Source organism: Blennius ocellaris (assembly GCF_963422515.1).
Source record: "Blennius ocellaris genome assembly, chromosome: 2".
Lineage (NCBI taxonomy): Eukaryota > Metazoa > Chordata > Actinopteri > Blenniiformes > Blenniidae > Blennius > Blennius ocellaris.
In genome coordinates this window covers 23,953,079-24,014,026 of record NC_137651.1, presented here as the reverse complement: position 1 = coordinate 24,014,026, position 60,948 = coordinate 23,953,079, and the positions used below count along the sequence as shown (strand labels likewise).

The 60,948-nt window shown below is 42.2% G+C and overlaps 4 protein-coding genes across 5 annotated transcripts; 1 reads left to right on the top strand and 3 right to left on the bottom strand.

Annotated features, from left to right (window-relative positions):
* Positions 1-3,498: 3,498 nt before the first annotated feature.
* On the bottom strand, positions 3,499-6,161 carry LOC308140863 (galactose-3-O-sulfotransferase 2-like; the record flags this gene model as incomplete). The annotated part of the gene is made up of 3 exons (XM_080510814.1): positions 6,038-6,161; positions 4,512-5,129; positions 3,499-3,537 (listed from the first exon to the last, which is right to left on the bottom strand). The coding sequence occupies exons 1-3, from the start codon at positions 6,056-6,058 to the stop codon at positions 3,499-3,501; spliced, it is 678 nt and encodes a 225-aa protein (XP_080366940.1). The 5' UTR covers positions 6,059-6,161.
* A 7,270-nt stretch (positions 6,162-13,431) lies between these two features.
* Positions 13,432-20,229, bottom strand: LOC308140274 (galactose-3-O-sulfotransferase 2-like). Its single transcript, XM_080509962.1, has 3 exons — positions 20,160-20,229; positions 18,006-18,444; positions 13,432-15,465 (listed from the first exon to the last, which is right to left on the bottom strand). Exons 2-3 carry the CDS (start codon positions 18,024-18,026, stop codon positions 14,680-14,682), a joined length of 807 nt encoding a protein of 268 aa, XP_080366088.1. The 5' UTR covers positions 18,027-18,444; positions 20,160-20,229; the 3' UTR covers positions 13,432-14,679.
* A 27,640-nt stretch (positions 20,230-47,869) lies between these two features.
* Positions 47,870-49,486, top strand: trmt9b (tRNA methyltransferase 9B; the record flags this gene model as incomplete). The annotated part of the gene is made up of 3 exons (XM_080514383.1): positions 47,870-48,032; positions 48,111-48,284; positions 48,597-49,486. The coding sequence occupies 3 exons, from the start codon at positions 47,870-47,872 to the stop codon at positions 49,484-49,486; spliced, it is 1,227 nt and encodes a 408-aa protein (XP_080370509.1).
* Positions 49,487-50,755: 1,269 nt separating this feature from the next.
* Positions 50,756-54,532, bottom strand: hdac12 (histone deacetylase 12). Of its 2 annotated transcripts, XM_080513713.1 has the most exons (8): positions 54,379-54,532; positions 54,146-54,289; positions 53,228-53,387; positions 52,957-53,144; positions 51,833-51,983; positions 51,616-51,732; positions 51,386-51,528; positions 50,756-51,104 (listed from the first exon to the last, which is right to left on the bottom strand). In XM_080513713.1, exons 1-8 carry the CDS (start codon positions 54,472-54,474, stop codon positions 51,081-51,083), a joined length of 1,023 nt encoding a protein of 340 aa, XP_080369839.1. In that variant the 5' UTR covers positions 54,475-54,532; the 3' UTR covers positions 50,756-51,080. The 2 variants fall into 2 exon arrangements, with proteins under 2 accessions (XP_080369839.1, XP_080369840.1); XM_080513714.1 differs by lacking the exon at positions 50,756-51,104 and having other exon boundaries at positions 51,394-51,528; positions 52,910-53,144.
* Positions 54,533-60,948: the final 6,416 nt, after the last annotated feature.

Sequence of the window (60,948 nt, the reverse complement as noted above, 5' to 3'; positions counted from 1 at the left end):
CAGACATCAAATTCCTACATAAAGAAGAGTTGAAGACCCTTTAACTGATTTACTGTCCAAGAGACTTTTAATAGAAGGCAATGATTGAACGCAACGTTAGATAAATATTGATGGGCTGATGATAAATGGACTCACGAAGCTGCAGAGGTGACTTGATCCAGACCAGACATCTTCCTGTCGAGACTCCAGATTCAGCTCCAGGTTCTCCAGTCTGCAGACTCCTGGTCTGGGGTCCGTTTCACGAAGCAGGTTTAAGAAGCCATGGGCTTAACACCGAGCTCTGAATTGAGTTACACTGAGATCGAGAACGCGGAGTTTTCGGTTTCACGACGCCGGATTTTGATCAGTTTGATGAACTCGGAGTAGTTTCACCTAGAGTCAAGCGCGTGCACCACGACTCTAAAAAGACCGCATCAATGGAGCCCCGATTCAACGAGTCACCATGACAACTGAGACGCGGAGGGCGGAGTTTTTGACGCCAGTGGAGCAGGAAGTATTGATCCGATCATATGGCGAATATGAACGTATTCAAAAAAAAATGCAACAGCGCAGCGGCTGCTAAAGAGAGGGAGGCGGCGTGGAAGAAGATTGCTGCTCAAGTGAATGCGTAAGTTCAAACGTCTTTGTCATCGCAACATTATTGCAAGGGAATACTGCTTGATGGTAGCTTATTAATTTATTTCGTTTGGGTGCAATTCCGCGGGGGAGAAGCGCTCTTGGCAGCAGCTGAAAGTGAAATATAAAAACATTGTCCAATCGGGTAAGACCGCTGCCAATTTAATTGTTAATCAATACATTTCTTAACGTAATTTCGATCATGTGTGACATTGTACAGTAAATATCAAGTGGCCATTTGACTGTGCAGGTGTTTTATTCCCAACATAATGCTGTTTTCAAACACATAAATGTCTTCTCACCCATATCATGTGCTGTCAAATAATTAAGGCTAAACTAAGACAGACTTTACTCAGCCAACAGAAAGAAGGCAGATGCCTGTAAAACGGGTGGTGGCCCAGCACCTCCACCTTTAATAGAGGCAGAGGAGCCCTAAGCCAGAATGTTGGGAGGCCAGTGGCTGAGGGAATCCCTGGAGGAGCTCCTCTTCAGAGCTCACCCCTCAAGATACCACTTCCTTCCTAATATATAATATGCCGAGGCCTATATATCTCTTTATGCCTCCTTTTGTTCATCTTTATTTCCCCATCATGTCTTTTTTTGTTGTCACCCAACAGATTGTGATGGTGCTCTCTGCCTGCTGGACCCCCTCATGCCACAACATACCTTGTAAGTAGGCAACACTCCAAAGATCTTGCAAAATGGTAGTTTAAATATAATGAAACATATTCATCTAGGATGAAGAGTACGAGGAAACCCTGTCTGCTGCCTTTACAGAGGAGGATCCACAAAGGCCTATAGAGGTATGATAGTTCTCATCCTGTTTACATTTCTGAAACATTGTGGTGGAATAAAGAGGGATATTTTGTCTACACTGAAGTATTGACACATTATTTTTAACAGGGCATGGCTGGGCAGCAGCAGGAGGGTACCTCAACATCCACTGCAAGGACTGACAGTGAGACAGATATTCAGTAAACACCAGAGGTTCATTCTGTGGAATTCATGTCCAACTGTAATATTTGAATGTCCTCCTTATGTCCTCCCAGTTATCTGTAAAACAGATCTATAGACTCCACCTGCTCCAGAAGATGGAAAACACTGCTAAGGAAATGCAGATGTGTAAATTGAACTACTGGAGCACAAGTTAAGGGTGGGTGTACAGTCCCAGGTGAATTATGCTAACTACTAACTACATTAACTAAACTAGCTCTTGTATTTGTAGGAATTAAAAAAGACCAAATTAATTGTGCATCATGTCTTTATTTGGTGGTGGTGGTGGTGGTCAGACCCCGAAGTGATGATGGCATATGGTGTCTCTGACAGCTCTGCCATTTGCGAGGAAACTCAGCGCAACACACAATATCTGCTATGACGTCAGGGCAAGGCTCCGGCTGGTGATGTTGCTAATGTACAGAGCGATTAAACTGTGGATGTGCATAATGGTCTCTGCAGTAAAACGGTACCGCTCAAAAAGGAAGGTGTCTGCAAATGCCAGTACATCTATGCGCGGTCTGATGATGCGAATATTAAATTCTCGGCGAAGTAATGCTGCGCCTTCATCAATCGGATCATTATCAAAAGCACATTCCATATTGAGGGAATAAAGTTGACGTGTAATTTGCCTCGGGAATAAGGCACTGCAGAACTGTTTCGCCAAAACTCCCCCGCTGAATGAGGAAATGAAATCCCGTGTCCGTTGGAAAGGGGGCGGAGCCAGAGCAAAACTCCGTGTTCACTGACAAAAACCTGCTCCCGACCAGGTTAGTTCTAGGGCGTCTGTTGCCCCGGTAACTGACCGGGAGTTGACGTTACACCGCTTCGTGAAACAGGTTTGAGTTACCCCGCTTCCTCCGGTTTGAGTTACCTCCCTTTGTGAAACGGAAAATCCCGCATTTCCCTCAACTCGGTGTTCAATAACCTGGGGTAATCCTTAAACCTGCTTCGTGAAACGGACCCCTGGTCTGTCCTGATCTGCAGGTGGACCTCTGTGTGTGTGTGTGTGTGTGTGTGTGTGTGTGTGTGTGTGTGTGTGTGTGTGTGTGTGTGTGTGTGTGTGTGTGTGTGTGTGTGTGTGTGTGTGTGTGTGTGTGTGTGTGTGTAAAATACCAAACCAAGGGGGAATTGAACAATATTTCAAGTACAATTACGAACACATTTTGAAAATTATTTAGAAAACAAATACAATGCTTACAGGCAACAGGCAAAAAAAAATTTCTCGCATGGAATATTTTACATTTATTCCGTTCATCAGTGGACGTGTTTCCCAGTGTCACAATTCAATTACAGAACCCAAATACAGACTTGGACTCAAAGATGAAAGTTCAAAAACTCTTTAGTTCGGTAAAAAAAACATAAAACCAAAAGGTTCTGAACAAACTGAGCAAAAAGGTGGTCGACTAAAAGGCAGGACAAAGTGAAAGAAAAAGTTCAGGATAAAAAGAAACACTAACACAAAACACCAGCAGAAACGTGGGAAGTCTAGGCACAAATGAACTCAGACGATCTTAGTTGGGCGAAGTTTTTTTTTTTCATAGATTCCATTCTTAATAGAATAAAATAATTGATAACTATCTTCCATTATCATTATGGATAGCCAAACCACCAAAATCCAACATAACCGCTCCTTATGAGATAAGAAATCATAATCAAGAAACATAATTGGTGTTCAGGCTGAAATCACAACAGTCACAGCAATAGTTCGACTAATTTGCTCTGGATGACGAGGAGTAACTTCTATTGCTGTCAAAATGAACACGTTAATTGTGGCGATTAATTTAAAACGTTTCACTCGTTAAAAAGAATTATAGTTTTGTTTACTTACAGGTTCCTTTGGGTTGTATTTTTTTTTGTTTGTTTGCATTTTAACTCTCCAACCTTTTGTCAGGTGAGCAACAGGTGCAGCAGCACGGAGCCACCCGGCTGCAGAGCAGCACAATACCTCGTAATGATGGGAGACACATTATTACACAGAAAGTTGCACTTTTAAAAAGTTGCCTTAAGGCTCGTTTGAGGCAGTGAAAGTCGTTGTTTTGCAGCTGAACAGCAGGAGCCACCAAACTGCTAAAGCTGGAGGAATTACTACAAACTTGTGGGTAAATTATTAATTTATCCTCCTTCTCTCTCTCTCTCTGTCTCTCTCTCCTTCTCTGCGTCTCGTGTCTATGTTCTTGTATGTGCGCACACACGTGTGGCGTTTCTCTCGTTCCCCCTGTTGAGAGTGTGTGTGAGTGGTTTCTTTTTGTATTAGTATTGTATTAATTATATTATTGCAACTTAATTCATGTCATTGAATTCACAATTTTATTCCTAGGAATATCAAAGTGTTGGACCTGCACACTAACGTTTAGTCTGGGTTTTGTTATATTATCTCTCTTTGTGGATATTCTTGGGTTTGTTTTTGCTTAACTTGGAGAGAAACAGTGTTCACCCAAAACCAGAAGCAAGCATTTGAACATGCTTGTATATAAGTATACAAAATATACTTATACATGTGTTAAGTCTACATTAATTCATTTTCCATAAAAAGATTTTTATTACTAGCTTGTCTTAAGTTGAAAAAGTTTGAACAATCGCAATTAATTACAGAAGATTGTGAAATTAATTATAGTTTTTTTTAATCAATTGATAGCACTAGTAAATTGTTAATATCTGTTTGCTGTTGCATGTTTATTGATTTTTTTTCTTCACTTCGAAATTGAAGAAAAACTTGTAGACTTTTACTTCACTTGTGTTTTTTCAAACTGCTTTTTATACAAAAGTTGTTTGTACTGTGGTGCTGACATTATCATTCTTTGGCATTTTTCTTTGGTTTGAATGTCTAAGTTGGGATTGAGGTTATAACCTTGAAGGACCACTGTTTTACGACGGAGAGGCTCCGCCATCCTCTCTTTTACCTCCATTGCATTGACAGCCTGTCCACCTTCCAAGCAGGTGTTTGATAACTTGGCTTGTAGTTCCTTCAGTTGAGAAACTTCAAGCTTCATCTCCTCTTCCCCAACCAGACTTCTCACTTTGTTCCAGAAGGTGGTGTTAAAGTGTTGATAAATCCTCCAGTCTAAAATGTTCCATCTCTTGATTTTCTCAGCGGTTGTCATTGAAACAGACGTAAGACTTTCGTTAGCACGACTGTTGACCTTAAAGGAAACAACATCATCCAGGGACCAGCAGAGGGCGTGCTTGAGCAAGATCATGGACTCATCAAAGTAGTCAGTGAGAAGAATCAGGTGGAAGTCCTTTTCTATGCCAGCAATCACTTTGTTAACTATTGTCTCCAGGCCTGAGGTGTCAGCTGTGGCAGTGTTGTCATAGCCGAGGTCAAAAGCAAGAGGGTTGTGACCATGGTTGTGTGTCAATGATCTGTTATCTTGGCCATTGTCGAGGAAGTCATCCAAGGATTTGAACCTGCTGAAGATTCTCAGGTTCCTGAAGAACGTAAAAGTAGACTCCATCATAGACACAGGATGTCTCAGAATAGAAAAGTAGAAGGAATCTTTGGGCATCAGTTTCTCCACCTGGAGCAAAACATAAAGTAACAAAGATTAATGCATAAAAAAATAAAAACACTATGAGTCATACATACATCAAATACATGATACTACTGTTCCAGGGTCTTACTGATGGTTGTGCCTTCGGCAAAACACTTTACCACAGTGGCTCATGATAGTGTTTAGTAAGCAAATTCACACACACATATATATATTTTCATGTTTCAAAACATCCCTGCCTTATATTCAAGCAGTTTGCTTTTTTTTCTATCTCTTCCTGGACTGTGGCCTTGTCATGGCAGAAAGACTCGTGTGATCGAGTGACCCTCAGATCTATGGCAGTAAAGGAGTCATTGTACTGGACCGTTGTGGGGAAGAGAGAGCTGAGCAATAAAGCAAAACTCTCTATATACCTGCCGGTCTACATCCCCACATTCACCTGTGAACTTTGGGTCATGACCAAAAGAATGAGATCTGGGATACGAGCGGCCGAAATTAGTTTTATCTGCAGGGTGGTGGGGGTCAATCTTCGAAACAGTTCAGCTAAATGTTTTTTTCCCCCTGAAAACAGATGAAGCAAGAACTAAGTTGTGCAGTTGAAAAGTTAAAATGCCACTTCATGGACATGTGGCTGGTTTGAGGGGGCGTGGCTGGTTTGAGGGGGAGTGGCTGGCATGAGGGGGCGTGGCTGGTGTGAGGGGGCGTGGCTTCAATACAACATTCGGAGGAAACTTCTTGTTTTAATTCATATGAAATAGTATTGTCACCGCCTCTATTTTAAAAGGAAATCAATACTAACTAATCAATTACTGACTTTTACTGAGGAGCACAACAGTGATGTTTACACTGACACACAATCTGAACTAGTAATTCACAGTCAAACACTCACGACAACAACAAAAGTTAATTGAGAATAATTTCGTGAAGAAGCTCACCTCAGACTTTCTTAACCTCATGTGGCTGCATAGAATGTCAAAATGAGTCAGGCCGTTCTTTTTGACACAATCTGTTTTAAAATATCCTGGGTAACACAGACTGAGTCCATCTCGGGGCAAGGCGAAGGTCAACCCCCTGGTGTCACCATACCGGAACAGGATGTTTTGGACAGTGCTGCTCCCCGTTTTGTGTGTCTTCAGATAAACAATGTGAGATTTTGGGTGGCAGGATTTTCTGACGTTCTTTTCCCCTCCTCCCAGAAGCTTATGATTAAACAGCTTTCCAGCGCGCTCATTTTGACTTTTGACCTCCAATAAGCCGTCTTGCTGCTGGAGCCCCTGAATTGGACCGTCATTCTGAGGCTCTTTGGTGTCGTCATTTGTCCAGAAGTTATTCACTGCAGCTTTCCCATTGAGGGCCAAAAGGTTCAAATGGGCACTGTAAAAGTATAAATACATAAATAAATTAATCAATACATTAATACATACATACTGAAGGAATATACAAGTTAAACATTTGATTTCTGTGGGACAACTGAACACATTGTATTCACTTGTCTTTCTACACAGCTGGGATTTCTCCCACTGCTAAAGTTGGGAATAACAAAGCTATAAATTCATGTTCAGGGACATTCCAAGTTGGTTGGCGATGTCTCCTCAACGCTCCAATTTGCAAAAACATGGTCAAGGGAAGATTGGAACAGATAAGAGGTCAGAGGTCACTTTGGTCCCACGGAACGTCAAGCTCTGAGAAGAACCAGTTTGAAGCAGTTTTGGAGACAAAGGAATAGCAACTTCACCATAGCAACGCATACATCACGAGGAACTGACCAATGTGAGGTTGAGGTGTCATATGCAAATGTATAAATATGAACCACGCGTTGCAGCGGGGCCCTTCTTCACTGTAGACCCAGCCTATATACTTGGGTCTGCAAGGAAGAACAGTCCGAGCTCGTATAATGTAATCTCTGATATATGGAATTTTGTAGCATTGTATAATCTGATATGCATTTTTGTAATCTTTTGTTTGTGTGATTATTAAATACATTATTGAAGAAATTGACGCTCTCTTTCTGCCTCTCCTGGATCAAACGAACACGCAGGAATTCAGGGGAACACAGGTACGAATTCCAACAATACTCACACATACATAATCACATATAATAAACGCTATGTTCACAGAAAAGTCTATCAAGTACATTTTTTGTTTTTTCTGAGAGCCAAATAATTGTTTAGGCCATCAGGAGTACGTGACTGTGACTTCCTGGTTGTGTGAGTTGAAGTGTTTCATCACAACAGTACATAAAGCTCGAAAAGCAAAGGCATTTATGTTGGTAAATGTATTCTTCGTTTTACCAGTGCTTCTTAACAATACATTTTATACTGTTGAAAAGCATATTTACTTGTCTTGTAAAAATGTTACCACATTTGCAAGAATATGCATTTGTGAGATGAGCAGCAGAGCTGAATATCAATTAATCAATGAAAATGTACTGATGTAGCCCTTTCAACAGCCCAGAGAGTATCCAAAGTGCTTCACAACTTCATTGCAACACAGTTGCTTGAATAGGAGACAGCAATCAAATGAACAAAGAATCTGCAAAAATAAGCAAAACAGCACTATATATATATATATATATATATATATATATATATATAGTGAATAAAATGTGAAAAAACAAGATGAACTATCACCATACCACTTAAGCTAAAAGCTGTCTTGAGCAGAAAGGTTTTGAATCTTGATATAAAGAGGCCGATGTACAATGGTGAACATGAAGGGGGAGTTTGTTCCAGAGCTGGGGATACAGCGAATGGCGGGTCAGCCTAATGTTTGTATTTTGATCGTGGCCACTGGTCAGATGACCTCAGGGCTCTTTTGTGGTCCCATAATATTAAAAGCTCAGATAAAATAATAAGAAATTAATTTGAACAAGTCCCCCAAGAGCTTGAAAATCAAACATTAAAAGTTTGACAGGAATTCTGGACCAGACCCAACCCGTCATACATCGTCACCACAAACTTCTCCAGGGTCTCCAGATCATCATCAACTCGAAGCTGCCACCCTGCAGAAGGGAGCGGGACTTATCGTGGGCCCTAATCGACCGTTCACTAAGCCCCACCCCCAAATACAAAGGAGCCAAAGGCATTCAACTACCAGCTGTCCAGAAGCGCTCTCTCGGAGAGGCTTGGTAGAGAAGCATGAGAGCAACAGGGTCAAAAGGTTGAGCCGACCAGTTGAGAAAAATGACCTCTTGTCTTTTGGAATATTTTATAAAGACCAAAATGCAGGAGATTGTCTGTTTGTCTTTATTGGAAACATCATGGAAATACCAGTATATACCTTTACTACGGATGCATTTAGTGGATTTTTGTGCACCAAGGTCCTAAAGTAGAATCATATTGTTGTTGTTGTTGTTGTTGTTGTATAATGTATATGTAGAAAATATATATTATACATATATACATTATACAATATTTATTTATGTATGTATGTGTTTATTTATTTATTTGTTTGTTTCTTTGTTTCTGTATTTCAGTTCAACAAAGAAACTTACACAGACTGTACTCTGACAGACAGACTTACTTGCCACCAGTCACTGCATGAGCATTTTATTTATTTATGAAATGCAAAAAGTGTCTGTGTTGAGTGTGTCTGAGAGGAGTTGCCGAAAGCAAGGGGGAGATTTTTAATCTGCTGCAGACCCATGATGCTCACAGCCGTAATGGACTATGGGAGACTGACTGACTGACTGATTAAAAGCTGTAAAATCGTCGCCATAATGGAGCAGGAAAGTTTAATAACAGTGATACGACGTCACCTGAAAGGTTGGAAGGTGATGCCGACCACCAGCAAGATGAGGAGGACGACCACAGTGCGACGCCATCGCAGCCGACATCTCCTAACATTTAAAATAAAAATGACAACAAAAAAACAAAAACACAATCTTTAGAGTGGTTTCTGAACGTGTGGGAGGATAAACAGCCACGTGATGCATCGCCAGTCTCCAGCTAACAAGCCTCAAACAGTGAATCATAGTGTGCATTATTTTCAATAACACGCTGCACTTCACCCTCACCTATGGTCATGAACTATGGGTCATGACCGAAAGAACGAGATCCCGGATACAAGCGGCTGAAATGAGCTTCCTCCGTAGGGTGTCTGGGCGTCACCCTTAGAGGAGGGGAGGAGCTCAGTCACCCTAGGGTGAGGAGCTCAGTCACCAGGGAGGAGCTCGGAGTAGAGCCGCTGCTCCTCCACATCGAGAGGAGCCAGCTGAGGTGGCTCGGGCACCTGTTTCGGATGCCCCCCGGACGCCTCCCTCGGGAGGTGTTCCGGGCATGTCCCTCCGGTCGGAGGCCTCGGGCAGACCCAGGACACGCTGGAGGGACTATGTCTCTCGGCTGGCCTGGGAACGCCTTGGGGTGCCACCGGAAGAGCTGGAGGAAGTGTCTGGGGTAAGGGAAGTCCGGGCAACTCTGCTCAGACTGCTGCCTCCGCGACCCGGCCCCGGATAAGCGGCAGAAAATGGATGGATGGATGGACGCTGCACTTCAGGACAGGAGTGTCGTACGCATGATCGAAGTCAATTACCTGTTTTTGCACATCATTAACCAGTTGAATCTCCTCCAAAGTAGCGTAAAACTGACCAAAAACAGGCAAATGTAACTTTTGATCATCAGATTCAGTCTCGACTCAAACATCTCTACTTCATCTTTTCACCATTGTTTACTGCTGCCTAATAATTCAAAGTGTTGTTTTTTCTCCAATCCACCTTTATTTCTAAAGTACACAAACTGAAGAACGCAACTCCACACTGTCGCTTAATAATCGCAACGACGACAGACTCCATGCTCCAGGTGGCGCTGCAGACGCAGTGTTTGAGAATGCCGGACAGAAAAAAGATTGTTTTGGATCATGTGGACATGGTGGAAATGCAGCTTTTGTCTTAATCTTAATATGTGTGATTCTTTTAGGGGTGTGTATAGTTGTACAGTTACATTGACTCTTTGTTCATTTTCTTTTTAATAAATAATTGATTTTGCATTAATTTTGTCAGACCAAAGTGAGGAAGGTGTTGCCAATTGTACGTAAAAATAGATTATAACTACAGTCTTTACATATTATGTGTGTGTGATTATTAAACGGACAACATATTCCAACAATATGTAGAAGAGCTGATGAACCAAATTCATCACAAATCAGATGGACGTAAGATAAATGGACTCACAAAGATGCAGCGGTGACTTGATCCAGAACAGACATCTTCCTATCAAGACCCCCAGATTCAGCTCCAGGTCTACCAGTCTGCAGACTCCTGCTCTCGTCTACCTGATCTGCAGGTGTACCAGACTGCTTGTGGTCTTGTTAGTTTTGAGTGTGGGCAATTTACCCTGAGGTGCTAAAGTGTAAGGTGGTATTACAGGTAAGCCCAGATTCTCTGTGTGTGGTGTGTAGGTTTACAGTCGAGGTTTCCGTATGTTGAAGTGTCCTTGCTGTGTGAATGACACATGAATGAATGGTTGAACACGAGGATCATGTAAAAGCAGGTTGAGACTCTTGAAGCATTAAGAATATGAATGATTATGATGTGATTGGCAGCGTTGGGTTTGTCGTGGTAACTCCAACAATGATATGCATTATCCTCCCTACTTCCCTTTGAGTTCATGTATCCATTAGTTCCACTGGGATCATGTATCTAAAAATATGTGGGTGGAATCGACGTCTTTCTGTAAGGCGTCATACCACTTTTACTAGTTAAACCTGCCTCTGTCAGGTTTGTGTGATCTATTCAGTTTTAAAAGACGAGTTTCATCTCATCTCATTAAGAGACAATAGCTTGAATGTACCAGATGGGCGAGGCAGTCTAGTTGCTGAGACTTGCATTTGAACAAACAGTGGAATTCACAGACTTGTGTTATTATCAGGTAAAATATGAATGCAATCATATGTTGGAGAGTCTTGATTTAAAAAAAGAGATAGTTTAAAAGGGTTCGAAGAGGCGATACGACAGGACATCTCTGGAGGACGCAGATTTATATTATTCTATACAACAACCCATTCATTTTATTTTTTTTAATTTTATTAAATGTTATTCAATTTGATTACATTTTATTTACTTTTATTTATACAAACATTAAGATATAACTAAGATAAACACAAACAAAGAAAAATTATTGTCTTGACTCCTGCAACTGGCCCTCCACAGAGACAGGCTGGTACCGTACAGAGGCGATGCACGCCCAATCCAGCGACCGGTACCCCTGGCAAAACCCCCCCGGAGAGACAGAGCAGCCACAACACCAGAACCATGGACTGTTTCCCCTTCTAATCCCCCACAATCCCCCCCAACCCTAAGCCCACCTGCTGCTCAGCCACAGGGTGCTGCAGGACCGCAGATACAGCCCAGGGTGCCCCCTTCCAGGAGACCCCAGAGACTGACAAGACCCCCCCGGGTATCTCAGAAACTTTTTGTGTGATCCCTCGGGGCGAGGGATTCAGTAAGGGGGGGCAGTGTAATATTCTGCAGTTGTAATATAGTTGTGAGTTTATTGTCTATTAATGATGTTCTGATGGTTCCGATTGTTTTGTTGTTCTGTGAATGCACCGTTGGATTGTGAGTGGCTGCGGGTGGAAAATAGGAGCGGGTCAGGTGTGCCGTGTGGGTCGGCCTGAGGAGAGCGGAGAGAGACGTGAATGAGAGAGAGCAGCCAGGTTTGTTGGAGATTGTGTATTGTATTGGCGTGGTTACGGCCTACAGTAACCAGGTTCTAGAAGCAAGCTAATTATAGATTTTGTTACGATTCTGAAGCTGAGCAAACACGTTGGAGTGTTCTGACTGAAAATGGATCTTGTGTCTAATTTCTAAACAGACATCAAATTCCTACATAAAGAAGAGTTGATGACCCTTTAACTGATTTACTGTCCAAGAGACTTTTAATACAAGGCAATGATTGAACAGAACGTTAGATAAATATTGATGGGCTGATAATAAATGGACTCACGAAGCTGCAGAGGTGACTTGATCCAGAACAGACATCTTCCTGTCGAGACTCCAGATTCAGCTCCAGGTTCTCCAGTCTGCAGACTCCTGGTCTGGTCTGTCCTGATCTGCAGGTGTACCTGTGTGTGTGTGTGTGTGTGTGTATGTGTGTGTGTGTGAAGTGTGTGTGTGTGTGTGTGTGTGTGTGTGTGTGTGGTGTGTGTGTGTGTGTGTGTGTGTGTGTGTGTGTGTGTGTGTGTGTGTGTGTGTGTGTGTGTGTGTGTGTGTGTGTGTGTGTGCGTGTGTGTGTGTGTGTGTGTGTGTGTGTGTTTGTGTGCGCGTGTGTGTGTGCGTGTGTGTGATGTTTGCATGTCTTTTCTGGAAATACCACCTTCTTTACAGGCAAATCCAGATTCTTTAAATTCGTCAAACCACTTATGGGCTTAACTATGTACATTCTGTACTTACCCTGTGTGGAGAGTGTGTCTGTTCCATCTGTTCCATTATTTCACACAAACTGAAGGAGAGGAGTTATTCTGAGAAATCCAATTCAATTAAAAACTGCATGTGTAGCAGAGCAAAAACCCTCAATAATCAAATTATTTGATAACTGATCAAGGTTTTGACTTACTGAACCTCAAAAAAACCTGGTTATGAGGAGAAGAACATCTCAACCTCAACAAAGCCGTTACGGTGACGTGAGACCCGGGAGCGGAAAGCAGATGTAAAGGTTTAATTAATGTTTTGCTGAAGCAGGAAACTGAAATGAATCTTGATAGTCAAAATTTTTAAAGCACTATGAATTGAATGTACATAAATTCAACTTTTGCACTGAAACTGTAACAGTAATTGAAATAAATCGTTCATTCATTAATTTGCAAGATTAATTATCTAAGCAACTAAATACTAAGGTGCAACTTCATCAGAACTTGGAATGCAAAAAATTGTGTGTGTGTGTGTGTGTGTGTGTGTTAGTGCGTGCGCGCGCTTGTGTGTGTGTGTGTGTGTGTGTGTGTGTGTGTGTGTGTGTGTGTGTGTGTGTGTAAAATACCAAATCAAGGGGGAATTGAACAATATGTCAAGTGCAATTACGAACACATTTTGAAAATTAGGAAGAAAGCAAATACAAAGCTTACAGGCAACACAAATATTTTTTTTCTCGCATGGAGGAATATTTTACATTTATTCCGTGCATCAGTGGGCGTGTTTCCCAGTGTCACAATTCAATTGCAGAACCCAAATACAGACTCGGACTCAAAGGTGAAAGTTCAAAAACTCTTTATTTGGAAAAAAAAAAAAAAAAAAGGTTCTGAACAAACTGAGCAAAAAGGTGGTCGACTAAAAGGCAGGACAAAGTGAAAGAAAAAGTTCAGAATAAAAAGAAACACTAACACAAAACACCAGCAGAAACGTGGGAAGTCTAGGCACAAATGAACTCAGACGATCTTAGTTGGGCGAAGTTTTTTTTTTTTTAATAGATTCCATTCTTAATACAATAATAAAATAATTGATAACTATCTTTCATAATCATTATGGATGATCACCACCAAAATCCAACATAACCGCTCCTTATGAGATAAGAAATCATAATCAAGAAACATAATTGGTGTTCAGGCAGAAATCACAACAGTCACAGCAATAGTTCGACTAATTTGCTCTGGATGACGAGGAGTAACTTCTAGTGCTGTCAAAATTAACACGTTAATTGTGGCAGTTAATTTATAACGTTTCACTCGTTAAAAAGAATGATAGTTTTGTTTACTTACAAGTTCCTTTGGGTTGTGTTTTTTTTTGTTTGTTTGTATTTTAACTCTCCAACCTTTTGTCAGGTGAGCAACAGGTGCAGCAGCACGGAGCCACCCGGCTGCAGAGCAGCACAATACCTCGTAATGATGGGAGACACATTATTACACAGAAAGTTGCACTTTTAAAAAGTTGCACTTAAGGCTCGTTTGAGACAGTGAAAGTCGTTGTTTTGCAGCTGAACAGCAGGAGCCACCAAACTGCTAAAGCTGGAGGAATTACTACAAACTTGTGGGTGAACTATTAATTTCTCCCCTCTCTCTCTCTCTCCTTCTCTGCGTCTCGTGTCTATGTTCTTGTATGTGCGCACACATGTGTGGCGTTTCTCTCGTTCCCCCTGTTGAGAGTGTGTGTGAGTGGTTTCTTTTTGTATTAGTATTGTATTCACTATATTATTGCAACATCGTTCATATCATGAATTCACAATTTTATTCCTAGGAATATCAAAGTGTTGGACCTGCACACTAACGTTTAGTCTGGGTTTTGTTATATTATCTCTCTTTGTGGATATTCTTGGTTTTGTTTTTGCTTAACTTGGAGAGAAACAGTGTTCACCCAAAACCAGAAGCAAGCATTTGAACATGCTTGTATATAAGTATACAAAATATACTTATACATTTGTTGAGTCTACATTAATTCATTTTCCATAAAACGAGTTTTATTTCAAGCTTGTCTTAAGTTGAAAAAGTTTGAACAATCGCAATTAATTACAGAAAATTGTGCAATTAATTATAGGTTTTTATAATCAATTGACAGCACTAGTCAATTGTTAATATCTGTTTGCTGTTGCATGTTTATTGAATTTCTTTTTCTTCACTTCCAAAGTGAAGAAAAACTTGTAGACTTTTACTTCACTTATGTTTTTTCAAACTGGTTTTTATACAAAAGTTTTTTGTACTTTGGTTCTGTCGTTATCATTCTTTGGCATTTTTCTTTGGTTTGAATGTCTAAGTTGGGATTGAGGTTATAACCTTGAAGGACCACTGTTTTACGATGGACAGGCTCCGCCATCTTCTCTTTTACCTCCATTGCATTGACAGCCTGTCCACCTTCCAAGCAGGTGTTTGATAACTTGGTTTGTAGTTCCTTCAGTTGAGAAACTTCAAGCTTCATCTCCTCTTCCCCAACCAGACTTCTCACTTTGTTCCAGAAGGTGGTGTTAAAGTGTTGATAAATCCTCCAGTCTAAAATGTTCCATCTCTTGATTTTCTCAGCGGTTGTCATTGAAACAGACGTAAGACTTTCGTTAGCACGACTGTTGACCTTAAAGGAAACAACATCATCCAGGGACCAGCAGAGGGCGTGCTTGAGCAAGATCATGGACTCATCAAAGTAGTCAGTGATAAGAATCAGGTGGAAGTCCTTTTCTATGCCAGCAATCACTTTGTTAACTATTGTCTCCAGGCCTGAGGTGTCAGCTGTGGCAGTGTTGTCATAGCCGAGGTCAAAAGCAAGAGTGTTGTGAACATGGTTGTGCGTCAATGATCTGTTATCTTGGCCATTGTCTAGGAAGTCATCCAGGGATTTGAACTTACTGAAGATTTTAATGTTCCTGTAGAAAATAAAAGTAGACTCCATCATAGACACAGGATGTCTCAGAATAGAAATGTAGAAGGAATCTTTGGGCATCAGTTTCTCCACCTGGAGCAAAACATAAAGTAACAAAGATTAATGCATAAAAAAATAAAAACACTATGAGTCATGCATACATCAAATACATGATACTACTGTTCCAGGGTCTTACTGATGGTTGTACCTTCGGCAAAACACTTTACCACACTGGCTCATGATAGTGTTTAGTAAGCAAATTCACACACACATATATATTTTTTCATGTACAGTGGGGGGAAAACATCCCTGCCTTATATTCAAGCAGTGTGCTTTTTTTTTTCTGTCCCTTCCTGGACTGTGGCCTTGTCATGGCAGAAAGACTCGTGAAATCGAGTGACCCTCAGATCTATGGCAGTAAAGGAGTCATTGTAGTGGACCGTTGTGGGGAAGAGAGAGCTGAGCTATAAAGCAAAACTCTCTATATACCTGCCGGTCTACATCCCCACACTCACCTAGCAGCACAGGACATCACAAACTGATCTCACCACAATTCCCTCACACATACTCAGCTGGTTATAACTCCAAGCAGAGAGGCGTAGCTATATTAATCAGCAATAAAAAACAATTATTTCATAAAGATACAACCATAGACCCAGAGGGAAGATTTATAATTATTCATATCTCTCTTCAGAACATAGAGATGTGTATCGCAAACATCTATGGTCCAAATGTTGACGACCCCTCCTTCTATCACAACTTCTTCACCAGCCTCTCAACACACTCTGACAAAACACTGATAGTTGGAGGAGACCTCAACATAGCCATCAATCCACAAATGGACAGAGTTAGTAAAGCAGCAAACACCAGACACTGGGAATCACCAGATATAATACAGCAGTACATGAGTGACTATGGATTTGAATGAAATAATTGAACACAAAACACAATCTCAACTACAGAGATTACGCTGGGAGAACTTTGAACATGGCAATAAATCAGCAAACTCTTAGCCAATCAGTTAAAACGAAACAAAGAAAAGTGTACAATCACCTCAGTTAAAACTCAAAATGGTGAAATCACTTGTGACCCTCAGGAAATAAATACTGCTTTCAGAGAATTTTATAGAAAACTTTACTCTTCACAAATTGACCCTTCACAATCTGAAATAGAGAAATTCTGAGCACAGTTGACCTCCCAAAATTAAAAGACGAACAGATCCAAGGCCTTGAAGCTTCCATCTCAGTAGAAGAACTGCATGAAGCTCTCCAGCACATGCCTGATGGTAAAGCTCCAGGACCTGACAGATACACTACTGAATTTTACAAAGAATTTTGGCCTTTACTCTCACCAATTTTTTTTTGGAACAGTTGAGGAAATTAAAGAATATTCATCTCTCCCCCCACATATGAACTGTGCAAATATCAATCTTCTTCTTAAACCGGATAAAGATCCTACACTACCATCTAGCTATCGCCCGATATCACTAATCAATGTAGATCTTAAAATAATCAGTAAAACATGAGCAAGCAGAATAGAAAAAAATACACCCCACATCATACACCCTGATCAAACAAGGTTCATTAAAGGACAACACTCCACTAACAACACACGCAGATTAATTAATCTTATAGACCACTGCCACCAGAATAAACAAAAGGCCATTATCACCTCCTTAGATGCAGAAAAAGCTTTTGATAGGGTAAATTGGAAATTTCTACTCGCTACACTATGGAAATTTGGATTTTAACAAAATTACCTCTCCTGGATAAAAACATTGTACACCTCACCCAGTGCCTGTGCTGATTTTTCTTATTTTCTGCTATTGTTCTGTCAGTTATCAAAATCATGTTCTTGTTGTTTTTTTGGTTTGTTTGTTTGTTTAGTTTTTTTATGTTTTGTTCTTTGTTTTGTGTCCTTTTGTTTTTGTCTTTGTTATAATTGTTGTGATTATTTTGGTTTTTGCTCTGTTGTTGCTCAGGCTGGTTTAATCCCATGGCAGTTGGAAAATATTTGGATCACTGTGATTATTGTATTATAATTTTAAAATAAATGTATGTAGCACTAACAAGGGTATTGTTTGTATCTCCCCACCAAGTCTTTCTCTGTCTTTCCTCTCTTCTCCTCTATCCTTTCATCCCAACCAGTCCGCAGAATGCCGCCACCTCTGAGTCTGGTTTCTGCAAAGGTTTCTCCCTGTTGGGGGGAGTTTTTCCTTTCCACAGTCGCAATCACACCTGCTTGATCATGTGGATATGTTGGGCTTTTCTATTTTCTCTATAAAAGCACATTGGAATGACTGTAATGTATTTAAAAATGTTTTTTTTTTATTTAAAAAAAAAAAAAGAAAGAAAAAGAAAAGTTAAAATGCCACTTCATGGACATGTGGCTGGTTTGAGGGGGTGTGGCTTCAATACAACATTCGGAGGTAACTTGTTTTAATTCATATGAAATAGTATTGTCACTGCCTCTATTTTAAAAGGAAATCAATACTAACTAATCAATTACTGACTTTTACTGAGGAGCACAACAGTGATGTTTACACTGACACACAATCTGAACTAGTAATTCACAGTCAAATACTCACGACAACAACAAAAGTTAATTTAGAATAATTTCGTGAAGAAGCTCACCTCAGACTTTCTGAACCTCATGTGGTTGCATAGAATGTCAAAATGAGTCAGGCCGTTCTTTTTGACACAATCTGTGTTAAAATATCCTGGGTAACACAGATCGACTCCATCTGGGGGCAAGGCGAAGGTCAACCCCCTGGTGTCACCATACTGGTACAGGATGTTTTGGACAGTGCTGCTCGCCGTTTTGTGTGTCTTCAGATAAACAATGTGAGATTTTGGTTGGCAGGATTTTCTGACGTTCTTTTTCCCTCCTCCCAGAAGCTTATGATTAAACAGCTTTCCAGCGTGCTCATTTTGACTTTTGACCTCCAATAAGCCGTCTTGCTGCTGGAGCCCCTGAATTGGACCGTCATTCTGAGGCTCTTTGGTGTCGTCATTTGTCCAGAAGTTATTCACTGCAGCTTTCCCATTGAGGGCCAAAAGGTTCAAATGGGCACTGTAAAAGTATAAATACATAAATAAATTAATCAATACATTAGTACATACATACACACACATATAATAAACACTATGTTCACAGAAAAGTCCATCAAGTACATTTTTCTTTTTGCTGAGAGCCAAATAATTGTTTAGGCCATCAGGAGTACGTGACTGTGACTTCCTGGTTGTGTGAGTTGAAGTGTTTCATCACAACAGTATATAAAGCTCGAAAAGTATGTATGTATTCTTCATTTTACCAGTGCTTCTTAACAATACATTTTATACTGTTGAAAAGCATATTTACTTGTCTTGTAAAAATGTTACCACATTTGCAAGAATATGCATTTGTGAGATGAGCAGCAGAGCTGAATATCAATTAATCAATCAAAATGTACTGATGTAGCCCTTTCAACAGCCCAGAGAGTATCCAAAGTGCTTCACAACTTCATTGCAACACAGTTGCTTGAATAGGAGACAGCAATCAAATGAACAAAGAATCTGCAAAAATAAGCAAAACAGCACTATATATATATATATATATATATATATATATATATATATATATAAAGTGAATAAAATGTGAAAAAACAAGATGAACTATCACCATACCACTTAAGCTAAAAGCTGTCTTGAGCAGAAAGGTTTTGAATCTTGATATAAAGAGGCCGATGTACAATGGTGAACATGAAGGGGGGGTTTGTTCCAGAGCTGGGGATACAGCGAATGGCGGGTCAGCCTAATGTTTGTATTTTGATCGTGGCCACTGGTCAGATGACCTCAGGGCTCTTTTGTGGTCCCATAATATTAAAAGCTCAGATAAAATAATAAGAAATTAATTTGAACAAGTCCCCCAAGAGCTTGAAAATCAAACATTAAAAGTTTGACAGGAATTCTGGACCAGACCCAACCCGTCATACATCGTCACCACAAACTTCTCCAGGGTCTCCAGATCATCATCAACTCGAAGCTGCCACCCTGCAGAAGGGAGCGGGACTTATCGTGGGCCCTAATCGACCGTTCACTAAGCCCCACCCCCAAATACAAAGGAGCCAAAGGCATTCAACTACCAGCTGTCCAGAAGCGCTCTCTCGGAGAGGCTTGGTAGAGAAGCATGAGAGCAACAGGGTCAAAAGGTTGAGCCGACCAGTTGAGAAAAATGACCTCTTGTCTTTTGGAATATTTTATAAAGACCAAAATGCAGGAGATTGTCTGTTTGTCTTTATTGGAAACATCATGGAAATACCAGTATATACCTTTACTACGGATGCATTTAGTGGATTTTTGTGCACCAAGGTCCTAAAGTAGAATCATATTGTTGTTGTTGTTGTTGTTGTATAATGTATATGTAGAAAATATATATTATACATATATACATTATACAATATTTATTTATGTATGTATGTGTTTGTTTATTTATTTATTTGTTTGTTTCTTTGTTTCTGTATTTCAGTTCAACAAAGAAACTTACACAGACTGTACTCTGACAGACAGACTTACTTGCCACCAGTCACTGCATGAGCATTTTATTTATTTATGAAATGCAAAAAGTGTCTGTGTTGAGTGTGTCTGAGAGGAGTTGCCGAAAGCAAGGGGGAGATTTTTAATCTGCGCAGACCCATGATGCTCACAGCCGTAATGGACTATGGGAGACTGACTGACTGACTGATTAAAAACTGTAAAATCGTCGCCATAATGGAGCAGGAAAGTTTAATAACAGTGATACGACGTCACCTGAAAGGTTGGAAGGTGATGCCGACCACCAGCAAGATGAGGAGGACGACCACAGTGCGACGCCATCGCAGCCGACATCTCCTAACATTTAAAATAAAAATGACAACAAAAAAACAAAAACACAATCTTTAGAGTAGTTTCTGAACGTGTGGGAGGATAAACAGCCACGTGATGCATCGCCAGTCTCCAGCTAACAAGCCTCAAACAATGAATCATAGTGTGCGTTATTTTCAATAACACGCTGCACTTCACCCTCACCTATGGTCGTGAACTATGGGTCATGACCGAAAGAACGAGATCCCGGATACAAGCGGCTGAAATGAGCTTCCTCCGTAGGGTGTCTGGGCGTCACCCTTAGAGGAGGGGAGGAGCTCAGTCACCCTTAGAGATAGGGTGAGGAGCTCAGTCACCAGGGAGGAGCTCGGAGTAGAGCCGCTGCTCCTCCACATCGAGAGGAGCCAGCTGAGGTGGCTCGGGCACCTGTTTCAGCTGCCCCCCGGACGCCTCCCTCGGGAGGTGTTCCGGGCATGTCCCTCTGGTAGGAGGCCTCGGGGCAGACCCAGGACACGCTGGAGGGACTATGTCTCTCGGCTGGCCTGGGAACGCCTTGGGGTGCCACCGGAAGAGCTGGAGGAAGTGTCTGGGGTAAGGGAAGTCCGGGCAACTCTGCTCACACTGCTGCCTCCGCGACCCGGCCCCGGATAAGCGGCAGAAAATGGATGGATGGATGGACGCTGCACTTCAGGACAGGAGTGTCGTACGCATGATCGAAGTCAATTACCTGTTTTTGCACATCATTAACCAGTTGAATCTCCTCCAAAGTAGCGTAAAACTGACCAAAAACAGGCAAATGTAACTTTTGATCGTCAGATTCAGTCTCGACTCAAACATCTCTACTTCATCTTTTCACCATTGTTTACTGCTGCCTAATAATTCAAAGTTTTGTTTTTTCTCCAATCCACCTTTATTTCTAAAGTACACAAACTGAAGAATGCAACTCCACACTGTCGCTTAATAATCGCAACAACGACAGACTCCATGCTCCAGGTGGCGCTGCAGACGCAGTGTTTGAGAATGCCGGACAGAAAAAAGATTGTTTTGGATCATGTGGACATGGTGGAAATGCAGCTTTTGTCTTAATCTTAATATGTGTGATTATTTTAGGGGTGTGTATAGTTGTACAGTTACATTGACTCTTTGTTTATTTTCTTTTTAATAAATAATTGATTTTGCATTAATTTTGTCAGACCAAAGTGAGGAAGGTGTTGCCAATTGTACGTAAAAATAGATTATAACTACAGTCTTTACATATTATGTGTGTGGGATTATTAAACGGACAACATATTCCAACAATATGTAGAAGAGCTGATGAACCAAATTTATCACAAATCAGATGGACGTAAGATAAATGGACTCACAAAGGTGCAGCGGTGACTTGAGCCAGAACAGACATCTTCCTATCAAGACCCCCAGATTCAGCTCCAGGTCTACCAGCCTGCAGACTCCTGCTCTCGTCTACCTGATCTGCAGGTGTACCAGACTGCTTGTGATCGTGTTAGTTTTAGTGTGGACAATTCACCCTGAGGTGTTAAAGTACAAGGTAGTACTACAGGTAAACCCAGATTCTCCAAATGCATACCACTGTAGGTATTTGTGCCAACAGATCAACTCACATGCCCAAGTCACCTCGACAACCGGTTCACTTAGATGAACAACTGAAAAACCTGTGAGTCCGTTCAAGGAGTTTCTCATCACGAGTGCGTTATTGTAAGGCACGCTGTAGGAAAGAGGAATAAAATCGTGGAAGACACAAAATATGTAAATAATGCGTGTGTGGTGTGTAGGTTTACAGTCGAGGTTTCCGTATGTTGAAGTGTCCTTGCTGTGTGAATGACACATGAATGAATGGTTGAACACGAGGATCATGTAAAAGCAGGTTGAGACTCTTGAAGCATTAAGAATATGAATGATTATGATGTGATTGGCAGCGTTGGGTTTGTTGTGGTAACTCCAACAATGATATGCATTGTCCTCCCTACTTCCCTTTGAGTTCATGTATCCATTAGTTCCACTGGGATCATGTATCTAAAAATGTGTGGGTGGAGTCGACGTCTTTCTGTAAGGCGTCATACCACTTTTACTAGTTAACCATGCCTGTCAAGTTTGCGTGACTTATTCAGTTTTGAAAGACGAGTTTCAGCTCATCTCATTAAGAGACAATAGCTTGAATGTACAAGATGGGCGAGGCAGTCTAGTTGCTGAGACTTACATTTGAACAAACAGTGGAATTCACAGACTTGTGTTATTATCAGGTAAAATATGAATGCAATCATATGTTGGAGAGTCTTGATTTAAAAAAAAGAGATAGTTTAAAAGGTTTCGAATAGGCGATACTACAGGACATCTCTGGAGGAGGCAGATTTATATTATATACAACAAAATTAAATTAAATTAAATTGAATTAAGATAAACACAAACAAAGAAAAATAATTGTCTTGACTCCTGCAACGAAGTCTGTGATCTCACCTCATGAAGGACACAGATAAATATTAAAATACATAAGTACACAGACCATTGAAACATATTTTATTCATAATACAGCTCACCACCACTTCCAAACTAACTCTCGTATGGGTGGGTAGCCTCCATTAGCTTTAGCTTCTCTCAACAACAGTGGGGGGTACGGTGTCTCTGAAAGGACAAACTTCGTCGATCACATACACGATGCGTGTATATAACAATATAGTTTTGCGAGATCTTGCAAAAGTTATTGCGAGATCCCGAGAAAGTTTTGCGAGATCTCGAGATAGTTTTTTTTTCCCCTCTTCCTTTTTTTTTTGTCTCCATGTCACTTCGGGGGCTCTGTAGCACCAGGGATGTTTGCACTAGGTCGACTAAACTGTAACTTAAGCCCTTCTGATTATTTCAATCTATGCATCTTACATAGCACAATGTTTAAGTAGGTAATAATACTAAGAATAAGCTGTGTTAACTTGTATATATATCTCACGTATCACATTTGTCCATGCTCATGAAATGCATCAGAAAATAACAGTGTCATCAAATGATATTAAAAAATGCAGCCAAATATAAAATATAAACACAAAAATGTTTTGCCAATGTCTTGTTTTGTGTGTTGTTTTATCTGGTTTAATTCCCTTTTCTTAACGGATACATTTTACACTGTTACTTGTTTCATTAATGTTCCTGTGAGGGGGGGGGACATGCTATAAAAAAACATTTAAAAAAAGAAACAAACAAACAAAATTTGAGAAGAAAAGAAAAAAATCTGTGCATGCAGCAAGTAAATGATATTTGATAAGAAATCTAGAAGTGTGTGTGTGTGTGTGTGTGTGTGTGTGTGTGTGTGTGTGTGTGTGTGTGTGTGTGTGTGTGTGTGTGTGTGTGTGTGTGTGTGTGTGTGTGTGTGTGTGTGTGTGTGTGTGTGTGTGTGTGTGTGTGTGTGTGTGTGTGTGTGTGTGCGTGTAGACCTGGAGGACAGGTAAACCCAGATTCTTTAAATTCATGAAACCACAAAACACAAATAAGCGCTGGGATTTTCCGTTCCAGGTGTTTTTCCAGTATCCTATATGAGAGAAACTGATGGGGAGATGTTTTGGGTTAAAAGATAAATAAATACATAAATACTTGCACTTGCAAATGAGGTAATACAAAATGTAAACCACATCTGTTTTAACAAAATCAATTGAAAAATCAATTGAATTGAACATATATACATATATATATATATATATATATATATATATATATATATATATATATATATATATATATATATATATATATATATATATGTTAATGCTTTTTTAACAACAGGAAACAAAAGAACTTGTACAACAAAAGGCAGCCAAACAAGGAGTGGCTGAAATGAATTCCTCTTCCTGTAAAATGAGAAAACTAAACATGCAAAGAAGCTCAAGCAGTAAAACAATTCAAAAAAACACAAGTTATAGGCAAAGAAGGAGAAAATGTTTCACAATGATTTGCTTGAGCTGTGAAAAATTAATATTAATATATTTGTATATTTTCATGTACACATGCCAACAAAGATGATGGAATTTGTATATATTAGTTTATTTAAATTGGATGCTTTTCAAATACTGTTTGGAGTATTTGAAATAAAACAAGTGAGAATACTTCACTATTTCCCTCGGGGAAATTCTTTTTTTCCACATTTGTCCAGAGCTGTTTGCCACATGTGTATGATAGTCCAGGGGTTGACTGTGGCAGAATTTTAGGTGAGAGGTTCTATTGGGAGTGGCACTCATCCAGTGAGGACCTGAGGACAGACAGGGGGAGGAGTCCACACCCACACGCACGCACGCACACACACACACACACACACACACACACACACACACACACACACACACACACACACACACACACATACATACAGGTACACCTGCAGACCAGGACAGACAGACAGACAGAGAGCAGGAGTCTGCAGACTGGTGGACCTGGAGCTGAATCTGGGGGTCTTGATAGGAAGATGTCTGTTCTGGACCGACTTCCCTCTGCGGCCTCGTGAGTCCAATTAGAATTATTTTATTATCCTTTGACTGTATTTGTTGTATGCATGTGATTCCATACACACAACAAAATTACAATAGGTGGTGCAAACCTGGACAATGTATGTACTGGTCCAGGCTGTGTGAGGTAGAAAACACAAAGGCACTGGTATACTTCGTATGTATACTGTGTGTTTGTTCACGTCTGGAAGAGGATGTGGATATCTGTGTGTACAGCCGTGTGTGTGTGTGTGTGTGTGTGTGTGTGTGTGTGTGTGTGTGTGTGTGTGTGTGTGTGTGTGTGTGTGTGTGTGTGTGTGTGTGTGTGTGTGTGTGTGTGTCAGCAGATGGCAGATGGCTTTCCCCACTGAGCTATAGTCCAAATCACCTCCAGTCCTCCAGAAGACGTCTTCAGGGAACCAGAATGAACATTATTTTGTACGTCTTTCCTGGATGTTGCATGGACATCTTGTATGGACGTCATATGATCGTCCAACCAAGACGTCTGGATGACATACGCAATGAAAGAAAAAAAAAAGGAAGAATTGTGACCACAGCCTGGACTTTAAACCAAACTTAATTCATGGCAAACAAGATTCCTATCCACTGAGCCAACAGCACATTCCTGACCGGTTCAATCCCCACAATATTGTCCCGATAATAAGTGACATGCTTTCAAAATGATTGTAAGAATGAATAGGATTTACTGTGTCTTGTTAGCCTTGTGGATTAGAGTCATGCTTGTCATGAAGGAGGTTTTAGTTTGGGTCCAGGTGTGGTCCCAATTTCTTTTCTTTCTTTTGTTTCATTGCGTCACGTCATCCAGACATCTTGTTTGGACGTTCATATGACGTCCAAACAGGACGTCCATGCCAGGAGAGACATACAAAACCACTTTCATTCTGGATTCCCTGAAGATGTCTTCTAGAGGACTGGAAGTGACGTCTCAAAGATGTGATTTGGACTGTTGCTCAGTTGGGTTAGAACTCTCGAGTTGAAACTGTCCTGGGGTGTTTTCGTTCTGATGTATCTGAACCTCCTCCTTGAGGAGTGTAAGCAGTGGGTTTGCTTCCAGGTGTTCAGCAGGAAGTTGTTGTCTGAACACCTTTGGGTCAGGTGCTGGATCTCCCCTCTGCAGTGGGTCTCATCATTGTCCTTTAGGAGGGCCCACCATGGTGGCGTCACCTGCAAATTTGAAGACCGGGTTATTGGAGTGGATGGGAGAACCGTGGTGTGTGTGTGTGTGTGTGTGTGGGTATATCGTGAAGAGGCCTGGACTTTGAAGTCCGAGAGCTCGACTGACACCTTCAACCAGAATTTTGAGACTAGAGGGCAGCTCCACATCAGATGCAAAAAGAAAAAAAGGAAAAATGCACCAGAGGCTTTCAAAGAGCAAAAGCTACACAAGGAAACAATTGTGAACTTCATACAAACGGGTTTAAATATATTATGTGTATATAAATCAAGTGGATCCACTTATGGTTGCAGTTTGCAGGGAGCCTCCCGGACACTTGTACAGACTTGTGACCAAACAGAAATTGGAGTCCAAACGGGGGCAAACACACCTCCAAGATCTGTCACGTGGGAATTCATTATTGGAGGCCCCCAGGAAGGATTTATATAGTGCAGTTGTTGTACTATACAAACTAGTATTGTGAACAATTAGTGAATTGGTAATGACCGTTGCACCCGGGCACCATGTACCTGACAAAATCATCGAATTTGAAGATAGAAAAAGAGTGTGAAGGAAAATAACACTTGTCTCTAATATCTTGAAAGGTGCAGACCAGTGTCACTATATACATTATTTAAAGTGCAAATATTGCTGTTCGGCCAGGCAGAACATTAAATTTGATCCCTCTCCCATTAAGAGGCCAAGGTTGTTAAAGAGCAGTCCTTAACAACAGGTTTGTTTATTGACTTTAAAACACTGAAGTATTGAAATATCCTTTAACAACGACTTAGAAATAAAAGAAACATATAAATATGAAATTCAAATACATTTCAGTGAGTTATAAAGTATTAACCTACCATTAATGCATTACACAGTAATCGTATCTCTCATAAGACGGAAAATTCACAAATATTTCACCATTTATGCGTTAAAAAAACGTCTAAACGGTTCCACACTTGGCTTTAAACTTTATGGGAGGTTTTGTATTTGATTTTTTGATTTTTTTTTATTTAATAGGTGTAGTAGGTGTCTGCAGCGGCGGTGGCGCCCTCTGTGCATCTTCCTCATCTTGCTGGTGGTCTGCCTCACCATCCAGACCCTTCACACCCAACCGTCCAGGTGAAGTCCCATCACCGTTCACCGTCTGTTAACAAACTGTTGAGTTGAGTAGAAACCTGTATTCTTTTTTATCTGTGTACCTGCCTATTTAAGAGGAAAGGTGCAGAGATTACTATCCTAAGAACCAGTTTATTTAAATCTTCTTCACCTATTTCTTCAGTCGGATTTTGTGTAGGTACGTGCTTCCAGCGGCGTGAAACCTCTTCTGCGTCATTAGGGGCACAAACACAAAAGGAATACAAAAACCTGTGGAAGATTTGGGAACAGCGTGTTATGTCATTTTTTAACTAACTGAAAAAATTGCAAAAATCGCACACAAAAAAATCTTTAAGACTGAGGCTTCGCCATACTTACACCGAGAGACTTATCGTAAATATTAAAACGCATCGGCCCAGTGTTCAGATGTGAAATACATTTTCCTATTTTCTACCAATTTTAAACGGTGAACTTGTAAGTTGTCTAACATTTCTAGCCGCTTCTGGAACTCACAGTGAGTGGAGACGAGTTCACAGGAGCGGGAGAGAGGATCTGCTTAGGCTACGGCCACATTTCTCAGTCTAATCATGTTCTTCATCAAAACGTAGCTACAAGTCCAATGCTTCAAATGAGGAGTCACAATAGTTAACAATAATTCTGTGAGAATCCAATGATGCTCTCAGTTTAAACTTTTTTTTAGAATCGGTCAATCAGTTCTCCAACCACAGTGATTTGTTCCAGCCATCCATAATCCATTGGTACCCTGCTCACCATCAACTGTCTGTGAACGCCACCTTATCTCCATGGCAACACACACACACACACACACACACACACACACACACACACACACACACACACACACACACACACACACACACACACACACACACACACACACACACACACACACACACACACACACACACACACACACATACGGTACAATTCCACTATCACTATTATGGAGGGTGTCGTAGAATTTGCTTTGCTTCCCCAGTGATGCGCAGGTTTGACTTGATGCAAGAGTGTTTATGCAAACACACAGTTGGAAGCCTCCTGACAGTCATGCAGACACAGACACATCACAGACTGTCTCGAAACTCCCCCTCGTCGTGACTCCCCACACTTCTGAAGGCCTTGGAATCTTGGCGGTTTCCCTTATCTGGGAGACATGTTCTACGGACGTACAGTGAAGCCAGTGTTAAGAGAGACAATATACCACCTCCTCTCGGATCAGAGGCGTTGGTTAATCAATAACAAGGAACAACCCCAGGTTATAATAAACCTCTTGCGTGAGTTTTAGCACTGTGAACATAGATTTGTAGAACAATAAACGTACTGTGTAACTCACTATCTTAACTTAAAATATGATGTTTTATCACATTTAAATGACATTTGAAAATTAAAAAACACACGTTTCAATACAAACATAACCAAATGATTTTAACCAGGGCTGAGAGGTTCTATTGGGAGTGGCGCTCGTCCAGAGAGCATCTGAAGACAGACAGGGGGAGGAGTCAACACACACACACAGGTACACCTGCAGACCAGGACAGACAGACAGACAGAGAGCAGGAGTCTGCAGACTGGTGGACCTGGAGCTGAATCTGGGGGTCTTGATAGGAAGATGTCTGTTCTGGACCGACTTCCCTCTGCGGCCTCGTGAGTCCAATTAGAATTATTTTATTATCCTTTGACTGTATTTGTTGTATGCATGTGATTCCAAACACACAACAAATTACAATAGGTGGTGCAAACCTGGACAATGTATGTACTGGTCCAGGCTGTGTGAGGTAGAAAACACAAAGGCACTGGTATACTTCGTATGTATACTGTGTGTTTGTTCACGTCTGGAAGAGGATGTGGATATCTGTGTGTACAGCCGTGTGTGTGTGTGTGTGTGTGTGTGTGTGTGTGTGTGTGTGTGTGTGTGTGTGTGTGTGTGTGTGTGTGTGTGTGTGTGTGTGTGTGTGTGTGTGTGTGTGTGTGTGTGTGTCAGCAGATGGCAGATGGCTTTCCCCACTGAGCTATAGTCCAAATCACCTCCAGTCCTCCAGAAGACGTCTTCAGGGAACCAGAATGAACATTATTTTGTACGTCTTTCCTGGATGTTGCATGGACATCTTGTATGGACGTCATATGATCGTCCAACCAAGACCTCTGGATGACATACGCAATGAAAGAAAAAAAAAAGGAAGAATTGTGACCACAGCCTGGACTTTAAACCAAACTTAATTCATGGCAAACAAGATTCCTATCCACTGAGCCAACAGCACATTCCTGACCGGTTCAATCCCCACAATATTGTCCCGATAATAAGTGACATGCTTTCAAAATGATTGTAAGAATGAATAGGATTTACTGTGTCTTGTTAGCCTTGTGGATTAGAGTCATGCTTGTCATGAAGGAGGTTTTAGTTTGGGTCCAGGTGTGGTCCCAATTTCTTTTCTTTCTTTTGTTTCATTGCGTCACGTCATCCAGACATCTTTTTTGGACGTTCATATGACGTCCAAACAGGACGTCCATGCCAGGAGAGACATACAAAACCACTTTCATTCTGGATTCCCTGAAGATGTCTTCTAGAGGACTGGAAGTGACGTCTCAAAGATGTGATTTGGACTGTTGCTCAGTTGGGTTAGAACTCTCGAGTTGAAACTGTCCTGGGGTGTTTTCGTTCTGGCCCTGATGTATCTGAACCTCCTCCTTGAGGAGTGTAAGCAGTGGGTTTGCTTCCAGGTGTTCAGCAGGAAGTTGTTGTCTGAACACCTTTGGGTCAGGTGCTGGATCTCCCCTCTGCAGTGGGTCTCATCATTGTCCTTTAGGAGGGCCCACCATGGTGGCGTCACCTGCAAATTTGAAGACCGGGTTATTGGAGTGGATGGGAGAACCGTGGTGTGTGTGTGTGTGTGTGTGTGGGTATATCGTGAAGAGGCCTGGACTTTGAAGTCCGAGAGCTAGACTGGCACCTTCAACCAGAATTTTGAGACTAGAGGGCAGCTCCACATCAGATGCAAAAAGAAAAAAAGGAAAAATGCACCAGAGGCTTTCAAAGAGCAAAAGCTACACAAGGAAACAATTGTGAACTTCATACAAACGGGTTTAAATATATTATGTGTATATAAATCAAGTGGATCCACTTATGGTTGCAGTTTGCAGGGAGCCTCCCGGACACTTGTACAGACTTGTGACCAAACAGAAATTGGAGTCCAAACGGGGGCAAACACACCTCCAAGATCTGTCACGTGGGAATTCATTATTGGAGGCCCCCAGGAAGGATTTATATAGTGCAGTTGTTGTACTATACAAACTAGTATTGTGAACAATTAGTGAATTGGTAATGACCGTTGCACCCGGGCACCATGTACCTGACAAGATCATCGAATTTGAAGATAGAAAAAGAGTGTGAAGGAAAATAACACTTGTCTCTAATATCTTGAAAGGTGCAGACCAGTGTCACTATATACATTATTTAAAGTGCAAATATTGCTGTTCGGCCAGGCAGAACATTAAATTTGATCCCTCTCCCATTAAGAGGCCAAGGTTGTTAAAGAGCAGTCCTTAACAACAGGTTTGTTTATTGACTTTAAAACACTGAAGTATTGAAATATCCTTTAACAACGACTTAGAAATAAAAGAAACATATAAATATGAAATTCAAATACATTTCAGTGAGTTATAAAGTATTAACCTACCATTAATGCATTACACAGTAATCGTATCTCTCATAAGACGGAAAATTCACAAATATTTCACCATTTATGCGTTAAAAAAACGTCTAAACGGTTCCACACTTGGCTTTAAACTTTATGGGAGGTTTTGTATTTGATTTTTTTTTTTTTTTTTTTTTAATAGGTGTAGTAGGTGTCTGCAGCGGCGGTGGCGCCCTCTGTGCATCTTCCTCATCTTGCTGGTGGTCTGCCTCACCATCCAGACCCTTCACACCCAACCGTCCAGGTGAAGTCCCATCACCGTTCACCGTCTGTTAACAAACTGTTGAGTTGAGTAGAAACCTGTATTCTTTTTTATCTGTGTACCTGCCTATTTAAGAGGAAAGGTGCAGAGATTACTATCCTAAGAACCAGTTTATTTAAATCTTCTTCACCTATTTCTTCAGTCGGATTTTGTGTAGGTACGTGCTTCCAGCGGCGTGAAACCTCTTCTGCGTCATTAGGGGCACAAACACAAAAGGAATACAAAAACCTGTGGAAGATTTGGGAACAGCGTGTTATGTCATTTTTTAACTAACTGAAAAAATTGCAAAAATCGCACACAAAAAAATCTTTAAGACTGAGGCTTCGCCATACTTACACCGAGAGACTTATCGTAAATATTAAAACGCATCGGCCCAGTGTTCAGATGTGAAATACATTTTCCTATTTTCTACCAATTTTAAACGGTGAACTTGTAAGTTGTCTAACATTTCTAGCCGCTTCTGGAACTCACAGTGAGTGGAGACGAGTTCACAGGAGCGGGAGAGAGGATCTGCTTAGGCTACGGCCACATTTCTCAGTCTAATCATGTTCTTCATCAAAACGTAGCTACAAGTCCAATGCTTCAAATGAGGAGTCACAATAGTTAACAATAATTCTGTGAGAATCCAATGATGCTCTCAGTTTAAACTTTTTTTTAGAATCGGTCAATCAGTTCTCCAACCACAGTGATTTGTTCCAGCCATCCATAATCCATTGGTACCCTGCTCACCATCAACTGTCTGTGAACGCCACCTTATCTCCATGGCAACACACACACACACACACACACACACACACACACACACACACACACACACACACACACACACACACACACACACACACACACACACACACACACACACACACACACACACACACACACACACACACACACACACATACGGTACAATTCCACTATCACTATTATGGAGGGTGTCGTAGAATTTGCTTTGCTTCCCCAGTGATGCGCAGGTTTGACTTGATGCAAGAGTGTTTATGCAAACACACAGTTGGAAGCCTCCTGACAGTCATGCAGACACAGACACATCACAGACTGTCTCGAAACTCCCCCTCGTCGTGACTCCCCACACTTCTGAAGGCCTTGGAATCTTGGCGGTTTCCCTTATCTGGGAGACATGTTCTACGGACGTACAGTGAAGCCAGTGTTAAGAGAGACAATATACCACCTCCTCTCGGATCAGAGGCGTTGGTTAATCAATAACAAGGAACAACCCCAGGTTATAATAAACCTCTTGCGTGAGTTTTAGCACTGTGAACATAGATTTGTAGAACAATAAACGTACTGTGTAACTCACTATCTTAACTTAAAATATGATGTTTTATCACATTTAAATGACATTTGAAAATTAAAAAACACACGTTTCAATACAAACATAACCAAATGATTTTAACCAGGGCTGAGAGGTTCTATTGGGAGTGGCGCTCGTCCAGAGAGCATCTGAAGACAGACAGGGGGAGGAGTCAACACACACACACAGGTACACCTGCAGACCAGGACAGACAGACAGACAGAGAGCAGGAGTCTGCAGACTGGTGGACCTGGAGCTGAATCTGGGGGTCTTGATAGGAAGATGTCTGTTCTGGACCGACTTCCCTCTGCGGCCTCATGAGTCCAATTAGAATTATTTTAATATCCTATAATATGTATTTGTTGTATGCATGTGATTCCATACACACAACAAAATTACAATAGGTGGTGCAAACCTGGACAATGTATGTACTGGTCCAGGCTGTGTGAGGTAGAAATCAGAAAGGCACTGGTATACTTCGTATGTATACTGTGTGTCCTCTTTGTATGTGAACGCAAACAGATAGTGACTATCTGAGTGCAAGGGAATAGAAAAGAACGCTGAGCAATGAAGCCAGGATAGTGTTGGTATCTGGAACAATCAGTGTTGCTGGTGCAACAATGTTAGTAAACGCTTGGAGATCTCAAACAAATCTCCACTCATCTGGTCTGCCAGGCTGTGGGTTTGGCAGAATCATTGTGATACAGGGTCGACAAGTTTCAATTAACACACCCCGCTCAATAAAGGATGAAATTACTCCTTCTATTCCATCAATGGCAGGGGAGCTGGTATTAACATCGACAACACGCCTTTTCCTCTAGAGTCAGAGACGTCGGTTAATCAATAACAAGGAACAACAAGAAGCCGTGATAAACTGAGATCTGAGGTCAGCTGTGAATACCTCAATCAACACGATATAAAGTATCTCAGTATAAAACCGTACAAAGGTCTTAAGATTTTCTATGACAGAGGACATACTAGTCAGCAGCGAGCGGTAGGCACACACACAATGTCATATGAAACTTTCTAGTTTTAAAATGTATATTACAAAAACATAAGAATATTCAAAATATTAATATTGCTTCTTGTAAAGAGCACATATCATATACCACTTCTTGCCTCGCACTGGGACTCAGTATCTGGAGTAGTCACATTTTTGGCATGAAGAGGGTTCCAAGAGAAATTTTGTTTCTGTCTCTCACGTCCTCCAGCAGTTCTTCTGGATGGGAACACTTTGACAAATGTCTTTACTTTTAAAGCTCACACACCCAGAAAGTCACGGTAATGTATTCCTGATGGCCTCAAAAATGAATTTGTCTCAGAAAAAAGAAAAACTAACTTGATACACTTTTCTATGAAAATTATGCTTTGGTTTTTTTCTGTGTTAAAAGTAAAAACCTTTTTTTTTTTACTCTTTCAGTGCCCTTTGGAAGCTTTTTGCTCTTGACGGGAGACCTGCAGTGAAATACTTGAAGACAAATGACGACACCTACGAGCCTCATCCTCAGAACAACACGAAAGAGCCTCGTCCTCAGAATGATCCCAAAGAACCTCGTCCTCAGAACGACGGTCCTCCTCCTCCACTGGTTCAGCAGAACTTCAGACTCCAACAGGATAAACACCCCACAGATCATCCACCTCCTATTCAGGGGTTCCAGCAGGAAGATGGCTTATTGGAGGTCAAAAGTCAAAATGAGGCAGCTGGAAATCAGTCCAATGATGGGCTTCTGGAAAGAAGGAAACAAAACCCCCCGAAATCCTGCAAACCAAAATCTCACATTGTTTTTCTGAAGACACACAAAACAGCGAGCAGCACTGTCCAAAACATCCTGTACCGGTATGGTGACAACAAGGGGTTAATCTTCGCCTTGCCCCGGAACAAAAAGCACATGATGTCCTACCCGAAATTATTCAACACAAGTTTTGTCGAAAAGAACAGCCTGAAGAATTTTGACATTCTATGCAACCACATGAGGTTCAGAAAGTCTGAGGTGAGCTTCTTCACAAAATTATTCTAAATTAACTTTTATTGTTGCCGTGAGTGTTTGACTGTGAATCACTAGTTCAGATAGTGTGTCAATGTAAACCTCATTGTCACAAAAAAATCAGAACCTTTGAAGACTTGGTCTTGGCAGTTCATTCACATCTTAGGGTTTGGTATCTGGGGAATTGATTGAATAGGCAAAGATAAGAACAGGGAAAATCTGAGATGTGGCAAAAAGTAGACAATTGTCAAAACCACATGAAGACTAAAATGACATTGACAGACTCTCCTGAATATGAAAAGTACTGTTTTGTCTGTAAAAGGTCTATAAACCAGTTTTACTGTAATGTTCATTCATGCAAATGTGAAACGCCACACTGTTGTCTTGTGTTTGAATGACATAACATCATATTTTTTTTTTACATTAATTGTTGCTTGTTATCTTCTGTTACAGGTGGAAAAACTGATGCCTGAAGATTCCTTCTACTTTTCTATTGTGAGACATCCTGTGTCTTCAATGAAGTCTGCTTTCATGTTCTTCAAGGGCTTTGAAGCCTTCACTGATTTCACTTCCCTGGAAGACTTCCTAGAAAATGACCAGGATGACATAAAAGACCACTTAGCTCACAACACTCTTGCTTTTGACCTCGGCTATGACAACACTGCCACAGCTGACACCTCAGGCCTGGAGACAATAGTTAACAAAGTGATTGCTGGCATAGAAAAGGACTTCCACCTGATTCTGATCACTGAATACTTTGATGAGTCCATGATCTTGCTCAAGCACGCCCTCTGCTGGTCCCTGGATGATGTTGTTTCCTTTAAGGTCAACAGTCGCGCTAACCAAAGTCTTACTTCTGTTTCAATGACAACTGCTGAGAAAATCAAGAGATGGAACATTTTAGACTGGAGGATTTATCAACACTTTAACACCACCTTCTGGAACAAAGTGAGAAGTCTGGTTGGGGAAGAGAAGATGAAGCTTGAAGTTTCTCAACTGAAGGAGCTACAAGCCAAGTTATCAAACACCTGCTTGGAAGGTGGACATGCTGTCAACCAAAATGACGTAAAAGACAATATAATGAAGCCTATCCATCATGGATCAGTGGTGATTCAAGGTTATAACCTCAATCCCAACTTAGACATTCAAACCAAAGAAAAATGCCAAAGAATGATCATTCCAGAACTACAGTACAATGAACATTTGTATGTAAAGCAGTTTGAAAAAGAGTCGTTAAAACAAACAAACAAACAAAAAAAAGGCAGTAAACATACAAAAGCAAAAGAACATTTATAATTTACAGACCTCATCATTCAGATCAAATCAATCTAACTATTGCCATGACACCTACTGTCAATCAATTCTCAAAAGTACCAGATATTAGAATACTTGTGTCCTCCATACTATTGATGTAGTGCATACAGCGGGTGATGGAAAACGACAGTGTGTGCTCATACCTTGACTTGTGAACAGGCTTGGGGAGTTAGAGTGCACATGTGACAGCGTTACATGATTAAGATACAAAAAGTTGTAAAAGTAATCCATTACAGTACAGGGAAAAAAATATGTTATCTGATTACAGCCATTGTTATGAGAAAAAAAAACAGGACTATATTTAACACTCCAGTTTGAAGAATCATAGAGAGTTCCAACAAATTTTCTGTTCTTTTTTCTTAATTTAAATAAAACAATGTAAACATGTCGAGAGAATAATGTGGTATAACTCTCCAAAAGCCAATATGTCTGCATGTCATGTTACTTCTTTACTTTGTGTAAAGACATTAGTGTTATATTTCTCGGGCAGGCATTGTTTTACATTTGAATGAATGTGAGCCTTTCCATTTTCAAGAGTTAGTAGTATAAGTGATTTTATGATACTTACATCGAAGGTGGAGTTTTCCCCCCCTGGTTATGTGGCGCCCTCTGGTGGCGATGGCGCCCTTAGCCGTTGCCTGTATCGGCCAAAGGGCCAGCCGACTCTGTTGTTAGGGATTGGTATATAGATTATAATAGACTTTTCGGAAACTCCAAGTAGCTTCAGCAAAAACTGCACGCGCATTTTCCCCTGATTTCATTATAAGCAGTCATGATTCTAATAGCTGAACGTCCTCAAAACCAAAATATCCTCAAAGGCACCGTTGTGTCACATTAAACCATCCAAAGATGCATCGTTTTTAAGCAGAATACAGATTAACCCCACAGCCTTCACCTGTAGCCAATTACTTTGTGAAACAGTGCGTAGAGACCTTGTTAAACTCAAATATCTGGGTGAACAATATTGACAGTGGAAAAATGCTTTGTGTGGTTGCATTCAGTACTGTGTCTCACAGGAAATCACATTTTCCCTTTGTAATCCCTCAGGTGTTCATTAAAGGAGCACACAGGTGTAGTTTGGGTGACTGCTTGTATTCCTCTCATCAAATCCGTGTGATACGACAAGACTTACTTTCTTATATGACCTCGGACTATTTTCAGGTCAGTTGCTTGTTTGAAATTCTCCGCAGTATTCTTCGAAACATCTAATTTATAATAAATAATTACTAGTCTATTCGATAAATATGATTGTGTTCTATCGTGATCTCAAGGAAATTTCATGGCGTTACACTGCCACCCTGTTAATTATTCCTTGCCGCTCCACTTGACAGATCTGGGTTTGTTCGCCTTTTCTCTGCTTCACAATATGCAGACTCTGCAGTTGCATAATTAAAAATAGCTCCCTGACATCTCAGTGTACAGATGCCGAGACTGTTTGTGCTGGCTGTGGAAGAGTGAACCTAATTCAATGGATTAAAAAACAAAAACAACACCAACAGGACAGGACTTGAACAAAACAGGAACATATATATATATATATATATATATATATATATATATATATATATATATATATATATATATATATATATATGTCCTTGAATCTTGTACTTTTAAATGCAGAGAGGGCTGGAGGTGTTTGTGTTCAGTGGAGCCTGATGCTCCAGCCTCCCTGAGATGAGACCTTGATTCCACAGAGAATCAATGCGGAGGCCATTTTGAAGGCGATTTGTAAAGCTTTGCTTTCTGTTACGTGAACGGCAGTGCAGAACTATACCGTTTGCATTGTTGTTTACCATCGAACATGCCGCTGAGAACATTTAGTGGCGCCAACAGGCAGTGCGAACCTCCTGGAGAAGCTTTTTATGAGCTTCTCAACCCGGTAATGAAGAATAGTCCTGTTGATTTACGGCTACGATGCAAACATCACTCATTTTTTATGTCCGGTCGTCTTTCTGTTGATATTTCAGGTCTAATTTTCCTCATTTCAAGACAATAAAATGCATATTATACTTCACGTGACAACATTTTGCCAGGAGAAACATAGTATCCACCAGTATTAAACCAAATTAAAACAGAATCAATGACATTTGAAATCCATTAGCGTGAAAGATGGACGCAGGACTTTGATTAAAAAAAAATTATTAGTTCTGTACATCAGCCAGGGCCCGGAATACTCTGACGTCGGAACGACTCTAAAGGATGCAGCTCATTTCCACAGAAAAACTCTATTATTCAGTTTTTAACCACCTTAAATAGAAGGTCGGTTTGTGTCATTCAGACACTATCATGTTGGTCGTCTTTCTTGGAAAGCACATTACTTTGCTTAGTGGTTATAGTTAAATTTCTATTTCAGGTTCAGTAATGATGAAAAAAAAAGAAACGCGCTTATAAACGCAGGTCTGTGCAATGTTAATTTACTGGAAGGAAGTCTGCATGTGACCTGCATGTGGAAATAATCTCTATGGCATCAGAGGATTCATTTCATTTAGTTTTTTATACTTTTTAAAATCAGTAAAAATGTCTGTGTCCATTTACAAGAGTGTCTGTGTACTCCAGTTGTTAGTATTTATAGGGTATCGTTTGCTCCATGCATGTGTGTGATTTCATTAAAAAAAACTAAAAAAACAGCGACCACTTGTGGCCAAACCTGAAACCTACATTTTTTTTTTCTGTTTCTGTGTAAACGGACATTGTTTTCAAAACGTTGCTATGTAAACATGAAACTTTTCTAAAACAAATATGCAAAAACAATGCGTATTCTCTTGCCGATTTGCTGGATTGCCCATCGGTGATATTGTCGCTGCATTTGATTGTTTGTGTTTGAATTAATTGTTTAATAGATATACATATATTTTAACTTAAATTTTTTTTTTCAAAAGCTTAAAATATTTCTCAGCATATGGTAAATTTCCTGCTGAATTTCTGTTAAAACTCTTTTTTTTACCTTGTATGTATGTATGTATGTATCTATGTATCTATCTATGTATCTATGTATTTCACAAACTTATTGTAAAAACTACTCACTTGAATTGCGGGAATTTTTCAGGGAATCGGCAAACCGTTTCCGAATAAATCCCCCCAAAAATTGTGAAAATGCGAGAAAGGTCCAAATGGCTATACAGGGACTGACAAACTGACGACATTTTAAAAAAGAAAATAAAAAACATGTGTCTGAACGCCGTACAAAGTGTCTCCCTGGTGCTTTGAACATCACCTCCTGGCTATTTGTGCTCTTTGTTAGTTTTTGTTTTTTTTAAAGTGACGATTGAGAAGTGCTTGACGATTCTTTAAAAAAAAAATGTTTGCCCCCTTGAAGTTTTGGTGAATGAGGTATATTGCTCCAGCTAAATATAACATACAGGCAAATCGATGCTCAGAGGTCTGTTCTCTATTGTTTTGTGCAGGCTTTGGATTTCCTTTCTCTTGTTTTTCCAGAAAGTCGCTGACCTGTGAGAGGATTTCTGCCCCTGAGGAATGATACAGGAAGAGTCGTGACCATACACCGTGACAGCACAATGAAGTATTGGTTCATAGCAGTTATTGTGATTTAACCTTCATCTGAGGGAGAAAGTCCTTTGTGTTGCAGTGTGGATCTTCTCCCCCAGGCATTCTGTTTTCCTTCACACTCTCCAAGAACGTGTAATATTTGTTGTCTGTCTCTGTTTGCTCTGTAACGGACTGAACTGCCCGAGGGGCATTCGTTTCAAAAATCAAACGGACATCTTTTATTGCCGACTTTGTTTGCTTAAGAAACACGTTCTGAAGATGGAACTGGAAAGTAGAAAGTCTCCACCTCTGAGTCCGGTTCTGCAGGTTTCTTCTTGTTAAAAGGGAGTTTTTCTTTTCCACCGGTTCCTCTGCTTGCACATGGGGAATTGTTGATTTTTAAAAGTCGATTGAAATGCCTGTTTTATTTAGCACAATAGAAATATGATGATCAATGATTCCACATTGTTTTACTGCTAAATGAATAAAAACCAGGAAATGTCAGTGAGTTGCTGTATTCCAGTGCAAACAGTTTATACTCCTTGGTGCTGTGCCAGGCTTACTAAGAACCATTGTTATTGTTGTAGGAAAGGAAAAAAGAAAGAAAGAGGTTTAAATGCATTATGGGTCAGACTTGGTGAAATGTATATTCTGAGTGGCAGATGGCAATTCACCTGCCATTAAATGTGGTTTATCCAGAAAGAAGATAGGAAAAGGAGGAGGAAGCTTGAAATTCAAAGAGTGTGAGTTGTCAGCTGCTTCACCTTGTTTATTGTGTCTGTCACGTGACGGTGATAGTATCAGTGTGTGTGTGTGTGTGTGTGTGTGTGTGTGAGAGAGAGAGAGAGAGAGAGAGAGAGAGAGAGAGAGTCAAGTCGTCCACATTCAAAAACAACACTGATGACAGTCAGATTAATATTTTCCTTTTACATTTAATGCATATAAAAGGTTAAAAAAAAAAAAAAAAAAAAAAAGGTTTAATGCCATGATTAGTTCAACACCATACTTAGGTAATGGTTAATCTCCAGGGACCTTTTATTCATTGAGCCTCAAAAAAACTACTGTATATTATTTCTAAGAACTACTTAGAAACAAGACAATTCACAGTGCATTACATTGAAATAAATCTGTTTAATGGAAAACCTGCGTCTGTATTTAAATTGCAGTGATATCAAACTGTCAGCACCTTCAGGGTCTTTCTTTTTTCCCCACTGGCTCAAGTTGACGCTTGACGTTATACCAGCAACTTGGGAGTCAAGCTTGAATTTGTCATAAATTTAGCTTTCCACCTTCAGCTGATTCTGCAAACGCTCCTAGAAGAGGAAGAAGCAGCGACAGAAGCGCTTAGATAAACTACCAACGCGAAGACATCGGCGGACGGTTCGTATCAAGGTAAGATAAAGTTTATTTACGGGTACTGTGCGTAGAAGGCCAGATAATTTCGGCTAATGCTAATGATGCTAACTTAGCTCAAAGAGATGGACTCTGTTTAAAAGACATATAAACGATTAAATGACCAAATAATGGGCCTAAAGAAGCCTGAGTAATTGCAATTTTGTTGTTGATCTAATAGTTATGAGTTATTTCAGAAGGTTAGTGCTAATACTGCCAGGTAGTAGTTGTTGGATGGTTTAAAATCTACACATTAAAAAAAAACCTATCTTTTAAATGTTTTAATATGATTCTGTTAATAGTTCGGGATACATTTGGTAACAATTGTAATCTTATGGCACTCTGATTTCGTTTGACTGTCGTTTTCTTTTGAAACTCCTCACCGGAAGTGTGTCTGCAAAGCTGCCATGGCAGCCCTTTAGGGTTATAAGCGTGACTGTCCTTTACTCTGAAACGCCTCACCGGAAGTGGGTCTTGCAGGCTGGCAGTCCCTATCATCCCTAAGGGCACGTCTCTTTCGTTGTGTTCGTCCTTTTATTTCGAAACGCCTGACCGGAAGATGTCCGCCTCTCAAGGTCCTCGCCGTGCGGTGTGCGGGGTTTGATGCCGTCCTGCGGATCGTACGGTTCTGCCTCCTCCTCCTCCTCCTCCTCCTCCTCCTCGCTTCGTTTCACGCTCTCCGTCCTCGCGATGCCGGTACCACCGCGCCCGGTGCCGCCGGCTCGGGCCCGGTCCTCCGGTCCGTCCTCCGGCTCGGTCATGTAGATCCATCGTCCGCGCTCAGAGGGAAGTTTTCCTCCGGCGACCTGAAGCACAGAGGCGGCGGATCTCTGCACGTCCACGGTGAGTGAGCTGTCATTATTTAATTTTTTTTATTGCATTCAAGTTTCTCACTAAAAATGAGTAAATGTTCACTAGATGATGACAAATGTTGCAGTTGTCAGTTGGGGAAAAATAGCCATAAAAGAAATTTAAATCATGTGTTTATCTCTCCTGTGTTCACTTGCAGACTGGTAGTACTTCTAGTCACAGACCACATTCAAAGCGACTGTCACCATAATTGTTTTTTTTTGTAATTCCCATCTATTCTGCCAGTGCGTGTGATTCATTTTTGCTCCAGCCTTTCACCTTTCACTACATTTCATCCATCCAGTTGGTGGGAGCCTGCAGCCTCTCGACCTCTCCACATGTTGATGTCGAGTCATGAACCGCTGGCCAAACCTGTTCTCAGTGGCTCCTTTCGGTCCTGCTCAGAATAACAGCTCCCATCACATCATTTTTTGATGTGATGGGAGCCCCCCCCCCCCCCCCCCCCCCGTGGTCCAGGAACTTTTGTGGGGGGATTTTAAATGCAAATCCTACAAGTCCCAGTTTTCCGTTCAAATATCTCTTTGGTGAAGTCATGCTTCATCGGGAAGCTGCATTCTGGCCGATCGCACCTTCGGCAGGGTTCTATACCTTGGACAAATCTGTGTGCCAAGACCTTGCCTGTATCCACTGATTTAATTTTAGTGCCCATTGTCAGTCAGAGGGAGCGCTCCCAGCCTCCCCAGCTGCTGGTTACATAATGTCAGCCATAGTTTAGTGTGCATGGGGGGGGGGGGGCTCAGGCAGAATTGAGTGCAGACAATACTGAATGAGGCCAGATTACCCTGTTATGTAACGAAAATTTTACTTCCACTTGACTGAAATGATGCAGATGATGGCGGTCCAAAAATAGGTATACGAGCAAAGGATGCAGCCGGCACGCGCCACGCTTACCAGCAGAGGAAGCCGGTTGATGCACAGCGAGGCCATGGCTGAACCAGGCAGCTTATAAACAGACGTGTTTGCATTTATTGTTCCTCAGGTCAGACTGATATCCTGTGGTCAGGGTTCTCAGTAAAGCTCGCCGCGTGCCTGGTGGAAACCAGTGAGTAATACGGTCGAGGGCATGTCAGTCCAAATGTCTTTTTAAAAGGAGATGGAGAGGAAATGTTTGATGCATTTTCCTCCTGGTTAACTCCATCAAGTCATGGAGGGGACATGAGCGAGTACCACAAGACGCACTAGGCTGAATTTCTATATTTAACATTTATGGACGGTGGATTTTGTTTGGAGGGAAAACGCCGGAACGTACGTCGGGGAGAAGGATGTCGAAGATGGAGCGGCCGGGGGCCGGAGGGGAAGAGGAAGGCTGGTACTGAGGTCCACGCATGCAGTGAGGGAGGACGATACTGACAAAATACCGTATTAACCTTTAAATTGAAACCTTCATGTTTCTTTCTTTGTCGTGGTGCAGATCACAAAACCAAACAATTGCTACACAAAAAAAAAGTACTACAGTCACGAAGCCAATTTTCACGAGACCTCTTGGTGTGAAATACAGTGAAAATGTCCAACGTGTTCCAAAAACACAGTTGGGTCGATACGACGGGCCGCGTAGTGCCAACCCTTTGATGTGTTTTTTTTTCCCAGAGCTTGAGTCCTCCCACAGTAAAAGCAACATGTGTTCAAAGTTAATTGGCAACTGTTAATTCCCTGTAAGTGCGATCGTTAATGGGTGTGTCTGTTTTATGTGGCTCTCAGTGTTTGCCCTTATGATGGGCCCGTGCTCACCTGCTCTCCCCTCTAGCGCCCTGGGAGGAGCTCCAGCCCTCCAGCCCAGCAGGTTAGATAAGAACGATGGGAGAGCTGAAGAGAGAAGCCTGTGGTGACTCTGCATCTTACACCCGTGCGTTCTTGCCTGGCTTTTCTGGCTTCCTGCCACAGAACAACATATTTGTATTCGGGCTAATTGTCTGCAGAAATGTGGCGGATGGAAGGCGAATGAATGGATAATTCAATACATCACTAAATACACAAGTTAGAAACCCTTGTATGTTGATAATGGTATTTTTTTTTTAGAGAGCACAACACCGATATTTGGGTGTTGGATATTGATTTTGCTGGACGTGCCAGCAGTGTGACGGCAGCGACGGATCATGTGTGTGGCGAGAGCGCTGACGAGGCTTTCATACATCACAACTCTCGGTCTCTGTGCCGGATCCAGCAGAGAGATGATCGGTGTGGCGCCGCTCAGGAGGTGATGAGAACCGGATGTCATTTCTGCTGGATGCAGACGTTTGGAACGGTGCCAACGCATGTGAACTGCAGCCGTTTTTTTTTCATTGATCTTACAAACATCCATCAATCTTTATTTAAATGGAACGTTTTGATAATGAAATGCATCTCAGAGAGCTTCATGTATACAAATATCCAGGGTAATTAAATCGAATGAAATAAATAAGACATCCAAGCTCTTTGGATAAAATCAACGTATAAGAACACGTAATTATTTCTAAGGAAATGTTCAAACTAAAGACACAATTGCCCCCAAACTTGCCTTATTTTGCTCATTTGTGATTTTTATTTATTTTGGTTTTTTTTTATTTACTTTATCTGATACAGTGAACTTTCATTGTGGTTTTAAAGTCAGATGATGTTTTTTTTTTTTTTTTTTTTTTTTAAATAAACAGTTGTGATGAATTTCATCCTATTTATGTCATTGAGAGATGATAAATCTGTCCCTGGGAATGCAGATGAGATGACATTGAAAGTGAATCCACAAAAACTTTTTACAGACTTTTTTTTAATTGTGTGGAAAATACTTTGTCACCATATGCATGTGTACCATCAGCTCAGGTCACAACGCTTCTACTTTAACACCCCGTTTACACAACGTTTCAAGTGAAAACGCAGTTTTTGTTTCCGAAAAGTGTCACGTTTTATCCAGCAATGTTTTAAAGATGACGTCCGTTTACACAGAAATGGCAAAACCCGCTGAAAACTGTGTCGTTCGCATGCCGGGCCACAAGTTGGCGCTGTTGGTTTTGGTTTTGGTTTTGTAAACAAACCACCCACACGGAACGAAAGGCTTGTAAACATTAACGATGGGAGTAGATGGACGTTCATATGGACAGATGAGCGTTTGCCACGGCCAAGTTTTCAAAAAAAGGTATCAGCTGTCGTGTCAACGGACACACAAAACACATGACTTAAAGTCAATGTATGTACATAAAATAAGAAAATGGATTGAGCAAGATACACTAGCCGACAGAAAAAAAAATACTTTTTCAAGAGAGCTTTTAAAGAGCCTCACACATTAAAAAAAAAAATCCTCCCTCGGTCTGGACGTTTGACGGACGCGCTGCTTTGTGTGAATGGAGTCTCAAGCGGCAGAACCGCAGCGGTCCAATGAGAGCTGGTTTATCAGCATCATCGCTCAGATGACAACAGAAGCGTTTGTACACATTGTGCTTGATGGAGCTTCAGCAGCAGCACTGCAGGAGCTGTGGGCTGCATCCTAATACAGTGGAGGGACCGCAGTGGGAGTTGTGGATAACACAAACAACAATTACATAATTCCTCCAAATTTCAAATGAGCCTCCCAACCCCCCCCCCATATGTGTTGTGTGTGACGCAGTGTTCTATATACACCACTATGTTTAGTGTTGGTGGGAAACGTGTCTTCTAACGCAGTGTTTTTCAACCTTTTTTGAGCCAAGGCACACTTTTGCCTTTGGAAAAATGTCGAGGCACACCACCACCTGAAAATGTTAAAATGTGAAACTCTGTAGCCTCTATTGACATTATAAAGTCATTCTCATCAATGCTTTATCAACAGGAATCAAATAAATACAGAAAAAAAGTATTTCCCAATTTCTTTTTTTTATTTTTACTCACTCGGTGTGAAACCTGGACCTGATGGATGAACACAGAGCTGATATCCTGGTTAACATTCTTCCCTTTCAAAAAACTTCTCCATCACTGTCACTGACGCAGTACTTTGATACAAGATGGGAGCAGCAGGTGGTGGAGATTAACCTGACTGACGTCTTTCAGTTTCCATTTCACCAGCACGCCCTAACGTCTTGTCTCAAAATCCTGCTGTGCTGCCATCTATTGGCGAAGAGTATTTATACATGATTACTCTGCAACACACTGTCAGTTGTGAGAGCCAATGTTTTTGTTCGAAAAATTGGATTATTTGCCACGGCACACCTGACTAGATCTCGCGGAACACCAGTGTGCCGCGGCACAGTGGTTGAAAAACACTGTTCTAACGGACGTGAGGCTGTTGAACTCCTCACAGCTTCACCTTTGAAGCTCCTTTGTTCGTCCTGCGGTGGCGACGCGGCCCCAGACTCCCTGCTGCGTTATCTGTCACCTTGATATTAGCAGCTAATCCTTTTTTAATCCTGCTTAGTCAAGCACGGAGCCTCCACAGAACCACATGCAACAGTGAGCCGTTGGCTGCCGCCGATCCCGTTGCCGGTTCGCAAGCTGCTCCTTCGTCTGACCACTCTTCATATGTGGTGACCCAACACAGACGGGGAACTCCCCACAAGAGCAGCAGTTTAGGAGACGCTCTGACCGCCGTCCCTGAATCGTCAACCCAACCTCTGCTTGATTGTAGAACAACTCGTCCACGGATGAGATTTCAGATTTTTTATGGGGGGAGAAAATAAATCATGTACCATGTAGTTTTAAATATAATTTTATATATGTCCATCTATATATATATATATATATATATATATATTTAGTGCAGTATCCTATGGCTTTGTTTCTCAAAGCGCGCATGATGTCACAAAGATGTTGATGCTAATTTTCATCACTTCTCCAATTAACAGTGATCGGAAGAGAAATGTCTATATTTGATGGCTCCACTCGATACCTCTGAAGCCGTTTCTTTTAGGCCCTCCTTACGTGATCATTTTTGCATTTTATTTATATTTTTTGGTTTCAGAAACGTTTCGTATTTCGGCAATAGAAGTTGAGCGTTTACATGTAAACGATATCCACTTACTTTGAAATGGCATAAAAACTGAAAACAATGTAGTTTTCCTGTTGGGCCATTAGTGGGTGCCGTTGTTTTGGTTTGTCTTTTTTGGTAATGAAAACAACCCTGCCCCACACACATGCATGCAGGGAACAATACACTAATAAACATCAACAATGACGGCAATGCCGGCGTTCCTACGTGAAGAACCACTATTTATTACGGCCGTGGAGCGAATGTGCAGAAGCAGCTGTTCAGAAAACTTGTGTTTCATGTTTGTTTTCAAAAAAAATTTGTTTGTCAGTGTCTCCAGGCTCCGTTGTTGCATAAACAGACGTTGTTGTGTAAACAAAGTAAAACGGGGCCCTAATTTGTTCCGTTTCCATGCAGCTATTTTGCATAATTCAACATTTAAATGAAGCGTTGGCGCTTTGACCTCCCAGTAAGAATAAACCGCAGCCGTCTTCTTCTTGAGAAGGACGGTGCCAGTAAAAGCTGTTAACTGAAGCGTGATGGATGTTGACAGTTTTTTTTTCACGTTTGTCGTCGACATAAATGATTTACGACTTGACCTTTGGCCTCGGCACGACTGCGCAAACAACTGGACCTGGAAGTGGACCTGCTGAGTGCTCTGGAGGACGAGCCGTACCACTTAAAGGTGCACGCCTTGTGTACAAACATTTTACCATTGTGTGGAAATGGTTCTGAAGTTCACAGCAGCATGGCTTTAAAAGAAAAGTTTGAATGGAGCTTTGTTGCGAACAACAGAAGTGAGGAGCAAAGAGGCTTATTGTGGGAATTTCGCGGACGTTTCCTTTCATGGTGCTTTCTACTTGATGAGGGATGTTCACGGCAGGCCGGTCGGTTCAGACTCCTCTCCTGCCTTGCTGCTGGACGCAAACAAACACGTGTTTGTTAAATTTGACATCTTGAGTCGATGGTTGTTGAAAACCTGAAAACCTGTTTTCAAGTGAAAATGCTAAGTCATTGAAAATGCTATTTGAAATGAAAACAGTTTTCACTGGCAACATTTCGTTTGCAAACGGGAGCCTCATATGCAGAGAGTTTCCTGATTGTTTGGCATCATTGTTAGGAAGTTTCAAACTGCTTCTGCTGGTCGACTTTCAAGTGAATCTGCTTCACTGATGTGGTCATGTCACTGATCTGTTGCTTCTTAAGTGATTCTTAATCATTACCACTTTTTGCTCCTTGCAATCTTCACTCTTGTCTTTTTTATTAGATTTTTTCTTCTTCTTCTTTTTTATTTTTTAACTCGCGGACAAGAATTGACAGATGAAACCTGATGGGTTGTATTCTTAGCCATCGACCTCCCCTCCTGGAGGACTGCTGGCTAAATGTGAGAAGGCGTACTGATGCAGCTGCTACTTGAATGCCAAGTGAAGGGTTTGACATGAAATTAGCCCGCTGCCTGACAGATGTTTGAGTGTGTCTGCTGATTAGGGCGCCCGTACCGACCTTGTTGCCACAGAGAAAAACCAGTGTGCTCTCCCGATTGACGAGCTCCACCGTTGACGTCTACTATCTCGTTTGACGAATTTATCATTTGTGCCCGAAGCTGAGCGGTCGCTTTTCTCCCCGCAGCCATGGAGCTGTGAGGCTGCTGCGCCAGGCGGCCTGGATGAGCGTGATGGAGGAGGCTGCCACTCAGCTGGAGCGCGATCATGTGCACAGTGTCTACGACAAGATCGCTCCATATTTCAATGACAGCCGGTACAAGGCCTGGCCGAAGGTACGGCAGTTCCTGCTGGACCTGCAGCCGGGGAGCGTCGTGGCTGACATTGGTGGGTACCCCCTTTTCAAATCCCGGTGATCACGTGACGTATGACCACTTAACGTCTGGGCTTTTCTCTCTCCCGCAGGCTGTGGCAATGGAAAGTATCTCCACATCAACCAGGACGTGTTCAAGCTGGGGTGCGACGTCTGTCGCCCCCTGGTGGACTTTGCCTGGAGCCAAGGACACGAGGTCCAAATGTGTGACGGGCTGCATTTGCCTTACAGAGACGGCTGCTTCGACGCCGTGCTTTCCATTGCAGGTACACGGAAACCCGCGGGTTTGGGTGTTGGCAATACATTTCTCATGATCCGCCATGATTGGGTTGAGCTATTCGCCTCATAATTAGCATATATAATGATAAACATCAGCGCAAGGCAGACCTGTGTTGCCTTGCCAACACTGAAATAATTCACGTGGCCTCTCAACAGAAGAGTGTCGTCCTCAGGACGACGGCAGATACCCACACTGTCATTATCGTGTCTGGAAGGCACAGTGAGACCGAGACAAAAAAAGAAAACTGTCACGAAATGAATGCCCACGCGTTGACCTCTTCAATCGTTCTCTGTTCCAGTTATTCATCATTTGTCCACCAAAGAGCGTCGTATTCGAGCAATAAAGGAGATGGCACGCACGCTGCGGGTGGGCGGACGCATCATGATCTACGTGTGGGCCATGGAGCAGAAACGTCGTAAATTCGAGAAGCAGGACATCTTTGTTCCCTGGAACCCCAACCCTCTCCTCCCGGCCGGCGTGGGCAGGGAGCCGGCCAAACCCCGGAGGAGGGCCACGGCACAGAGCGTGGGCGAAGCCACAGACGACACCGACAAGCACAGGAAGGTTCGAAGCACATCGTCGGTGGCGGACGAAGAGGACCTGGCCCACAGCCCGCCGCGGCAGAAGTCGCAGAGACTCTGGTTCTTCTCCAGGTCCCTGGACTCCGTGTTCGACTTCGGGAGCTTGGCCGTCTCCCGCTCGTCCTCCAGAGAGCTGAGCACTTTGCCTTCGCCCTCGGGAGAAAGCGAGGGGAGCAAGCCCTCCCAGTGGGGGAGGGGACGGGGCCTCATCAAACAGGTGTCCAGCTTCTTCTCCCCTCCGTCCGTCATCGGATCGGAGGAGGACGTCTTCGAGTCCGCCGACCCGCACAAGGGGGGCGGCGGCGGCGCGGAGACCCGGGGCGTCTCAGTGTCCCTGTCCCGGGAGTGCAGCTCCGTGGCCCTGCCGGATCTCGTCCCCCTGCAGAGGGAGAGCGACGCCCGGGAGCGGCCCGGAAGCACAGCGAGTCCCCGGGGGGGCGACGGGGGGGCGGGAGGCTCGTGCCTGAGGTACTACCACGTCTTCAGGGAGGGCGAGCTGGCGGAGCTGATCGGGAGTCACGTGGAGGAGCTCCACGTCAAAGACGCCTACTTCGATCACGCCAACTGGTGCGTGGTGGCGGAGAAGGTTCGTCTGTGGAAGATCTGACTTTTACATGTTTTTAAGTTTCCTCGGCTTCACGTGGGCCTCAAGTTTCAGCACTGAGTTACACATTTGATAAGTGTACAGTCGAAACGTTTTGTTTTTTTATTTGAATGGAATGAAAGACGTTGTGGAGCTGGCTCTGTGACTGTTCTCGACACCACTTTTTTTTAAGTGCTAATTCTACTACAACACATGAAACCAACATGTAGGACCCACTGTTTGATTTTAGATCGACGTCTATTTATTTTTTTTATTATTATGACTCTGAGCTTAATTTGACCCATTTTTAAAAACTCAATCCTGGAAGGAAGATGTCACTGTTTTTTTCTCTTTGGACTCGATTGTTTTTCTTCAGAAGCTGTCAAATGTTTTGAAGGCATTATCTTCCAAAACATTTGTCATTTTCTTTCAGAGTGTTCGACACTTACATGTTCTCCGTGCAAGACGCTGGTATTTTGTCTCAAGCTTGATGTGTCGTCTCGTAACAAGCTGAATATTATCACGCGTGTGTGTGTTTTTTTCCGATAAGCTGCCTCATATACTGTGAATAGACACTGCACTGTATTGACGACACGCGGCCGCCGGACGCCGTGAACCCGAGAGAAAAGGAGGCGATACTTGATGGTCGTCTGTTCGACTGTGACGAGGACGGCGCGGAACCTTTATCAGGGCCGAACGTGTTCGTCCGCTGTTTAAGTGACACTGGTGCCGTAATGTCTGATGTAAACTTTTGTTTCCCGTCATTAAATTTCTTTTTGAGCCTTTCGGCTTTACACGTGTGTGTGTGTGTGTGTGTGTGTGTAACTGAGGAGGTATTTATCAGATTGACACTTACTGCGATCTGTGGATCATATTTGAATATAAATATCAGAATTTTTTTTCAAATTTAGTCATAGTTGATCATTAAAAAAAGCAAATTTAAATATCAGGAGTGTGCTGACAGTGCACAATGGGAGGACTGAGTATAAACTGCACGTTATCTTTAATAATAGCTGCTAGTGAAATAAGTCGCTCCATATGCATAAACAGATACAATTGTAAAGATAAATGCAAAAAATGTGTTAAAAACAGTAAGTTCTCCATATTAACCCAGTTAATGAGCTAAATACTTTAATGAAACGGCACAAATATATGCTGAATCTTTGAGCAGGAGCCCAAAACCGTTCAGTTTGACACCATATTGTGAAATATGGTGAATTTTAAGTGTGCAAACACCAGATCTCCAAGCTTTCTTCACAATAAATCACCTTTATTTTAGCAGAGAGAGGGAGTATTTTTAAAAAGGAGCATTAAGATCATCAGATCAGAGGTAGTTTATTTCAAATGTCCTCTCTTTTCTGGTGGATTATATTGAACAGTTGTGATGCACTGCATGTACATCATAAATATACTGCACATGAAACATAGTAGTTAACATTTGGGGTGGCAGTGGCTCAATCTGTTGAGCGCTCGTCGTCCAATCAGAGGTTTGCCGATCAAAAACCCCAAACTGCTCCCGCGTGGACCTTCCGTGGCCGCCACGTCCATCGATTAAAGAACTTCGGACACGAGTGGTGAAATTATCTTCAGAGATGGAGCTCGGTGGGATTTCCGGGTTTCACAGTCCAGCCTCCCTCCAAACCTAAAAGGATCGGAAATAAAACTTTGACTCAGAGGCCGATTTGTTGTAAACTACGGGGTGTTTAAACCTGGGCCCCGCAGGGACCTGCAGCTCCTCCCAAGTTGCGGCACACCTGATCGCAATGAGGGTGTCAATATTGGGCTTTTTTCCCCGCACAACCTCGGTGATGACATCATCACTAGATCCAGGTATGCTGAAGCAGGGAGAGAACCAAAACGTGCAGGACCGAGTTCGGACCCCCCTGCTCTAAAACATTTAGCAGCAAGTGTCGTTTTGTTGACCTGAGTAGCTGCTCGGTGGACGATGGAGTGTCTGAGCGCCAGTTTGTCGATGTCTCTGGAGTATCCTCCTCCGATAACCGCAGCCAGAGGAACACCTTGGCTCACCACAGTCTTCATCACATACAAGTCTCTCTGGTAAAGCCCTGAAGAGGTGTTTACAATAGATACATTTTAATAAAACTCCTCGGTTGCAGGTTTATTCGCCCGTGAGGAAAAAGAGAATCCTTCACCGTGGTCGGTCAGACGGAGCCTGCCGAGTTCGTCTTCCCAGTGAGGATCCACGCCGGCGTCGTACAGAACCAGGTCGGGTCGGAAGCTGTCCAGCAGCCAGGGCAGGTGAGCCTCCACTGCAAGACACACAACACTCAGTCTGACGACACGCGAGCGTCGTCGGCAAGACTTCAGCGGCTCGACATCCCTCCGTTCATCCACAAAACATTAACGTGCCAGTGGCGAGGTACTCCCCGTCCTCCAGTCCGTCCTCCACGCTGACGTCCAGGTCGCTCTGTTGCTTACGGACGGGGAAGTTCTTCCCACAGTGCACCGAGAACGTGAAGACCGACGGCTCCTCTTTGAAAATGAAAGCGGTGCCGTCGCCCTGCGGGACGCAGAGGGAGACGTCATTAAGCGTCAACGCTGCCCGACACGGATTGTTTTGACTGCAACGATTTCACCCTCGACGTAAAGTGAGGTTTTAACTGCAACAAGCCCCGTATGACGGTCATCCTCAGAGCCAAAATATAACACGTTTATATGTTCTCCCTGTTCGGTTTTTACAAAAACAGTGAGTGTGTGTGACGCATGAAAGTGGAAAAAGATGAATAAAACAACATGTCAGTATTCCGTCTATGGGAAATTAATAAATAACCAAGAACTGGGACATTCTATATATTAAAATATTGACAGTATATTTGACATGGCTCACCATTCACTTTGTTTCTGTGTTGTTGTTTTTTAAATACATTTTCTGCTGCATGCGTATTGGTTGTGAGCAGTCTGCTCGTAGCAGCATGCACACTGTGTACCCGACACCTTTTTAGTTCAGGTTCCAACATTCAGTCCAACTTCATCTCGAGTTCGCCAGAACGGTCAAATTAATTCCACAACAATCCTCGGAATTTAGACTTTTTAAAAGTTGTTCTTCGTTGTGGCGCAGAGTGACGAAACTGTTGATCTTGTCCCAAAACTAAACGATTACTACACTCTCAACATAAAGCCAGTTTTAATGAAACCCTCTGGTGCAAAATACAGTGAAATGTCAAAAAAAACAAACAAAAAAAACCCTTCTATAGATGTTGCATGTTTTTATAAACTCATCGTGAGTCGGGTCTCGGTGTTGTGTCCACTACTCTGAAGACATTTGTAAAAAAAGTTGATGTTTTCTTAGAATATTAAAAACAATGCAGGCTGGATGTGAGCCTCTTGCTGATGGTTTTAGCCTTCAGGCCTCATATATGACGCCCCTGCTGTGGAGAGAGAGAGAGAGAGAGAGAGAGAGAGAGAGAGAGACGCCATGATCCTGACCTCCTGTCAGCCGGCGGTAGAAGAGCAGAGCGAGAGAGACACTCCACCTGATGCACGTCCAGATCCACAATCAGGACCTTCCTCTTCGCCGACGCCGAGTGTCTGGCCGCGACCGCCAAGTCGTTGAGGAGACAAAAGCCCGAGCCATAGCCGGGGAACGCGTGATGGGTCCCCCCCGCTGTGCTGCACGCCAGCCCCCTCTGCTGGGCGAGCCGAGCGGCAAGGAGCGTCCCTCCTGTGGGACGAGCGGAAAGCTGACGCGCTGCGACGGCGGCCCGGGCCGACGACGGCGCCCCGCGAGGCGCGTGGCCCTCTCACCCGTCTCGTATCGACAGCGTCGCACGATGCCCTCGCTCCAGGGGAAGCCGGTCCTCCTCTGCTCCGGCTCGCTGGTTTTCCCGCTGAGGAATTTCTTCAGGTAGTCGTCCGTGTGGACGCGGCGCAGTGAGTCTTCGGAGGCTGCTTCGGGGGCCCACACCTACTGCGAAGGAAGAAAATCACATCGAGAAGAAACTGCGCTCTTTTAGAAGAACAACAACTTACTGAGGTTTTTAACCCGAGAGGGAAAGATTCTGGGGGACGTGATGATTCATTGGTCAAAACATATTATTTTATGTTAAAACTACAGAGACATCAGACTCATTAAGATGTTTTGTAATATATTATTATTGTATTGTTCTGTATGTTGAAGGTAAAGGAAAAATGAGCCAATCTTATTATACATTTTAAATATAAGTGAAAGCATCTATACTTGGCCCACCAGGAAAACGACTTAAGGTCAAATAGTTATGAGATGTAAAACAAAAACAAATACAATTGAACATGGGAGTTAAAATGTAATGTTTGGAAATGAACACAGCATCTTAACTGTCATGATGCAACGTGTCAACTCTCTTTTAAAATGTTCATTTAAGTGAGAAAAAATAAATTGTGGTAATTATGTAATAAAGTGTTTTATTATGAAAATACTATGAAAATCTAAAAACGTGCACAAAGCACAGATGTTTCTCATGATGACCCCCCCCCCCCCCTACTTGCATTCAAACTGAAATGTTTATACATTACAAACTTATGCCACGTAATCTTGAGTCATTATTCACAAATTACGACTTTATCTGGCACTTCAAAACAAATAACTGAAGTCATTTGTATATCTCCTACCAGTGTGACTTTTCACTGACCAACCCTAAAGGTAAATGTGATTTTATTTCATCAGATCAGAAGAGTTTCACTCACCTGTTTGTCAGTAATCACCTGATCTCCGAGTAAAAAGTGTAAAACTCTGGGGAACTTCTCCATGGGAAACCTGTGGTTGGGCGGAAGCTCGCACGCGTACTTCTTGTGGTGGATGATGGGTAGTCCTCTGGATTCATGCCTCACCTGTCAGGTGAGGAGAGTACGAGCAGGGCACACAGAGCTGTGGTTACAGAGAAGCCGCAAGAGTGTGGCTTGTTTTGCACGAATCTTACAGTTTCTGCGTGGAAACGTCTGCAGGAGCCGAGAGCTGCGGCGAGCAGCCGTGCGGAGGGTGGCCGAGGCTCGAGGAGCCGCTTCGTGCAGCTCATCCTCTCGTTTTCTCTCGATGAAGCAGCAGAAAAAACACACACACACACACACACACACACAGAGTCGGCGGCTGTTATGAAAGGGTCCGTGAACCGCTGACGTTTGAACGGGATCCGGTTTTGTAGTGCCGCCCTCTGCTGGCAGGGAGTGGAAGCACCGCGAGTGTGAGCGCTTGCTGCACTGTTTGTCTCCACCTAAAGACCACAGTGGGTACTGCAGGTCACAGTCCAGTAAGTTTGGCATTCATGCCACAGCAGCTCCCCGGGAGTCTGCGCAGGATGAAGCAGCATTGAGGATGGTCGGATGATACAATAATAAGAATTTGCAATAAAAAAAACCCACACATTTGAGTATTTACAATATAAAATGAATGAATGAATGACTGAAACACCGGACAAATATAGATATATTTACAGTGCTTTATGATGGACCAGCAGTATTCTACAGCTTGATTGAGGAGGGACTGAATGACCTGTGGGAGCTCTGCAAAGACTTCCATCAATCAAAGTATTGAGTACAGACTGAATACTTTCTAGATGCAAAGTCTATTTCTGTTCTGAGATTAGTTTCCGCACTCTCCCCTTGTGATCCATGTTTATTTGAATTCGTCGTCGTACATACCGACGTCTCTCTGGTCGGAAATCAAAGATCATTAAAGAACAAATTAAACAAAACACTCCTCGCAGCGCTTCTTTCATCCTTCGCTCATCTCTTTTCTCTCTCACTTTGTGAAGTGATCAAAGCTCTTTTTGTATTTGGGGATTTCAGCATTCAAATTCAGTTCATTGTGTATTGTTTCTGTGTGATCACTGGGGGGGGGGGGGGGGGGGGGGGGGTTGTTCATCTTCTTCTCTGATGTTTGTCTGCTATGTGTCCACTGAATCCACTCCTCCTCCTCCTCCTCCTCCTGAAGTCAAAGCGTGCCGTGGCCGAGGCGCTTAATCACAGTGACAGAGCATCATTTATGGTGTCACTTCGCAGGGATTTACCATCTTCCCTCCCTCATATTTTACCACTTAAAGAGACAGTGATGTCATGCAAATAATAAGAGGGGTTTTTCTTTTTACAACGCTCAGGACGTGGTTTAATATCTGTGTTTTGACACTCTGCTTGTTTTTCCTGGATGGATGACGTGTGAATTTGCTTTAAAAAGGCGCCATAGTTTTCCCTGTCACTGTACCAACAATGGCCTTTGATCAATTACTTTTTGTGTCTGGTTTTACTTTTACATCTGCTGTCTTTTACATCGCCGTGTGTGTGTGTTGGAGGAGGATTAGTGCAGAGCCCCTGGGGAGGGGCTGGTGTCGTCCTGAGCAGATAAGGAGAAAGACGAGAGCACGTCGGCCTCAGGTGCAGACGACAATATCACCTCATAGCAGAGGAAGGAGATTAGAGAAGGAAAATCAATTAGTGGCTTCAGCCCCGTTAATGAGGAGGAAAGAAGAGGAAGACGGTAATCAGACTGAAACACTCAAATATGTTTGGCTTATGTTTCTCTTTAATTTGGATATTTCTGTACATTTAATCCAGTCTTGTAAAGGACTTCTTTTTTTTTTTTTTTATCACATGCAATGTTTTACCCACTATCACTATCAAGGACTCCATCCGTTTCTCTGGTTAGACAACATTTTTCAAATCATATAAATGTATTGAGTTATTGTAGTTCTTATAGAAAAACTTGATTTCTCTGATTAACTGAGTGAAACACTGTCAACTCTAACTGAGCTAGAAGAAAATATTTTATTAACATCAACATGTATTTCATCAAATTATTCTCTCCCAATAATGTAAAAGCTGAAGAGGTGGTTTTAGATGTATTTTTTGTGTGTGATGATGGTGGGATAAATGTAATTTGTAGCTGCTAAAAAATAGTTGAAATGCACATTTCTTTTCATTCAGTGTCTAGAAAAGGTGAAGGATAACGTAAAAAAGTTTGAAACCCAAAATAACAATAAAAAAAGGTTTAATTGTTTAAATACCCGCATAACATTACATATTTTATCAAAACACATATGAAAGACTTTTGTATAATCCATGCAGATGTTATATATTCAACCCATTGTTCCAGTGCCACATGCAGCTTGATTCCATCTAAACTGGGTCAGACATGTTAAATAACTACATAGTTCCTTGTCATTTATGATGTACAAACAATAACTTGAGCCATTAAGCACCTTACCCAATTCATTTAAACTAAATCAAGGAATCAATGACAAAAAACAAAACAAAAGTTGTTGCTGATATGTAAAAAAAACAAACAACAAACTATCTGGTGTATCACAGCTGTTTTCTTGGATACGATTCAAAATGGATATGATCAAATCCTACACATTTCATTTGGATTATTGCACAAGTGAATGGAGTGGATTTCACGCTGAACGGGATGTGCGTTTAACAAATAATCCCCGTCATCTCGTGAGGCCCTGCGTCGTCCCTTCATGTCCCTTCATGAAAGGTTTACATCACACACTGGATCCCAACATACCTGTCAATTACTCAGCATCACAATCACAACGTGGAGCACAGTCCCCCCCACAACCCCCCTCCCTGCAGCTTACAGCTCAGAGCGGAAAGAATTTGCAGGTTGATTGTGAGAGGTGGCAGAGCGTGTTGCAGCAGGTGAGGACAGGGGCAGTTGTTGGGGGGGGGGGGGGGGGGATTAATTTGTAGCTGCTGTCTTTGTGAGAAGGTGACGAGCTGCTGCCCTGTCCCCCTGGGGCAAACACCCCCAACACTCGCGTGAAAACATTGAGGCCCCGTTTACACGACAACGTTTCACGTGACAACACCTACTCTGTTAAAAAAAAGAAAAAAGAAAAAAAGAAGTATGTTTACACTGCAGCAGCGGACACATTAAACGACGATGTAGTTAGTCTGCCAGGCCACGGGAAAGCGCTGTTGCTTGATTTCGTAATGGAACAACACAGACGTGTGCAGCGAAGAAAACGCTATAAACGTGAAGAAAATGCAAGAGATGTCGGTGGAGAATCAAAAATGGCGGTGTTGCGAGCGCCGCCATACTTATTTACCGATCGCCGCCATTTTGAAATTGGGCGTACCGGAAGTGACGTTTACAGAAGCGACATACAGGAAGTGACGTATCAGACCCCGAGGAACGTCGGGAATTACGTTTTCGGAGGCCCACCCACCGGAAGTGACGTTGGAGGACCCACTCGCCGGAAAAAAACTGTGCGCCGCGCTGTTCAAGCGCACATTTGTTCCCATTGCATTGTTTTCTTCACACGTGTACTCGAAGCTCAACAGAGTAAAGGATTGTCTTCTGCTAAGGTAAATAATTGCATTTTTTTCTGTGTAAAATATCAGCCTGCACTAATAAGAATGAAATGGTAGGTGGAGTTCTACCAGTATTTAGAGACTATGTTTATACTCGCACTGGAAGACCGTAGCCAGATCAGCTTCACAAGCTTCCATGAGGGAACAGATATGTTCATCTATCCCCAACTGTGTCAGTCTGTCCACATGTCTCTGCTGCTTTATTTCTCCGTCCAGACAACTCATAGTTTACTGTGTGCCTTCACTTATCACTCCTGCTAACTGCAGTTTCATCACAACATTTAGTTGCGATTACGTCCTAAATGGCTGAATTTTGTCACGTGGGTGAAAAGCCTCAAAACGGTGTGCATCAGCCTGCACTAATAAGTAGGACATGGTTGATAGGTGTCATTATATCAGTATTAGTGAGAGGAAGAGTTGTTGTATAGTTATGTTGGGAGCAATTCAAGTAAGATCAGCTCAAAGTTTATGTTGCTCTTTTTTTATCTTTGTTCCATGTGTTGGTTTATTGAGACCCCTACTGGTGTTTTTTTATCATACTGCATTACTGGATTTTTACAACCTGACTGGGATTTCTGTGTTATTATCAGTGCATCCAAATTAGAGAAAGTTTAATGGTTATGAGGGAGATCGAATATCTTATATATAACATACTGCAATGAATCACTTGGATGCTTGTCAGTTTGCATTCATCAATGAGAGATCAGTACATTTGAACAAATACTAATGATTCTGATTTAAATATTTTTTCAGACGCAGTGTTCAATCAGAATGTCACGTCATCGTAGCAGCGAATGCGTGGGCATGGAGCATTCATATGCACACCCAACAATGCACACAGCATCTGTGCTGACCACGGATCCAGAGACCGTAAAGGAATTGAGTGTCGCATGTCTGCATGCAGAACACTCCTATGACTCATCAATCAAGTTTGAGATTTTTTATGTAACATAAGCTCAATTTGTTTATTTTTATTCATCTGTATTGCAACAGATCTTCGAGATGCTGAAAGAGATCGAGGAGGTCACGGAAATCAAGAAGGGGGACCTGAGACTCATCCATTACATTTTTGATGTTATGCTTCCAGAATAAAGATGATCAATCAATGGAGGACATCATAGAAGTAGTGGTCAATATTTTGTGTCTTTTGAAACCTATCTGCATGCACCTTGTCGATCTTTTTTCAGATCATCATCAACACAAGGTCACACGAGGCTTCAAGCACAGGTCATCATAGCCAGTGGGAGAAAGTTCTAGCAAGCTCCTGTCATCTGTGCTCTCATCCTCCCTGCCGGATGTCTAACAATATCGTGGTTTGAAGTCTCCTGTCCGATTTTCAGAGTGTATCTTTTATCTCTCTGTCTGTCCTCTCCTCTATCCTCTCACCCCAACCGGCCAGCAGAATGCCGCCACCCTGAGTCTGGTTTCTGCAAAGATTTCTTCCTGTTAGAGGGACTTTTTCCCTTTCCACAGTCGCTCACGCTTGCTCATGTGGATTTGTTGGGTTTTCTCTTTAAAAGTGCTTGTAAATATAATAAAGAACAATGACGTGATTCATGGATGGTTTTATTCTTTTAAAGTTGTCAGAGGTACTTTTTGAAGGTTTGTCATGGACATTTACTCTGAAGTAACTACAGTTACTCTCCATTTTTGTAGTTAGTTTTGCTTAATGCACCACACATTGTCACTGGATGAATGAAGTAGGCAGATCAGTTTAGTAGCTGAACTCTACAGATGTGGTTCCAGCTGCAGTGTCTTGCTGAAATAGGTTCAGAGAGATATTGAATATGGAATATGGTGGGGGGGGGGGGGGGATTCTCCCTCTTCAATCCACTTGGCTCTGGGCCTTATAAATACTCTGAGCTTTATTCACATAATATCTACCTGGATGTTTCTCCAGTGTTCTTGTGCTTCTTCAAACTGAACATGACCCATGAAACCGTGACGTAACTGAAGCAGTGACGTAAGTTGTCCTTTTCAATATGGCAGCGACCACAAACACGCATGGCGGCGGCCAAAAACAAGTATGTCGGTGCCCATAAGCCACCATTGTGATACCGCACTGGCGAGGTTTGCGTTTTGAGAGTAGTATGGCGCTGACCGTGAGCAATAATGGCGGCCTCCACAAAAACGTATGGTGGCGTCCACAAACAAGCATGTCAGCGGCCGTACACCGCCATTTTTATACCGCACTGGCGAGGTTTCAAGTCTGGAGGAGCGCGGTTGCATTGCGGATCATGTTCTCTTGCCTCCCACCGACAGTGACGCTATAATTGTGCGTCGGAACAAAACATTGCATGTAGTACTGCCTCCCACCAACAGTGGCGCTGGGGTGGTGATTCGGATCAAAATGGCCGAACAAGATGGCGGCGGTGGATTCCCCACCGACGGCTTCTCAGAAAATGGAGAACACCCGACATCCGCATGGACTGATGACGCATCGGATGCAGTCAGGGGTGAGTCTCAACTATTAAACTACTGATGTGGACGATAAAACTAGAATACAGACCGGCGGTCAAAACCACTACGGCCGCCATGTTTGTTTACAACTGGGTGAGCGGAGAGAGGGGGAGAGATGCGCATGCGCAGTCAGAGCGCGCCATGGACTTCACGGATACAGTGGATCAGAACCTTGGTGTTGTGTAAACGCACCCCCCCAAAAGTGAAGAAAGTTTTGTTGCCGTGTAAACAGGGCCTGAATTCGCTCTCCCAACTCTCCTGTAATGTGCTAATCTATGAATATAATAATGCATCATTGTAGCCTCCATTCTTGATCGGTGGAAGTGACATCTCCCTTCTATTATCTGCCGCAGCTCATTGTTTAGGAATTCCTTTTTACAACTGTTGCAACTCTTGTGCGACTGTAAGCCGGTTTGATGGTTCGCATATGTCACGCTCAAAACCACCGAGACGTGACGGAGAATGTGCTTGGAAAAAGTGTGCTTGGGTCCAGTTCTATTCACAATCGAAGAAATATTTTGTTGGCAGTGGAAAATCAGTTGTTTGGCTGCAGGCGGTGCAGTGGTCGCGTCACTGCAAGGCCCCATGTACGCGACGTTTTCAAGTGAAAACACAACTTTCGTAACGATTTAGGTTGAACGCTGCCTTCACCTACCGTCAGCTGGTGTCGGGTCGAGAACCCGTGATCCAGAGTTTGGATAAAACGGCATCAAAGACTG

Coding starts and splice junctions, on each gene's coding strand:
- LOC308140274 (XM_080509962.1), bottom strand. CDS start 18,026: ATGAGGTTCAGAAAGTCTGAG. Junction 15,466..18,005: donor TGAGGTTCAGAAAGTCTGAG/GTGAGCTTCTTC, acceptor GTTTTGCTCCAG/GTGGAGAAACTGATGCCCAA.
- hdac12 (XM_080513713.1), bottom strand. CDS start 54,474: ATGAGCTGCACGAAGCGGCTCCTCGAGCCTCGGCCACCCTCCGCACGG. Junction 51,984..52,956: donor TGGATCTGGACGTGCATCAG/GTGGAGTGTCTC, acceptor TGCGTCCCGCAG/GGCGACGGCACCGCTTTCAT. Junction 51,733..51,832: donor CGGGGAGTACCTCGCCACTG/GCACGTTAATGT, acceptor TGTGTCTTGCAG/TGGAGGCTCACCTGCCCTGG.